This window comes from Gossypium hirsutum, chromosome D08 (assembly GCF_007990345.1).
Source record: "Gossypium hirsutum isolate 1008001.06 chromosome D08, Gossypium_hirsutum_v2.1, whole genome shotgun sequence".
In the NCBI taxonomy this organism is placed as follows: domain Eukaryota; kingdom Viridiplantae; phylum Streptophyta; class Magnoliopsida; order Malvales; family Malvaceae; genus Gossypium; species Gossypium hirsutum.
In genome coordinates, this window is record NC_053444.1 from 56,625,694 (window position 1) to 56,697,782 (window position 72,089).

The following is a 72,089-nucleotide window of genomic DNA, read 5'->3' on the forward strand; positions in this document are numbered from 1 at the left end:
TGGTCAATTGCTCTTGCATCTGTATTTGTATTTGCTCTAATCTCTCTAACCTTTGGTCCATTCCTTTAGTTTCTATTTGGGTACCGTGAGGGTGTTGGTTTTCTAGATTAACTCTGAAATAATTTTACTCAATTAGGCTCTTTTGGTGGATTTTAATGCATACGATGTCATGCAATGCAAAATGTGTGAAATGAATGCAGAAAGAAAGAGAGGCGTTGATTCTGAATTCAATTCCATTAGAACAACTTTTCTAGAGAACAATTTTCTTTACATAAAATGGATTACATATGCGGCTTTGCCTTCATATTCCAAGCAAAGACATCGATCTTTTCTTCATATTCGGATGTTAGGATCAAATCTTGCGAGTTTTCCAAAATCTATCTCTACTATCTCCTTTTTGTTTGACCCGAACCACGACCCATTGCTCCCCTACGATGCTCTTTAGTTTCGTGACAGCTCTCGAATAATCTTTGTTGGTTTGAATCCTCAGGCGACAAAACATAGTCGTATATTCCTCCATGAGCTTCTAGCCTTCTCTCGTTGTGTTTAATCAATCCATATTCTGCCAGTCGCATTATATTCCACTTTATTAAGGAATTCGTTTTCCATGACAAGCTTTTCTATTTAGCAATCAAATTTGAACCAACACCTCTTTTCTATGATGAAAATGCAAAGCAATCATAAACAAAACAAAACATGTTAGTACAAAACAAAAGTAAGCAAGAAAGAAACAAAAAGAGCACCTATTCGGGTGACCACTAGGGTTTGTTGTGGTTCTACTTAGGGCGGGCTCTTAGGGCTCATTATATGTGGTTTGGTTCTAAAGTAAGGGTACCTGAACCGGCAGATTCCTCAATCCTCACCCATTATAGGCTCATACAGATTGAGTTCAGTTCAGGGGAATACATTTCCCTATGGCTGCACGGAGACGAAAATCTCACGAAGACCTAGGTACAAATGCATCCCGAAAGCGGTCCGCTATCCTGCACGGAGGTGAAAACCTCATAAAGGAAATAGCTTCTCACTCCCACTTAAAAGGATATAATCGAATGGTTATGTAATGCAATATACAGAAACACATTAAAAGTTCAAACCAATAGAGTAATTACAAACCAAAAAACCAGACGAAATACAACAAAATGATCGCAAATTTAAACCAAGTTTTCGGGTGACCTCTAAGGATTCGGTGTGGTTCTACCTAAGGTAGGCTCTTAAGGCTCATTATATGCGATTCAGTTCTAAAGTAAGCTGGCAGATTCCTCGATCCTCACCCATTATAGGCTCATACAAACCGAGTTCAGTTCAGGGGAATACATTTCCCTATGGCAATGCGGAGATGAAAATCTCACAAAGACATAGGTACAGATGTATCCCGGAAGCGATTCACTACCCCTTGCGGAGGTGAAAACCTCACGAAGGCGTAGTTTCTCACTCCCACTTAGAAGGGTATGACCGAGTGGTCATGCAATGCAATGCGCATAAATATACCCAAACTTAAACTAACACAGCGGTTATAAATCACAAATGATGAAGATCGTAATAAAGACGAATGAAAATGCAACGAAAGGATCGTATATTTAAACCAAGTTTTCGATTTTTGACGAAAAGACAAAAAGTAATCAACTCGTGGCTTGACTCTCGTGTTGTCCCCAGCGAAGTCGCCAAGCTGTTGACACCATTTTTTTTTGTAAAAACGGGGTCAACTTGGTTTTTGAAAAATGAAAATGAAAGTGGGAGTCACTACCGATATTTTTAATGAGGTGTGATTGGGCCACCTCGAAAAGTGGTTGTTTTTAATAAAAAAATTTATTTTATTAAAACAACGATTTTGGTCCACGAAATTTAGAAAAATAGGTTCGGGAGCCGGTTACTTACGAGGAAGGATTAGCACCCTTGTAACGTCCAAAATTGGTACCTAGTTGATTAATTAGTGTCTTAGTGTCGAAGATTGGAAACTTTAAAGTGATTTAGAATACGATCCTTTATTGAAATAAAAAAATCTAGAAAAAGGATATTTTACGTTGATCGAGAAAGAGAATTACGTCCCGTAAGTTAGGACGCAATGTATAGAATTCCCGATACGAAAATGAATACCAAAAAAAATTTACTTATTTTGAAAGATATTTGATTATCTCAAGTTTAGGAAAGAGATCATGTCTCGTGAGTTAGAACACGATCTTTCGTTAATTCTCGAGAGCATTTAAAAACTTTGTTTCAAATGATTCGCGTGTTTAGATTTATTGAGAAAATTGAAACCCCGTAAGTTAGGGTACGATTTTTTGAATATCAAAATACGAAAAACCAATTTTGATATATCGAGTAAAGTAAAACACGATGTCGTAAAAAATGCGAAAACAAATTACATTGTGGATATGCATACGAAACAATAATAAATACGATAGCGTAACGTAATACGAGTGATAGTGACAAAAAAAAGACGAATCAATAGCATGTTGAATAATGAGTATATAAGCAGATAAGAGTGAAACATTTTTTTTAAAATAATAATGAAAGCTTGAATAAACAAATAAATAAGTGAATATAATTATAAAAATGCAAAAGGGTATATGTATATGTATATGTATATGTATATAAAGTATAAGATATAATAAGGAATATGCAAGCATGTATATATATATATGAAAATTAAAATATGTATATAAAGATATATAGATAAATAAGATATAAAGTATATAGATATGAAAATAAATAAATAAAACGTATATAAAGATATATATAATATAAGATATAAAGCATATATATATGAAAATTAAAAATGTATATAAATGTGTAGATATGTACGTAAGTTATAAAATAATAAAAAGATAAATGTGTATATACGTAAAATTATAAAAATAAGAGGAATATATGTGTATGCGTAATGTATAAGTACGTGGTTATAATAATAACAATAATACCATAGTAATGCTATTACATAATAGTATAATGATATTAAAATAATTAATTTTCTAATAAATAACCTAAATAACGAAAATAGGATTAAATTAAAAACTAAATTAAATTTCGGGATTGGGAATAGAAATAAAAACAACAAAAGGGATTAAATCATAATGCGCTTGAAACAAAAAGGACCAAAAGGGAAGTATTCCCACGATGATTAAACGGCGCCGTTCTAGCATGGTCTGTGCAGAGGGTCTATGGACCAATTTGCAAGAAAAATGGATATCTGGGGCAAAATTAAAAAAATAATAAAAGGGATAGGACCCAATTGTAAACAGCCTCAAAAGCGGAAGGACTGAGGGTGCAATTAACCCCTTTGTCCAAAAACACGCAGATCCTAAGCGGTTCGGGTCGGACTGGCCCAAGTCAAAACGACGTCGTTTTGGGGCTTATGGACGCTGGCCAAAACGGCGTCGTTTTACAAGGGTATAAAAGCCACTATTTTGAGAAAAAAAATCATTTGGGCATTGAAAAAGAAAAAAAAAAGAAAAGGGGGAGGGTATTCTCTCTGGACCAGGTCCAGTTTCTAGCCAGGGCCCTGACGCACCGCTGTAGCGCCGGCCACCGTACACGGTGGCCAGAAAATTTTAAAAAGGTAATTTTTTTTATATTTTTCTCTTTATAAATTTAGAATGAATATGAACTGTTCATTGGGAAAAAATAAAATAAAAATAAATAAATGTAAAAAGAAAAGAAATACAAAGGAAAAAATCACCTTAGACTGTTAGATTTTTAGATATGTTCCTTTTTTGTATTTTTTTTAATTTGTTTGTGTATAAAAAAAAGGGTAACAGAGAACAGAGTAATAGAAACCGAAATCCTTAGAAGTAGATCTGTTTTTGTGTTTTTTTTAATCTATTCTTATAAAAAATCAGGAACCCTTAATCGGCTCAAAAAATGGCTTTTTATATCCCTCTTTTACATATTTGGTTTATTTACTGTCATCTCTTTCTCTACTTTTTGTAGATACTCGATGGGCGTGGCAGTGATGTGACGATGGCGGTGGGCAAGTGGAGTGCGACGTTTAGGGCTGTGGCACTAGGGTTTCAGTCTTTGAAACCCTAGTTTGACTCCTTGCTGGGTCTAGGGTTATTTGGGCTTAGTCTTTTGGTTTGGGCCCCGGGTTGTAATTGGGTTTTGGGTAGATATTGGTAGTTTGGTTTTATTTGGGTACTGGGCCGAACAAAATGGACTGTACAGAATGCTCTCACTATATTATGGCACGCCTTCATGTGAGAGCTATCAACTGACAACCTATTCAGTATGGATAGAGGCAAGACATTCAGCGCAAATCTATTTTCAATTAACACTCCCGGCAATGTATCTCCTTTGCAGCAGGTAGTGATGTGTAGAGCCTTTGTGGATCCCATGTCCCCTAGAGGTATTTCATTATCATTAAAGAAGATGAAATTGTCGGCGCTCAGATTGTTAACCAAACGATCTAATTTGTTCACAGAGATATTATTAGCGACATAAGTCTCATTTAACACATTTATCAATGTGTTATGACGTGTCTCTGAGCTCAGAAGCAAGACTAATACTGATATGTGAGTTGGTTGTTTGTGTAGCTGCTCTACTACACTGTACTCACTATGTTTCAAGAACTTCAGGAATTCTTTACCCTCGTTCTCGATTACTAGCTCATTGACAAGTGCTTCAAGTCTAGCTATTTTTTCTTTCTTATACTCAACTGCCAGGGTTTTTTCCTTTAGGGGTTCAGTTCTTGCGTTTGCAGGGTCATAGCGTTTTCCACTACATGTGAAGAAACCAATATCCTAGGCCCCTTTTGAAGTGCCAACCGAGTTCTCCTCTCTCGGAATCATCACGTTGCAATCATAATTCCATGGAATCTTTTTGTTATCCTTGTAGGGAAAATCCACAGGTTTTTGAATTATGATTCTTGGTGTAGCGTGTGCTCCCACTTCATTGCGTCTCGATTGGGAAATAATCACCACTGGGTGGTTGACCTTATAAACTTTCTTCGTTGATCCCTTCTCTGATGTGCAAACATCTCCTCCCTTTGATCCCTTAATATCTTCAAAGAATTTCAATTCTTTTCTATCCATCAGACTTTGCACTAGAGCTCTAAATTCAGTGCACTCTTAGATCTCGTGACCTTCTTTAGCTTGAAACTCACAGTAGCTCATCACTCCTTTGGGTATCTCCTCTGAATCTTGAATGATCAATCCCACGTCTATAATTTTTTGCCAAACCTATTTAACTGGGGATTTCACCTCCGCAACATCGATTTTGGTCCTCTTGCCCCCACTCTCAATTATCGCATTTACCTCTTGGTCAGGATGATTGGGTAACGGATTTTCTACCACATTAGGTCTTAAGGGATCATCAAGCTTTACAATCCCCATCTTGATAAACCTCTAGATCAACTTATTGAATGCAATGCAATTCTCAATCGAGTGTCCCATTATTCTTGTGTGGTACTCGCATTGAACTTTCACATCATACCATTTTGGGAATGGAGGTTGAATAGGCTTTAAGTAAAATAGAGATACTATATGCGCGTTGAAAATATTCTGATATAACTCTCCATATGTCTCAGGATAGGCGTGAATTGGAGTTTTTCTGTGTTTGGCCTTGAATTAGATTCTTGCCTCGAAGGGCCTTAATGGCTGGTCATCATGGTCCTTGGTTACACCACTGTGACTGGTTTTAAATAGTTCTTTTTGTACACGCCTACGGTATTTACTTCATTTTCTTTCTTTCTAAGGGCAAACCTTTTAGCACTTTTCCCCGCATCTATTTTTCCACTCCTTTTTGCATTCTTAATCATTTCTCCGGACATAACTATATTTGAGAAGCTCTTGGTAGCACTACCCAGCATATGGTTAATGAACAAGGCTTTCAAAGTGTTTATAAAAAGCATTGTAGTCTTCTTTTCCAAAAGAGGTGGCTGAACTTGTGTTCCCACCTCCCTCCATCTTTGAGCATTTTGCTTCTTTTTCATGTTTTGCAGCGTAATTCTACTGGGTGTCATATCGGTCACATGGTTGTATTGTTTTACAAAATTCTGTGCCAAGTCTTTCCATGAATTGATCTTGGTACGGCTCAGCTAATTGTACCATTTGACAGCTGACTCGATCAAACTATCCTAGAAGCAATGGATTAACAATTGGTCATTATTGACGTATCCCGTCATTCTTCGGCAGAACATTGTGATATGGGCTTCAGGGCAACTAGTCTCACTATATTTTTCGAATTCTGGTGTTTTGAATTTTGGTGGGAGCACTAGATCCTTTACTAAACTCAATTTCTTGGCATCAACCCCATAAAGGTAGTCAGCACTCTACATAGCTCTGAATTTCTCCTCTAACCATTTACATCGATCTTCCAGGTGTTTCAGTAATTATACTCTTGCCCTCTCTATTTTTGTCATGTCGTCCAAATCTAGAACAACGGGTTTCGTTGGATTATCTCCAAGGTTGGAACTTGAACACATTGGGTAATTCACCGATCTTGAGACGCCAGCATAGTATTATTGTGGTCTTATGGTAACGAGTACTCTTTGTAGATATGTATCCGGTTGGGCTTGGACATTCACTAGGGTAAAGTCCGGAGGTATGTAGGGTCTTTATTATCTTCCCTAGAGTTAATCACAATGCTATTCCCTTTTTCAATCCCTCCGGCCAATAACTGGGTCAACTGGCTTATTACGCTTCTTTGGGACTCATGTATTTGGTCCTTCATGCCTTGTTGTTGTAATATCCCGAAAATTTCTACTGTAATATCTTGAAAATTACTATAGTAAGAAAGTAGGCATCCTTAATATAGTAAAATAAAGAAATAAAGTGACAAAAAGGGAAATTTTGAGTTATGGCAACATTGGGAAGTATATTATGATATATTAATTCAAGAAAGGATTAAAACGCAAAAGTGAGAAAAGTTTTGTTGATTAAGAGTAAATACTCAAAAGTTGAGCGGGTAAAGTGTAAATATGGAAAAGTTTAAGGACCAATGGTGCAAATATTTTAAGGGAGGAATAATCTAGAAATTAAGGAAAATGGATGAATTAGGACCAATTCAAAAGGTGAAGAATTTTGAAGGATTAAATCATAATTTTACCAAATTAAGTGATGACTCAAGGATGGAATTTTTAAATTTTATAAAGAGAAAAATGGTCAATTAGAAGAGAGAGAAATCGAGAAGGAAATGATGATGTTGGAGATGTTTTAGATTAATTAAATAAATATTAGTTTATTAATATTTTAATTTAATTTTTAAATGATATTTTTATTATTTTATTATTTAGTATATATATGTGGAAATAAAGATGAAAAGCCACCATCCCAAATTTTTTCCCATGAACCAACGTGAGAAGAAGAGAAAAAGAAAGAAAGTTTTGCTTTCTTTACAATTTGGTCCTTCCACAAAAAATTCACCATTTCACCTAGAAATCAAAAGAATTTCCATATCCATCAAGAGAGAAAGGTAACAAAGAGACTATGGGGGAGCTAGAATATCAAGTTAGATTCAAGAAAGAGAAGCTAGAGGAGAGAGAAAATCAAGTTAAAGGTTGAAACTAATAGGACAAGGTAAGAACATTAAGATTTCAATATATTTTTAAGTTTGATATTATTGAAAAAGCATGATAATGATGTTATAGTAGAGTTTTCTTATATAAGGTCTTATGTTTTTGATATATTAGTGAAGGAAAATAAGAGAAAGTGATGGAAAATATTATAGAGAAAGGGAATAAGAGAGTTATAAACTTACTAATCAATATCTTGCACTAAAATAGTTATGGACAACAGCAGTAGGCTAACTTTTAAAAATCACCATAAATTGTGAAAATCGAATTATAAGATGAAAAAAACATTAAATTAAAGCTTATTAATCCTAGTTTCTCATAAAAGAAACGGTGTAAGCAATGGAGTTGTAAATCATGAGATATAATAAATTTTGTGAGATAAGGTCAGAATGATTTCGGGTTCGCCTGTTTTGACTTTGGAAAATCATAAAAAATTGAATAAAAATATGTAAGGGTTTAAATTTATAGGTTTAAAATCCTAAATGAGTCTATTTTCAAGATAAACAAATGGGAACATCATCTGAATTCTGTACGAGGAAGTAATTAATTTTTAGTGAAGAAGAGTCGAAACTGCCAGATAGTCGAACATGGGTGAATTTAAAGAATAAACTGTACTTATTGGCTAAACCAAAAATTCTGAAAATTTCATGGTAAGAAGATATGTGAGTCTAGTTTCAGATAAAATTATAGGATCCTAATTTTGATTTCTTTAGCTCAAGATAAAAATAATATAATGACTATGACACAGATGGACAGTTTTGAATAAATTTATAAGTAAATAGTGAAATCATAGATAATGTTACTTATAAGCATGTTATATAAATTAAGGATGTGGAATGGAGAGGAGGAGGAGAAAAATAAAGATATATAAATATTCTATTAGCATGGATTTGCATTAAAAATGGTTAATTTGCATAATTTGGGCTTAAGGACTAAACTGAATAAAAAGTAAAACTTTAGGGGGAATTTTGTAAAAATGTCAAAAAGTGACCAAATTGCATGAAATGAATTTTTTTATTATTTAAATTAATTAATTGAATGAAATATTAATTTAGATCAAGATTGGATGGAAATTCGAGGATAATAGAAAATTACCAAAATGTCCCTAAATTTTGGTATTTCTGCAATTTAGCCTGGTAAGTTCGTATGAACTATATTCTGTATAATTTTAATTAAAGTGAATTTTATTTGGTGATGAATATTATATAAATATTTTTTTATTATTGGAATTGATTTATTATTGGTAATATATATAATTATTAGATGCATTGAAATGATTATCGGAAGCTCGATTGGGTTGGAAGCTTATTGGATATATCACACTATCCATTGGTTCTATCGGTAATTTTGGATGATTTGATTCTGGTTATAATGGCATGTATAAGTTAAATTGGCCAACGTTAGCTCATTAATGTTTTGATTTTGATTGATTATAAATATGAATGCTTGATGAAATGAAATGTCTGTAAATTAATTTGTAAACTCCGGTAATGCTCTATAACCCTATTTTAGCGATGGATACGGGTTAGGGGTGTTACACTTATTGGTATTAGAGCTACGGTTTAGTCGGTTCTCGACTCTGGTGAGATTTGTTATACTCATAGAGAGAAATGCTTTCCCAACCGAGCTAAATTCCGATAATGTTGAAAGCGATGCTCAAATATATATAAAAAAAAGTTGATTATGATGAATAGGAACTCATAAAGGTATGAATAAATGTTTTATAATACATGTTGATGATGAATATTATGTTATATGTACTATTAAAAGTAAATTATAGTGCTACACGAACTATTGTGCTGATAACTAAATTATAAAATATACATAAGTAATATAAGAAGTATATGATAAGGATTATTAGGGAATTATGGATGAATAGTGAATTTTTGAAATATATTACATGTGTTAAAGATAGAGAAGATATAAATATACGAATTATTGGTACAAGAATTAAATTGTAAAGCATGTAAAAGCATTATACGAAAAGTGTAAAAGTGATATGCATACATGAAATAATTTGCCCAAGTAGACGAGATTAGAACTATTAGGATATTAAGGGAGTTTAGCGTGCTCTCTGATTATTAGCACGTCAGTGCTCTCTGATTACTAGCACGCTCTCTGATTACTAGCATGTTAGTGCTCTCCGATTATTAGCACATTAGTGCTCTCTGTTTAGCACATTCGTGCTCTCTGTATAGCACTTTAGTGCTCTCTGTTTAATAGTGCATAATAATGCACCTCTGTATCAGTCCCGTATATCCTAAGTGTTCTGTTTCGTCTACTGGGCCTTTTCTAAAAAGGAAAACAATTTTCGTAACAAGATAAAAGATTATTTCTGATTCATGTTTGAAATATTGAATTTAAGAAAAGAAAAAGAGAACTCAATCTTTTTTCGTTGACAAATATTTGGTTTAACCAAATTTTTTTTGTGTAGTCTTTATCCACTTTTCATCTTCAACAATATGCTGTTTTTTTAATTTTTAAGATCTCATTTTTAAAGAAACAAAAGAAGGAAGGTCTGTCGCTCTTGGCACGGGTTTGGTCTGCCGATTGGCATGGGTAATTTTCTTATTTACGTCTCTTTTAGGGTTTTGTTTTCTTGTTAGTCTGCGCTGGATTGTGGGAGTACAATGGAAGATGCGATGGCAAATTTGAAACTGTTGGATGATGAGGAAGAAGTGATTCATGAAGTTACAGGAGAGGAGAGTTTTATCTTTCAGTTTTTCCTGGTGGGTCGGTGCCTTACAGACAGTGTGGTCCATTTTTCGTCTTTGCGCAATACTATGGCAGATCTTTGGCATCCAATTGGGGGGATCTGTATTACGGAGGCGGGGGAGAAGAGGTATTTGTTTCAATTTTTTAATGTGATTGATTTGGACAGGGTTAAAGCAGGAATCCCGTGGTTTTTCAATAACCACTTACTTATTCTTCAAGAAATACCAGAATGGGTAAATCCGGTAACAATAGATTTAAGATTTACGGAGTTTTGGATGCAAGTCCATGGTTTACCACCGGGATCGATGAATGAATCAATGGAAAAACAGTTTGGGAATTTTTGTGGGGATTACCTTGAGTATGATATGTCTTTTCCAACATTGGGATCTCAGACTTTTTTACGGATAATAGTTCGCCTAGATGTTACTGCTCCATTAAAACGGAAAAAGAAAGTTCTGTTCGGAAAGTCTCTGATTGTGTTTGCTAGATTCAAATATGAGAAGCTCAGCCAGTTTTGTTTCATTTGTGGAAGATTAGGTCATGGGGAGAGTTTTTGCCCTCTTCGATTGCAATTGAACCTTCCAAAATAATTTTTGGTTGGGACTTATCTTTGCCTACGGCGTCAAGACGTCGGCATACAATGGAAAGTAGATGGTTAAGGACAGCAGATGGGACATCGTATGTTGCAGATATGGGTGGACATTCCAATCAAAGTAGTCTGTTATATGGGGAGAAAAGGTTAGGATGGTCTTCTAGGAGTGCGACTGAAAATCAAAACATAGATCATAATCTAGTTCAGTTGGGTGCCAAATGTTATAATGGGAGTAACAGAGATCGATTGGGGTTTGAAGGTGGGGATGTTCGAATAGGGAATGTTGGAGATGTGGATGGGTCGATGGAGTTGTTTTCTAATGAGGAGGAAGACCCTATAGCACTCTTGAAAGGCAAGAAAAGGCAACGTATAATAGAGAGCTCGAGGTTGCCATTGGAGACTATTGGTGGATCAGGACATAGGGATGTTTCGGCTAGCTCTGGTGACCAGAGCAGCCGAGCTCAATGAAAATCTTAAGCTGGAACGTTCGTGGTTTGGGGAGACCGTGAACTGTTAAGAGGCTCAGGAATAAGTTAAGAGCCATAAATCCCTGGATTTTGTTTCTTATGAAAACAAAATTAGATCCGAAAATGATGGAGAGTGTACGGATGAAGTGTGGTTTTGAAAACGGTATCGATGTTGGGGCTACTGGTACGAAAGGGGGACTATCGCTGGGTTGGAAAGAAAATGATCTGGTGCAACTTAGAAGTTTTTCCTCGTTCCATATTGATGTGGAAATAAATGATGTTGATGGTGGTGATACTTGGAGGTTTACAGGGTTCTATGGGCATCCGGATAGAAGGTATAGAAGAGAATCGTGGAGTCTAATTCGACAGCTAAGTCTTGATCGATCTATTCCTTGGGTGGTTATGGGAGATTTTAATGAAATTATGAATTCTTTTGAAAAAAAGGGTGGACATTTACGATCGGATCGGCATATGAAGGAGTTTCGTGAGGCCTTGGAGGAGTGCAATCTTAAGGATCTAGGGTTCACAAGAAGATGGTTTACATGAGAACGAGGACGTTTTGCCTCGACAAATATCAGGGAATGACTGGACCGAGGAGTTGCAACGTTAAGTTGGTTAAATAGGTTCCCCGGATACAGGGTTGAACATTTGAGTCATTCTTTTTCTGATCACTGTCCCATTCTTCTTAATTCAGTGGGTATCGAAAGGTACAAGGAGGATAGCCATGGTAATGACTTTTGGTTTTAAGCTAAATGGTGTCTGGATAATTCTTTTGAAGAGCTGATTTCAAAATGGTGGGGTGAAAACTTTGGTAGTATTCTGGATAAATTAGGTAAGTTGGGCAGTCAAATTCTCCGATGGAGGAAGTTGAATGATAAGGCAGACAAGAAAAAAAGGCAGGATTTAGAAAATCGACTGTCTATGTTGTATAAACAGGATATTTCCGATGAGGTGCTGGCAGAAATTACGGAGACTCAAATAGGACTAAATTTAGAAGCGGACAAAGAAGAACTTTTTTGGGAACAACGTGCGCGGGTCAATTGGCTAAAGAATGGGGACAAAAATACTACATTTTTTCATAAGGTAGCTGTGCAACATCATCTTCGAGGTAGAATAATGAATTTACAAGATGATACTGGAAGATTAGTAAATTCGAATGAAGATTTTGTTAAGATTGCCTCAAAATTTTATAGCAAGTTGTTTACCGCCTCAGATGTGGAATCGGATGACAGATTATTTGGGTTAGTTGAGGAAAGGGTAACGAAGAGTATGAATGATGAGTTGCTACAGGAGTTTGTTGAGGATGAGATCGTCCAAGCAGTAAAACAGATGGCATCTTTGAAGGCACCTGGTGTTGACGGTTTTCACGCAGTATTTTTTCAACGATACTGGCATATTGTTGGTCCGGAAGTTTCCGAGTTCTGTTTAGCTGTTTTGAAGGGGGAGACTGTGATTGGAGAAATAAATAAAACACGCATTATTCTTATTCCAAAAGTTGATAAGCCACATGATATGACTCAGTTCAGACCGATAAGTCTCTGTAATGTGATCTACAAGATTATTGCGAAAGTGCTAGTGAATCGTATGAGCAGTAAGTTGGGAATATGTATAAATGAAGCCCAAGGGGCTTTTATTCCGGGTCGCCTAATTTCTGATAACGTTTTAATTGCCTATGAAGTTCTACACTCATTAAAGATGAAGAAACATGGTAAAAAAAGGCCATTTTGCGCTCAAACTGGATATGAGTAAGGCATATGATCGTGTTGAGTGGGATTTCCTAGCAGGTATGATGAAGCATTTGGGGTTTCATAATGATTGGATTGTTTTAATTATGCACTGTGTGTGTTCTGTGACATACTCGGTTAGTATTAATGGCTACCATGGCGATTGGTTTTCTCCTTCTAGAGGCTTACGGCAAGGAGATCCGCTTAGCCCTTATTTGTTTCTGATATGTGCAGACGGGTTTTCAGCCCTTATAAATGATGCAAGGAATAAAGGGCGGATGGTGGGAGTAACAATTGGTAGGGAGAGATTTGCAGTGAACCACTTGTTTTTTTGAGGAGAACTGTCTCTTGTTTGGAGATGCATCTCCCGAGGGAGCAAGAAGTGTCCGGGAGGTTATTTGTGAATATGAAAAGGCGTCAGGTCAACGGGTGAATTTTGATAAGTCGCTCATCTATTTTGAGGCTAATGTGAAAGATGAGACAAAGGCGGCTATTGTAAATCAGCTTGATGTTCGAGTGGCTTCAAACCCAGAGAAGTATTTAGGTTTGCCGATGATGGTAGGGAGGAAGAAAAAATGGGCTTTCGCAAATTATGTGGACAGATTCCGGAAAAGGGTTGACGGATGGACTGTGCGTTATCTATCTATGGGGGGAAAGGAGGTTTTTATAAAGTCAGTTTTGCAGGCTCTGACAACTTATGTGATGCAATGTTTTCTTTTACCAAAGGCTGTCTGTCAAACACTTGAGGGAGTTATGAATAAATTTTGGTGGACTAATAATAAAACGTCAAAGGGGATCCATTGGAGTACTTGGGAAACTCTCTGTAGGCCAAAATGGATAGGGGGAATGGGGTTCAGGGATTTGTTTCTGTTCAATAAAGCTTTGTTAGCCAAGCAGGTTTGGTGTATTTTGAATTATCCCAATTGCCTTTTAGCTAAAGTTTTTAAAGCTCGTTACTTTCCGTTTTCAGACATATTATCAGCTAAGGTCGGTTCTTACCCCTCATTTACCTGGAGAAGCATTTGCAGTGCTCGTGAAGTTATTCGGGATGGGCTGGTGTGGCGGGTGGGGAATGGAACCTGTATTAATCTTTGGAATGATCCCTGGTTACCTGGGAAGGATAACAACAGAATTCAAGGCCATGATATTATATCTAGATGGACAACGGTTGATTAGCTTATTGAGGACAATACCTGGAACGCTGAGCTCATCCACAAGCTAGTTGATAATGAAACAGTAAGCAGAATCCTCTCTATCCCTATTTCAGTCAGTAGTCCAGAAGACATAAGAGTCTGGAAATTTGATGGCACGGGCGAATATACGGTCAAGAGTGGTTACAGGGCCCTTGTTACAGATTTGTTACAAAATAAATCTAATTTATCCTCTGAAACTGAGGTGTACAAAAATTTTTATAAGGGGCTATGGGTATTAGATATTCCTGCAAAAGTTAAAATACATGTATGGCGGTTGTTCCATAATCTGGTGCCTCACTACGGGAATCTGGCTCGACGGATGCTGTGTGAAGAAGTAGTTTGCCCACTGTGTAAGACTGAAATGGAATCTTATTCTCATCTCTTGTGGACGTGTGCTATTCTGCAGGACATTTGGGACGATTTAAAAGTGCAGACTCATCCTCCTGTTGATTCACTGGAGCATAAAGAAAGTTTTGTTAGAACTTTTTTGGCGGGTGATAACAGTACAAGGAAGCTTTTTGCTATTTCATTGTGGAGTCTCTGGCATTGTAGAAATAAGGTAGTGCATGAAGGTGTTATTTTCTCAAAGCAGGAAACCCTAGGTTTTATTCGTGGATATGTACGAGAACTAAGTTTACATACAGTAAATTTCAGTTCTGTTGTTGGAACTGCTGTGAATGAGTTATGGAAGCCACCGAATGATGGCATCATCAAGATTAATTTTGATGCTTCGTTTTCACAGACTACAGGGTTAGCTACAACAGCAGTTTTAGCTAGGAATCATAAAGGGGAGGTAATTGGAGGGGAAACTTATCTGGTCAGTAATGTGGCGGATGCTTTTGTGGTGGAGGCGAGGGCTTGTGAGCGAGCTTTAATTTTTGCACATAAGCTGGGACTCCGGCGGGTGGAGGTGGAAGGGGATGCACTCTCTGTAATCAAAAATGTCAGAAGCAGGGAGTTAGGTAAGTCGATTATCAGACCGATCATCTTCCATATTCATCAGTTAAGTAAGGATCTTCGAGCAGTTACCTTCAAATTTGTGTTTCGAAAAGTGAACAAGGCGGCGCATGCTTTGGCTATGAAAGGCCGGCGGACAGGGATTGGCCAGATTTGGACGAACGACCTGCCGGAGCTGGTTCAGAAAGTGGTAAGGAAGGACTGGCTTGCGTGGGAACAGGTATCTTAGTCTTTGGAGGTAGTTTGGCTTTGATATTGGAGAAGGTTCTGTTGAATCTCCATGGATTTGTTCAAAGCTTCCGGGTTTTCTCTTTTGAAGGAACAAAGGTTATTTTTCCAGAGAGAACCATATTGGCTGGTTTTGGGAAGAATATGAGTCACTGCGGCTTTGCTTTATGTCTTTTTTCCTTTTCATTTCTTTATTGTTTTATTTGCTTTATGTATTCTTTTGTCTTTTCATTTCAATTTTCTTTGCTTTATGAGGGACAGCTGGTTTCGTCTTGTACTGGGAGTTTTCTCGGTTGTTGTGTTTTTGCAGTGATTTATAAATCAGTCTATATTCAAAAAAAAAAAGAAAAAGAAAAGAAAAGTATAGGTGGATAGTAACAAGAGAACGTACTATTCGAGAAATAAGAAGAGATAAAGTAATGTTAATGTTTGATGATAGAAACATGTTTATAAGGAAAAGAGATAGTGAAAAGATGGAGGATTCAGCAAATATTTTAAGATCTAATGATGAATGATTATAAAGGAAAATAAGTTACAAAGTTGTGAATAGATAAGCATGTATTTGTAATAAAATAATTTAAAGTTGTGAATAAGTAAATGTTATTTAGTTTTGTATGGAGGTTTAAAAGAGTAATCCTTATAGATAAGAATGAAAAGATACATTAAGAATAAAATGAGTGTTCTTTAGGAATCTAAAGTTATGGAATAATAATAAGATTTATGATACGAGTGAGAAGTAAAGAAATTTGTGGGCTACTAACTAGTTTAATATAAAGATTTGAAAGATAAATGGAAATTTCAAAATCAAAATTTGAGGGGTAATTAATTGAAAAGTTAAATCGAACGAAATGAATTAGTTGAGCCATGGAGAAGAAACGTGATTGTGGAATATAATTTGAAAATGTGAATTAAATATGAAAATGTGAATAGAAAGCATGAACTAAAGGTTCATGAGACAAATAATGGCTCGATGTGATACTATATGATATTAACTAATGAATGAATTATTATTGGAAATATATTATTGAATTTAATATTTAGTTTGAATTGAACGCGGGATTGAGTACCATCGTTTTGTGGCAAAGGATGAATTGACGGATAAGACCATAACTGGGTTATGGCACCTTGAACGTAAGACCATGGTTGGACCATGGCAGTATAGATACATGTGTAAGACTATAGTTGGACTATGGCACAAAAAAAGAACGATGTACTCATATCCATAAGCCGTTCTTCGATTCAGTAAGAAATGGTATGTAACACCCCAAACCCGGTCTAAACGTTATGACCGAATCTAGCGATGTCACATTGTAACACCCCTTACCTGTATTCGACACCGGAATAGGGTACGAGGCATTACTAGAAGACATACATTTGCATACGTATTAAACCGAGTTACAAAATTTCATCCGAATTAAAACTTTTAAATTATTAACATGCTTTTATAATTCTTTACAACATATGCTTGAAATATTATATTCATAATAAATACGGCCTACGAGACCTGATATTTACTCATGTAATTCATAGCTTCATTTCCATTTCATTCAATTCACAATTTCTCATGTTCACAATTCAAATCAATTTTTCAATCCAATATATATATTTCAATCATCTAAGAATATAATTCAAGTTACACGAACTTATCAGGCTAAATTGCAGAAATACAAAAATTCTGGGACATTTTGATAATTTTCTATTTTCCTCAAATTTTCACCCAATCTTGATATAAATTAATATTTAATTCAATTTATTAATTTAAATAATAAAACAATTCATTTCATGCAATTTGGTCACTTTTTGACATCTTTACCAATTTACCCTTAAAATATTACTTTTATTCAATTTAGTCCTTGAATCTAAAACATAGAAATTGGTCATTTTTAATGAGAACTCATGCTAGTTGAATAATCATTTATTTTCCTCCTCCTCCTCTCCATTCCACATCCTTAATGTATAATATGCTTATATGTAACATTATCTATAATTCCACCATTTATTTATATATTAATTCAAAGTTATCCACTTGAATCATAGTCACAAAATTATTTATATCTTGAGCTACGGAACTCCAAATTAAGATCCGCTAAATTCCTATGAAACTAGACTCAAATATATTCTTACCATAATATTTTCAGAATTTTTAGTTTAGCCAATAAGTACAGTTTATTCTTTAAATATTCCCTTGTTTCACTGTTTGACAGTTCCCACCCCTCTTCACTAAAAATTAATTATCTCTTTATACAGAATTTGGATGATGTTTATGTTTGTTTCTATTGAAAATATACTCATTCAATATTTTAAACATATAAATTTAAGCCTCTAATTATTTTTATTCAATTTTTTATGATTTTATAAAGTCAGAACAGGGGAACCCGAATTCATTCTTACCTTGTCTAAAAAAAATTATTATATCTCATGATTTACAATTCCATTACTTACACCGTTTCTTCTATGAGAAACTAGAATTAATAAGATTTAATTCCATATTTATTCATACTCTAATTCGATTTCCACAATTTATGGTGATTTTTTAAAGTTAACCTACTGCTGCTGTCCAAAACTGTTTTATTGCAAAATGTTGATTACTAGGTGTATAACTCCCTTATTCCCTTTCTCTATAATATTTCTCATCACTTTCACTTATTTCTCTTCACTAATATATCAAGAACTTAAGACCTTATATAAGAAAACTCTACTATAACATTATTTCCATGCTTTTTCAATAATATCTAACTTTAAAATATATTGAAATCTTGATGTTCTTAATTGTGCTATTGATTTCAATCTTTAACTTAATTTTCTCTCTCCTCCAGCTTCTATTTCTTAAATCTAACTTGATATTCTAGCTCCCCATTGTCTCCTTATCAATTTTCTCTCTTGGTGGCTATGGAAATTTCTTCGATTTCTAAGTGAAAACGGTGAATTTTTGGTGGGAGGACCAAATTATAAAGAAAGGAAAACTTCTTTCTTTTCCTCTCTTCTCACGTTGGTTACATGGAAAAGATGTTAATTTTTTTCATCATCTTTCCTCCCTTTTATATTAATCATTTAATAATAAAATAATACTAAAAATCTTAATAAAATATTAATTAAATAACATTTATCTAATTAATTAATTAAAAATATCACAAACATCATCATTACCTTCTAGAATTCTCTCTCTCTATTTGACCATTTTGCCCTTCATAATCTTTTGAAATTCCATCCTTGAGTCATCATTTAATTTGGTAAAATTGCAATTTAGTCCCACAAAATTCTTCACCTTTTCAATTTGGTCCTAATTCATCCATTTTCCTTAGTTTCTAGATTATTTCACTCTTAAAATATTTATACTATTGGTCCTTCAACTTTTTCATATTTACACTTTAACCCCTCAAATTTTGAGTATTTACTCTTGTGTAACAAAACTTTTCTCACTTTTACAATTTAATCCTTTCTTAAATTAATATGTCATAATATACTTCCCAATGTTGACATAACTCAATATTACCCTTTTTATCACTTTATTTCCTTATTTTACTATATTAAGGATATTATCTTACTTTCTTATTGTAGTAATTTTCGGGGTATTACATGGTAAGAGACTTATGTGATTGAAATGAAAGATTTGTAGATTAATATTGATATTGTATTTGAAAAGAAAATTATGTATGTTGAGACGAGTAATAAATTTAAGTGTGACATATCGAGAAAATAAGTTTATCGAAGTTGAATTTATATGTAATATGTGCAAGTAAGCTAACCAGTGATGTTGCTTGATGCTTAGGCAAGTGCCAAACTGTTGGTTGAATGATAATACGATTATTTATATGATACATTAAATTGATAAGTATTTAAGTGAAAATATGCTAATGATTATGAAAAAAATGGTAATGTTTAAATTACGCAATTTCTTATAAAATGATTTATCATGTGATCAATTCGAAAAAGGCTTTGGTTAAATGCACTAGCTTGTGACCATGGTTGAATGATATGTTTATGACTTGTGTGTCATGCATATGGAATAAGCCTGGAAAGTAAAGAAAAGCAAATGAAAATAAAGAAATTCGGAAGAGTATAAAATTGTTTAAAATCCTATATTGCTAAGGATAAAATGTACAAGTGATTATGTGGATTTATTTACCTTGTGAGTTGATAAATATAGCCACATGAGCACTATGATATCAACATTAAATTATTCTTGATATTTATAAATTACATATTTGAAATGAATGGACATGATTAAAGTGTGGTTATGTATAGATATTTAATAATATATTAATTGAAAGGTGGAAAATTGTATTGAATTGAATTGTGATTAAAATTGAGAATGATTTGAAATATATCTATATATAAAAAATTGAATACCCTATTAACTAGACGAGTTGAGTTGGATATAGATGACATGTCATAGGATCAAAAAAATTAGGGGATTTTTCGGCTTGGCCGAGAAGACACTGAAGTCTTCATATTTCTTCGGACTATCCGAAGAGGCACTAAGTGCCGTTCTGGTGTGTTTGGTTGGAATCTGTGTATCCGCCAAGGTTCGAGTCTTGTTAATAGGGGTAAACAAATGAAATTTTAAAACTAAATGAAGAAAGGGCTTCTAGTTAAGTGGAAAGAGAGGAAATAAGAGCTCGATTAAGTAAAAAGAAGAATATTATTAAAAAGGAAGTACAAAATAATATAAAAACTAGAAATGTTAGTGATAAGAATAGATAGAAAAGGATGATTGAAAGAATATAGAAATTATGAAGTTCATGATCAAAACAAAACAAGGAAATTTCGAGGACGAAATTTATTTTAAGAGGGAGAGAAATGTAATATCCCAAAAATTTCTACTATAATATCCTGAAAATTACTACAGTAAGAAAGTAGGTGTCCTTAATATAGTAAAATAAAGAAATAAAGTGACAAAAGGGAAATTTTGAGTTATGGCAACATTGGGAAGTATATTATGATATATTAATTCAAGAAAGGATTAAATCGCAAAAGTGAGAAAAGTTTTGTTGATTAAGAGTAAATACTCAAAATTTGAGGGGGTAAAATCTAAATATGGAAAATTTGAAGGACCAATGGTGCAAATATTTTAAGGGTGGGATGAATTAGGACCAAATTAAAAAGGTGAAGAATTTTGAGGGATTAAATCGTAATTTTACCAAATTAAGTGATGACTCGAGGACGAAATTTTTAAAGATTATAAAGGGCAAAATGGTCAATTAGAAGAGAGAGAAATTGAGAAGGAAATGATGATGTTGGTGATATTTTAGATTAATTAAATAAATAAATATTAGTTTATTAATATTTTAATTTAATTTTTAAATGATATTTTTATTATTTTATTATTTAGTATATATATGTGGAAAGAAAGATGAAAAGCCACCATCCCACATTCTTTTCCCATGCACCAACGTGAGAAGAAGAGAAAAAGAAAGAAAGTTTTGCTTTCTTTACAATTTGGTCCTTCCACAAAAAATTCACCATTTCACCTAGAAATCAAAAGAATTTCCATATCCATCAAGAGAGAAAGGTAATAAAGAGACTATGGGGGAGCTAGAATATCAAGTTAGATTCAAGAAAGAGAAGCTAGAGGAGAGAGAAAATCAAGTTAAAGGTTGAAACTAATAGGACAAGGTAAGAACATTAAGATTTCAATATATTTTTAAGTTTGATATTATTGAAAAAGCATGGAAATGATGTTATAGTAGAGTTTTATTATATAAGGTCTTATGTTTTTGATATATTAGTGAAGGAAAATAAGAGAAAGTGATGGAAAATATTATAGAGAAAGGGAATAAGAGAGTTATAAACTTACTAATCAACATCTTGCACTGAAATAGTTATGGACAGCAGCAGTAGGCTAACAGCAGCAGTAGGCTAACTTTTAAAAATCACCATAAATTGTGAAAATCGAATTATAAGATGAAAAAAACATTAAATTAAAGCTTATTGATCCTAGTTTCTCATAGAATAAATGGTGTAAGCAATGGAGTTGTAAATCATGAGATATAATAAATTTTGTGAGACAAGGTCAGAATGATTTCGGGTTCCCCTGTTCTGACTTTGGAAAATCATAAAAAATTGAATAAAAATATGTAAGGGTTTAAATTTATAGGTTTAAAATCATAAATGAGTCTATTTTTCAAGATAAACCAATGGGAACATCATCTGAATTCCGTACTAGGAGATAATTAATTTTTAGTGAAGAAGAGTCAAAACTGCCAGATAGCAGAACAGGGGTGAATTTAAAGAATAAACTGTACTTATTGGCTAAACCAAAAATTCTAAAAATTTCATGGTAAGAAGATATGTGAGTCTAGTTTCAGATAAAATTATAGGATCCTAATTTTGATTTCTTTAGCTCAAGATAAAAATAATATAATGACTATGACACAGATGGATAGTTTAGAATAAATTTATAAGTAAATAGTGAAATCATAGATAATGTTACTTATAAGCATGTTATATAAATTAAGGATGTGGAATGGAGAGGGGGAGGAGGAAAATAAATATATAAATATTCTGTTAGCATGGATTTGCATTAAAAATGGTTAATTTGCATAATTTGGGCTTAAGGACTAAATTGAATAAAAAGTAAAACTTTAGGGGGAATTTTGTAAAAATGTCAAAAAGTGACCAAATTACATGAAATGGATTGTTTTATTATTTAAATTAATAAATTGAATGAAATATTAATTTAGATCAAGATTGGATAGAAATTCGAGGATAATAGAAAATTACCAAAATGTCCCTGAATTTTGGTATTTCTGCAATTTAGCCTGGTAAGTTCGTATGAACTATATTCTGTATAATTTTAATTAAAGTGAATGTTATTTGGTGATGAATATTATATAAATATTTTTTTATTATTGGAATTGATTTGTTATTGGTAATATGTATAATTATTAGATGCATTGAAATGATTATCGGAAGCTCGATTGGGTTGGAAGCTTATTGGATATATCACACTATCCATTGGTTCTATCGATAATTTTGGATGATTTGATTCTGGTTATAATGGCATGTATAAGTTAAATTGGCCAACGTTAGCTCATTAATGTTTTTGATTTTGATTGACTAGAAATATGAATGCTTGATGAAATGAAATGTCTGTAAATTAATTTGTAAACTCTGGTAATGCTCTATAACCCTATTCTAGCGATGGATATGGGTTAGGGGTGTTACAGTTGCACCTTAGCTAATTGATCTTATAGCTGTGCTTACAATTGGTCTTGCATGTCTTTCTGAATTTGTTCTAGCCTCTCTAACCTTTGATCTCTAGCTTTGGTTTTACCGCGGGTACCGTAACGATACTCGGTTGGCAGATTTTTGGTGGTTTTCAGGATAACTGTCATAATTTTGATTAATTAGGGTCTTTTTATGAAATTTAATGCATGTAATGAAATGTAATGCTAATGAATGAATGCAAAAAAAAGGCATTGATTCTGGTTTAACTTTATTAGAACAACTTTACTATAAAACAAATTTCTTTACATAAAATGGATGCATTTCACATATACGACCTTACCCTAGTACTCAAAGCCTTAACTTTCCTAAGAAACCAAGCAAATTCTCGACCCCGATCTGATTTTGATTCGTATTTCAGGCTCAGTATGTCAGCATGAACTGCTAGGGTTTGCAAATGGTCGGCTACTTCCTGTATTTGAGTCAAAGCTTCGCTTGTGATGTGGTCTCTATCCCTGATCTGGCGCTAAGAGCGTTGGAGTTGATCTTTCCAATGTTCATTATTTGTTTCAAAAAGCTCAACTCGAAGTTCACAATTTTACAAGGCAACCTCGAGCTCTTCTTTCTCTTTAACTCTTCAATCTTAGTCAAACTTGCTTTCAACTCAATCACAGAGTTGCGACTACGATGTTGATGTAAAGACCTTTCCAACTCCGCTACTCGGGCTCTCAATCTAACTTTTTCATCTCAACTTTCTAATAATGCCCTTTTTAGAGCATCTTCTCGGACTCGAGCATCTTAAAATTTTTTTCCCACTAATCCACTCTATTATTTTATTCTCAGATTTCCTGCTGCCATTGTCCCGACGTTTTACCTAACCCAACAGTCCTTATCGACAAGCGGAGCTTCTTATAATCTGTTTTTAAGCTGTCTAAGTCTTCCTCAGCCTTGTTCTTTCCCTTTCTCATTTTCTCGGCTTCTAACTTTTGGACGTCGACGTCTAATCCTAATTGAATATTTTCCTCTTCTAACTTCTCTATCCTTTTCCATAGCTCTGAACTCTTCTTTTCAGAGTCTTACTCTCTAATTCAGACAGGATCACGTGCAAGTGTTCTTCTATTGGCTGGGTACTTTTTTGACTTAACAAAGGGACATTATCGTTGATTCTCTTACCCCACCACCAAACGTATTTTGGGGTTGTTATGGAATTTGCAGCAAATCTTTTCATTTTGAGAGTTTGATTCTATTCGTTCGAAATTTCACGAACCTTCTTTTTATGATTGTCACCTTTGTATACAAACTCACATTGAGCCAACCTTTGTGTTGCCAGTATAAACTACCTCGACCTATACCATTTCAATATAAGTGGAGGGACATATCCAACAGCTCCCCATATCTTGAGTAGAGGGACCTAGTCAACGTCTCCACATCGGTACAAAATTTCATCAATGATCATCCAAGGGGCCCACCATTCAACGTCTTCGTCTTTGAGATTCTAGAGAATTGCCATCCATTTTTCTTCAAAAATGTTATCTTGTCTTTGGATAGTCACGAATTCTTTCAACGGAGAATAGTTTTTGAACACTTGATAGAAGACTTCTTTTACCTTCTAAAAGTGGCTATGGAACCAGACTAGCAAAACCTGTGCACATCCAATAAATTTTTCTTCACCCACTCTTCGACATGCACTTAAAGATCTGAAAGTCTAAGCCAAACTTGTTGGGACAGGAGTGACCTTTTTTTCAAGTCGATCAAATAGATCTGAAATTACTTCATCTACATGCCCTAGTGCTTTAGGAAATATGACCAACCTATAAATACTCAATGCAAAGACGTCGACCATTTTCCTCGCATTCGGATGTACTAAGATCAAATCCCGTAGAATTTTCCAAGGGATGCATTTACTATCTCCTTTTTGTTTAATCCAGGTCGCGACCCATTACTCACTCATCCCAGTTATGTTTATTAGTCTCTTTAAGAAAGTCGGGACGTTGGAGGCTTTAGAGTAGGCTTTATTGACTTGGATCCTTGGGCAACGGGGCAAAGTGGTATACTCTTCTACGGTGGGCACCAGGTCTATTTTCCCAAAAAAGAAGCAACGGTAGGCGAGATTCCAATACTGGGTAAGAGCTTGGAATAGGTACTTATCTACTTTGACATATAGTATATAAGGCAAATCACCACATTCACGGTAAAATAACTACTTACTTTCCTCGTCCCATTGATCCCATATTTCTTTCAGCTCTTAAAGATTATCCTGAATCACACTAATGCGGGTGAAATCCCATAATTCAGACATGTACCCCTCTGACCGGCTGCCACCTTTCTCTTGTTGTCTTTTCCCGGGCCATATTCTTACGGCCGCATTGTCTTCCACTTTATCAAGAAATCTCTTTTTCCATAACAAGCTCTCTATTTAGCAACTGAACAGGAATCAACACCCTTTTCTAAGATGAAAATGCAATGCAATTACAACCAAGACAAAATGAAACAAGTCAGTACATTTTATACAAAGCAATCATACAAAGCAAGAAATAATAAATAGAACACCTATTCGGGTAAGCACTAAAGGTTTGATATGGTTCTACCTAGGGTAGGTTCTTAGGGCTCATTATATGCAGTTTGGTTCTAAAGTAAGGGTACCTGAACCAAAAGATTCCTCAATCCTCACCCATTATAGGCTCATATGGACTGAGTTCAGTTCAGGGGAATACATTTCTCTATGTCCGTGTAGAGGTGAAAACCTCACGAAAACATAGGTACGGATGTATCCCAAAAACGATCCACTATCCTATACGGAGGTGAAGACCTCACGAAGGAATAACTTCCCACTCCCACTTAAGAAGGGTAAAATAGAACAATTATGTCATACAATATATGTGAAAATATACTAAGAGAAACTCGAACGAATAAAGCAGACATATTAAATCACTATGTAATCCAAGATAATAAAGACATTATTTACCACTAAACATGAATGATGAAATACAATGAAGGGACCTTCAATTTAAACTGAATTATCAATTTTCGGCAAAAAGACCAAAAAGTAATCAACTCGCGGTTTGACTCTCTTATTTGTCCCTAGTGGAGTTGCCAAGTTGTTGAAACCATTTTGGAATCGAATTTTTATTTTAAAAATAAGATGCAGTTGCCACCAATCCCTTTTTTATTTAGGTGTGATTGGATCACCTCAAAACTCAGTCATTTTAATAAAACGTTAAATTTACTAAAACAGTAATTTTCAGTCTACAAAATCTAGAAAATGGGTTCGGGAGTTGGTTATGTATGAGGAAGGGTTAGCACCCTCATAACGCCCAAAATTGGTACATAGTTGATAACTTGATGTTATGATGTCGAAAATTGAAAATTTGAAGAGAATTTAAAATACGGTCCCTTTTTGTACGATGTTATTTGATGGTGTAAAAAATTCCAATCTAAATTGAATTTTTAATGAGGAAGCGTTCTTATTTTGGGTCGATCAAGATGAAAAATTGTGTCCCGTAAGTTGGGGCACAAAATCTCAAATTCTCAAAAATAAAAATGCTCACCATTTAATTATCTTATATATTTTTTAATTGTTTTTACAAAAAAGAGAGAAGGGACATTCGATTATTTCGATTCAAGGAGAAAATCGTACCCCGTAAGTTGGGGCACAATTTTTAAAATCCTCAAAATAAAGAATATCGCCTTGGTCTTAATTATTATTTTTTATGCGCTTATGCCGAAAAACAGACGAGTGTATGTAGCAATTATTTACAATGTACCATGATGGAAAAATTATGGTATTAACAAAATAACATAAACAGTAATATAAAATGACAATAATATAATGAGTACAAATAAAAAATAATAATAAATAAATAAATATTCAATTAATAATATTATATAATAATACTAATAGTGAAATAATATAAAAATGAATGATAATAATATAATTACATTCATAAAATATTGATTCTTTGAGTGAATTTTAACAAAATTAATATTGATTAACAACAATGATTACTTAATAATATTAATAATATCAATAATTAAAAAAATAAAGGACCAAAATAAAATAATTGAGAAATCAGACAGTAACAAAAAAATAGTAAGTACATGGACTTAATTAGATGAATAGAGGACTAAATTGAAATTGTGACAGAACCTTAAGTAAAAATAAATAAAAACAATAAAATAAAGGGTTAAAATAAAGAAACAATAAAAGGTAGGGATTAAAAGGGCAAATAACCCAAACCCAGTACATGTCATTCCCCAAAAAGGTCGATAATCTGGGGACTAGATTGAATAAGTAATAAAATTTAACGTGTAAAATAAAAAAATAAAGCATAAAGGGTCAAATTAAAATAAAATAAAATAAATAGGGACCCAGAGGGTTATTTTCCCGACCCAAGTACCATGTCATTCCCTCAGTGGGTCCACAGTGAGTCAAGGGACTGATTTAAAAGAAAATCAAATTAAGGGGTAAAATAAATAAATAAATAAAAGGCACATGACTAAATTGAAAAAGGGAAAAAAGACGGAATGACCAAAGCTGCAAATAGACCCTCCCCTTTAGAAATGCGCGAATCCTGGGGCTATTTGGGTTGGACCTTCGGGTCATGCTCAAAACGACGTTTTGGGTGTCTGAAGTCAAGCTCAAAACGGCATCATTTTGAAGGGGCTATATAAGTTAAAAAAATGTTTAAAAAAATCATTTTTGCATCAGTTTTTTAATAAACAAAAAATACTTCCTTTTTTTTTCTTTTTTTCTTTTTGGTATCAAACCCTCTCTCCCCTTCCGGCCAAAAGGGCTTGGCGAGTTTCCGCCGTGGCCACTTGTTATCGGAAATGGAGACTGCCGCCTCTGGTGGCAGAAAATCGGAAAAGAATCATCTTTTTCATATTTTGATCCCTCGAAATCAAATTTAGGGTCAAAAACTCTTAAAAAACACCCTAAGTTCATAAAAAAAATCAAAAGTCTCTCTATTTCTTTCTTTTTTTTCTTTAAAAAAAGAAAAAAGAGTCCATGCCTCTTCTTCTTCTAATGAGGCTCCGGCAATCCCAAAGGGATTCAAAGGGCTACTTCATTTTCGAAGGCGAAAATGACCCGAAGGTAAAGAAAATTTAAAAAAAATCCCTCTTTTAGTTTCTTTTTCTTGAGATTTAAATAAAACTATAAAAATAAAACGAATACCTTTTCTGTTTCTTTTACTTTTTCTATTCTTCTATTTCATTGCTTGTAAAAAGTTACAATGTGTTTGTTAGGCTTTTATAGCCAAATCGATTACATTTTTTTATTTTTTCTTTTCTCTGTTGCTGTTGCTGTTGATGTTGTTGTTTCTGTTTCTTTCTCTTTTGTTTTCGCATGCACTTTCACATTATGGTGGCAATGAGCTCTTCAGTCAACCATGGTGGGGAATCGCATTTTTTCCATTTCGGTGAAAGGAGAACAGACCTCGAGCGGCGTGCTTATTGATGTGGTAGAGACGACGACTAGAGGGAGTTTAGGGTTCTAGGGTTTTTTTCTTTTTTCTTTTTAGTTTTTGAGCTATTGGGTATTTGGGCTTTAGGGTTTTGTTTTGTTTTTTTGTATTTTGGCTCGTATTTTGTAAATGGACTTTTTTCGACTTTTATTAATTTTCTGGTTTATTTATTTTATGTTTTTGTTTTGGTTTAGTTTGGGCCGGATAAAAATAGGTCTCTAAAAAACTTAAGTAGTATAGAAACTTAAGTTCTTCCTAAGTTAATGAAAACCAAGATTTTTGAGAGTTTGATAGAGAAAAATTTTGATCAAGTTAGGAACATGTACGTGTGTATTATTTCTGTAAGCAATCAAAAGAGTCTCTTGAGTTGCAAAGTTAAGCTTTCGATGGGGAAACTTAAAGGGAGAGTGATCTAGTCTTTGTACAACAGTGAGGTCGCTAAATTGGTGAGTATTAGACCAATATTAGGACTTAAATCATTGGTTGTACTATGAGAAATATAGTGGATCATTGATTTAGGCAAGTACCCACAAATATAAATAGAGGTCAAACTACGCAAAAGGACCCACAAACATAGATAGAGGTCAAACTACGCAAACTATCTTGGTGTTCTTTTTATTGTTTTTGCACTTTTTGTTTCATGGTTGAAACTGTGGTGTAACATCTCGTTTTTCAATAGTGTCGGAAACAGTGGTTATGGGACCACGATTCCGACCAATGAGTCAGTATTTTATTATTTATTTTTTATTTACAGATTTATTTTAGTGTCACATTAAAACTTTGGTTAGGTAACTTTAACACTTAGCTGGTTAATTAAGTAAAAGAAATAAATTGTAAAAGCTGCAAAAGTAAACCATTATTAGTTTATTTGTCTAATAGTTATAAAAACTATAACACCTATAACCCGCACCCATCACCGGATTAGGGTTACAGTGTATTATTATACAATTCAAAATATTTCATTATAGATAACATTATGATTTACAATAAAAAAATTAACATAGATTCCTGAATAATTAAGTTTACGATAAATTATGCATCTATAAACCTTAAATCGAGCCTACGAGGCTCTAAAAATAATTTTAGAAACAATCAAGGACCAATTCGAAACAACTCAAAGAATTCAGGGAGAAAATTATAAATCTTCCCTGAGCCTACGAGTTTGGATGTTAACATGCTATTGTTTGATTTTATATAGAGATTAAAGATGTTTGGTGGATCAAATAATGATATAGGTGACAAGATTGAGGTTAAAGGTTATCGAGTTGATAGATGAGATGATTATGATTGTGATGCACCCGGAGATAATCAAACATGTGCACATAGAGCAAATAGAGCTACGAAGCCTCGTTAGGAGGACCAGGGGGATGAAGCACTTTTGCGCACCATTGTGGATGTCCTTCGAAGGGTTGTCGATGTTGCACCCTAAGTCGCATTGTTGATTAGAGCTCGAAGAACTCCAATTAAAGAGCTAAAAAAGTATGGTGCCACTAAATTCAAAGGTGTTAAAGGCATTGATCTGAAAACTGCTGAATACTGGTTGGAAATTGTTGAGTGAGTGTTGGATCAATTGAAATGTATCCCATCGAAACGTGTTACATGTGTTGTTTCTTTATTAAAGGAATAGGTGTATTAATGGTAGTTGGCAGTAAGTCATCATGTTTTGTCTGCAAAGTTAACAAACATTAGCTTCTCCATCCATTTTGGAGTGATTTGACAAATTGTGCAAATTTAAGGGCTAAAAGAGATAAAAAAATTAAAGGGCTAAAATGACTTTTTTTTTTTGTAAAGTTAGAGGGCCAAATAAATCATTATGCCTTTTTTTTATTTGTAATATTATACCAACAAATTTAACAAAAAAAATTATCAATGTTTAATATTGGACTTGAATTTTGAAATATAAAAAGTAAATAGACTAAATTCTTGAAAATAAAAATACATAGACTAAATTCTAAATTTGTAAAAAAATACATAGACCTATAGCATATTTTAATGTAAAGCATATTTTAACTTACATTAAAATTTGCATACTACGTCACAATGAAACTAGTATATTTTAAATTCAACTATAGGGTTGGATATGTATGTGACAAAGCAAATGGGAAGATTATGGGGCAGATAAAGCCCGATGGTTTATAATCAGCTTATAATAGAAAGGGTAAACTACAAAAATAGTCACTTTTGTTTGCCTCGGGTTACATTTTAGTCACTTATGTTTGAAATGTTACGTTTTAGTCACTTATGTTATTATTTTGTTACGAAGTGATCACTCTTCCGTTAAGTTCCGTTATCTCCCTAACGGTAATCCTACGTGGCAGTCCAACTAGATTTTAAGTGCCAACTTGGATTTCTTAATGGGATGAGAATAGATTTTTAATTAAATAAATTTAATTAATTAAAAATTTTAAACTCTAAATCTTAATTAAAAAACCTTCATCTCCTCCCGTTTTTTTAGTTTTCTTTTTCAGGTGACTAAGAAAGCTATTATCATCAGAATTTTTTATTCACCTACAAAAACAAAAGAGGATTCAATAGAGGGTCCAGGTATGTCTTCTTCACCAAAAAATTTATGTTCTAAAACTTAAAATCAAGTGGTTGTCGACAAATTTATGTAATAAGATGGATTGCAATGACTGCAGCATGTGAAAACCAAGCCAAAACTTGAAGAAGCAAAGGGTTGCCATTACACCATCTGGAGACTTTCCGAAGGAAAGTCCAGAGGCAATGGAATAGATCACCATGAGCATTAAGGTGAGTCCATAAACTCGTTTTCGGCCTAATTTATCACCAAGCCAACCAAAGAAAAGCTGTCCAGCTAAAGTTCTGCAAAAGGCCACACCATTAACAACAGCTGCAATACGAGGAGGCAAAGTTCTAGGCTTTTCAGAAAGTGCATCGAAGTAGTAAATACGACCGAGCAATTTTGTGATAAGAGAGATGCTAAAAAGGTCATAAGCGTCAGTGAAGAAACCCATTCCAGCAATCACAATTGCAGTGAAATGGTACCATTGTGTCTTTACTGCATGCAACGCATTAAGAACTCCAAGCTAGTTTGCGATTTCTGTCTTTTTTTACTTGAAACCAGATCAAGTAGGAAATTAACAAAACATAGGAATTCTGGGTTTTCTCTGAATAAACAATCCCATGTCAAATAAAAATGGAAAAAGCCCCAATTTGAACAAAAGTTGGTTCAACCATTGAAACAAACTATTTTGGCTTTTCATTCTAGGATGTTAACTGGAACATCATTTTTTCACATGCTGCAGTCATTGCAGTTCATCTTATTACATAAATTTGTCGACAACCACTTGATTTTAAGTCTTAAAACATAAATTTGTCGGTGAAGAAGACATACATGGACCCTCTATTGAATCCTTTTTTGTTTTTGTAGGTGAATAAAAAATTCTGATGATAATAGCTTTCTTAGTCAACTGAAAAAGAAAACTAAAAAAAGGGGGGAAGATGAACGATTTTTTAACTAAGATTTAGGGTTTAAAATTTTTAATTAATTAAATTTATTTAATTAAAAATCTATTCTCATCCCATTAGGAAATCCAAGTTGGCACTTAAAATCTAGTTGGACTGCCACGTAGGATTACCATAAGGAGATAACAGAACTTAACGGAAGAGTGATCACTTCGTAACAAAATAATAACACAAGTGACTAAAACGTAAAATTTCAAACATAAGTGACTAAAATGTAACCTAAGGGAAACAAAAGTGACTATTTTTGTAGTTTACCCTAATAGAAAATCTGACGATTGGCCAATAGCTTCGGGCTATTAAACCGATACTTCTGTCAAAGCAAAATAATAATAATAATAATAATAATAATAATAATAATAATAAAATAAAACCTTAACTGATACGTGGGCAGCAAAATAACTAAAATTTCTTGGTATGATCAATGATACGTTCATGTTTCATGGACATGATCGTGGGGAGCTTTTGTCTCATGCAACATCAAAGTACAACACGGAGGAAACTATCCTAATCTAAATTGGAGGAAAATAAGATAAACATGAAGATTGTTTGCATCGTGGTTGATCGAATTCATTCGATCTTCATGACTTTTGCAAGGCAGTTGTCCACGGGCCTTGGGAGAGGTAAATACACAATGGGTCCTCCTGGATTAATTTGTTCAAGCCTGCAAATTTAATCGAAGTAACGTCATGGACAGAAAAAAATCAGTCGTTTTGGGCAATAGAAACTAAAGCTTGAGTAGAAGATAGAAACCAAGTAGTTGGATTGAATTAATGCTGAACTCACTTGTAGTTAAGGAGAAAATAATGAAGGAAAATGGAGATCTCAAGCTTGGCCAGATCAGCTCCAGGGCAAATCCTGCTTCCTGCTCCAAAGGGAAGGAATGATCCTGCTCTGGGTTGATGGTTCTGTATGCAATGCCATTAAAGCATAAGCCATTTGTCAATGTAGGTCATAGCCATTTTAACAGGCAAATGAAGTCTATATGTTTTACCCATTCAATACGTTTAAACGTACCTCCCATCTTTGAGGGAGGAACTCTTTGGGGTTTGAATAAACTTGAGGGTCCATATGAACACCCCTATTCCAAACCAGAACCTTCCAACCTTTCGGTATCAAATAACCTGGAAACATTGGTTTTTCACTTAGTGACGCCGATAATACAGATTAAGATGGATGAAGAATGTCGTGCTGGGAATTTGGAAGGGTTTAATCTCTAACCATTGATGTTAACATCAACTTTTGCCTCACGAAAGTTGCAAAAGGAGACACTCGCCCTTCTCAGTGTCTCATCAATAACCTGAAATTCAAACATCCCAGTATGTCACTCGTTGTATTCTTTTGACATTTGAAGTAAAGGACATGTTTCTTGCGAAATGAGTAAGTCAAATGATATAGTAGCACACACGTGACGTCGTTACCTTTTGAAGATAATACATTTCTCTGATATCCTTTAAAGTCAAACCCTTCTCTGTACTTTGTCTGTTCTTTAGGATTTCTTCCTGCTCTTCCTGAAAAACCGGTAATTAAGTGAAAATAAAAAGAAAACTGGCAATCAATGCTACAATGTCAATCATCCAACCTTAGCTTTTTTTAGTATTTCTGGATTGTTATGAAGATAAAGGATTGCCCACATAGCTACATGAGCTGAGCTTTCATGCCCAGCTAACAAGAACATGAGCAGTAAATCGATTATATCCTCATCCGGTAATTTCTGCCCATTCTCGTCTTCAATTTCCATAAGCAGATCAATCATTCCTTTCTTTCCATTTGGGTCATTGACTCTCCTCTCATCCAGCACTCCTTGTAGGATCTTAACCAACATCTTCCTTGCCTGTTCAGTTGTCAATTCGGATAAGCAAATTATATTGGACCGACGTTCCAAGTTCCAGGTGACTATATGATACTGTTAATTATGTTACCCGTTGCCAGCTAGTTAGCTACTTAGGTTTGACAAAATTGTCGTCTTTGGCATCTCTTTTTTGTCTTCATCTATATAAGAATCTCTACCTTGACTTTTACATTTAATTAATATAATAGGTTGAAAGGGATATTATTTGTGCAGAAGAAGGGTGTAGAAAATTGAAGTACCTTGAGAGCTTTGTAGAAAGCGAAGCCAGGAATATTAATAGCGGCAGATTTCATCCCATAGGTCAAGTCAGCATACCGCTTCTCAACGGACCCCATAACTGATTCAGCAGTGGAGCCAAGAAAGATATGGGTGATGACCTTGAAAGTGAACTGCCTTATCTCGTTCAACAGCTCAATCGGCTCTTTCATGCTAGACCATTCATCCAAAGAATTAACCACGATCTCCTCAATGTATCCAATATACATGGACAGTGCCTCGTGGCCGTTGATTGGGGCTGTTGTTAGCCTGCGAAGACGCTTGTGTTCGGAATTTGGAATGCTGTGAAACGATTTTTTCCCCGTTAATTGCTTTGTGGATAATGGGTAACCCAATCCAAATTGTTCATCGTCTGCCAACACTTTCCTACAGGTTTCCGGGATAGAAACTATGATGCTTGGACTTCCGAACAAGTAGGTCTTGTACATACCCGTTCGGCCATACCTGTAATCCCCCAAGAAAAAGGAAAAACGAGGGGTGTCAAGTTGTGCTCAAAATAACAACATGGTATCAACTAATCACTAGTCTAGTGGCTTAAACTTCTTATTATGCCAAATCACGGATTCCCCTACCTTGATCTAAAAGAAAAAGAAAACAAACATGGCAGTTCTGAACAACGAAAGGGAAAGAGAAAGACCTTTTAACCAAGTTGTAGATGAAGGTGTCAGGGTCGTTGGACCTGAAAACTTTGAGGAAAGACCACATGTTGCCGATGATAGGCCATCCCATATCGCCTGGAGGAAGGGAATGTTTCTTCTCTCCCAAACTGCTAACATAGCGCCATTCGTTTATTTTCTTAAGAAAACCAAACACGAAAACATAGGTTCCAAGCAGCACAGCAAGAATCAAAGCCAGTATATTTAAATATAATCCCATTATGGTTATGGAATTAATTTCTCTCTTTTGCTAGCTTTTTGGGTGCCTTTGGTACTTATGTTTTTTCAGACGACGCTCTATGTCGTTGCTGGCGATCTTCTAAATCCTAATTATATCTACAAACTGCCAAGCTGCCCTGCAGCCATAGCTCGTATCGATCAAATCCAGGGCAAGTATAATTATTGCTATATTATTATTTCTGCGTGCTCAAGTATCTGTCATTAGTCACCAAAGCCAGCACGTGATAACTCAGTCCATTGATTGCCATACTTTTTTTTATATTTGCATTTATTTTAAAAAAAATTATGTAGTTTTTAGCCTTTGTTTTCTAGTCACAAATGCATCAGTTACGGTATAGTCGTTTTAAAATGCCTGAAAGTAGAAACTCACTGCGTAGACTTTTGTTACATTAGAATCTTTGAATTTACAGGGGAAGGAGTGTGAAAATAAAACTGTTAATTATAATTAAATGAGCCTATATGTATTTATCTATAAGTTGTCAAATGTTTTATTATTTTTTCATTGATGAGGTGATTTAATGTAGTTCATTAATGACTTATAATAGAAAATAAAAATTAATTTATACTCAACTATTTCAAATAAATGGTTAAAAAATTTAATCAGCTCTGAATTTTCTTTTTAAAAAAATTAATTAAATTCTTTTTACGAAAAACCACATCCAATTAAATCCTCATTATGATAAATTTTCATAAATTAGACATTTTAATCAACAACTTTAGTCCTTGACTATTACTGTGCTCACGTGGCCATTAAAGGTTATTGATTTACTTTAATATCATGTTTAAGTCTAGAACGAATATGAACAAATGGACGTGTAAGTTCATTTGTCTAGACATTATTTTTAAAATTATAAAAAAAAAATTGGTGGTGTTTTCTCTATCTCATGATGTATGAGTTTTTGAAGTTGTTGCAGGTTTTTAAAATCTAATGTGTTTATTGTGGCATTAGCGTTTGGTCATTTTTGCTGTCAATACAAGATTTAAAACTAAAATGTTAAGAAACATATTATTATGGTCAAACACGTGAATAAAGAAAATGAGATAATAATGTGAAATTTGTTTAACATAGATGGTAAAATGTAAAATTTTAAATCACTTTGACAATGGGTACATCACATAAGCAACGCGAGATCTAGCCCACTCCAATGTTCGAATAACAAGATTTACATGTTGTGAGATATCAAGAACCATAATTTCTCTTTTTTTTCTGTATAATTTTCTAATGTTTAACAAAATTTTAATTTTTTTTATATATTCTATAAAATTTTTAACTTTTGTATAATTTAAAAAACTACATCTAAAATGAACTCGAACAAAAAGATTATGGACATCTATTTTAAACTAGAAGTTTTTAATAATTTTTATTTTTTTCTATGTTGCTGACGTGAGATGCCGCGTCAATGATCATGTCAGTATAGTAATGATCAATAATGAAAATTGTTGGTCAAATGACTTAATTGATAAACTTTTAATGTATAAAGATTTGATTGGATGTATTTTTCACAAAGAGACTTAGTTAAAAAAAATTTAAAAGTTTAAGAGTTAATTGAACCCTTTAACCTAAATAAATTAAGTAGATAAAAATTAGAGCGAAAAATAAATTTAAATTTTATAAAAAAAATTGTCAAAATAATAATATTTATGTGTTGTCCCTTAATATAGAATCATTTGTACATGACCATTTTAAGGTTAAAGATAGATTTGTCCAAGTCCACTTACTTCTTCAAGTTTGAATTTTTATTTTTTATATATTGAAAAGTTTAAGACCAACAAAAAAATAAGTTTTAAAAATTAGATTTGATAAAAATAAATTTGGATAATTTAAATTATGAGTGGGACTTGGTCTCCGATATTTAAACTTAACGGCTAGTTTTACTTATTTTCCAAGCTTAAAGTATGTAATTATATAATTTATATGATATAATGTGAAATATATTAGGACAAAACTGTTGTTGCACTTGATGTTACAAAGGATGTTGCAATAATATGAACAACAGTTTGTGTAACATTAAAAAGTGATGTGATTGGATTGAAAATTTTGACTTTTAGTAATATTTTTTTAATTATTTTTGAGTTTTTATTGTTAATGGTAAACTAGGATATAAAGGTTTCTAAATTAATGTTTGGTTTATGTTCATCTGTGGATAAAGATTAGGTAGAAATATTGAAATTTGGATTATCCTCCTATCATAATTATCTTGATGATCTAAAGGATGATTTTGAAGATATTAACCAATTGCTTAGAGTCTATAAATATCCATGAGGAGTATGAATTTGAGAGCATAAAATCTACTCTATATGAGTTGTCTTGCTTAATACAACTATGTGTTTATTTCCTTGTTGTACAAGTGTTTGCTGCCTCTAGTAGGGAGGTATTTAAGAGCAAGATGTTCTTGCGCCTGCAATAATTTTAGGATTGATTGGGCGTGATTTTATAGTTCATCATTTAATTGTGGATCATTCTCTAGGTAAGACCCTATAAACATAGGTTTGTGCACTAAACTACATCATTAATCCTTAGTGCATTATAAGTTTTTACTATCTTTCTAAGAATTGTAATAATCCAGTTTCTAATGGTGTCGAAAACAATAGTTTTAAAATCCCATTTTTTGATGATCGAGTCCATAAATATTATTAATTAATATTTACGAGTTAATTATTTTATTATTGAATTTTAGTTTAGAAAAAGTAATTTTGTTGAATTAGTGATTAATTAAGGTATAGGGATTAAATTGTAAAAGTAGTAAAAATTAATCACTATAGAATTTTAACTTCTAAAGGACTTAATTAGTAATTAATCCTAGGTATAAAAGGGAAATTTAACCACTTTCAAATGTGATGGACGGTTTGGTAAGGTTATATGTATATAAAAATGTTATAATTTATAATAAATATATATAATGTATTAGTTAAAAATAAAAGAAAGGAAAATGGAAAGAAAGACAACATTTTTCTTTCTTCTTCATCCCTTCACCGATTCTTCAAGGTGAAGAAGCCATTTTTTAAGCTTCCTTTTCTTGTCAACTTTCATCTTTGCATGGTAATTAATTTTAAGCCAGTTTTTTATATAAATTTTATGTTTTTTAGATCGTTATAACTCGATTTAACTAATTTAGGAGTTACTTTTCAAAATTGTTAAATTTTATAAATGTTTTCATTAATTATTTTGAAGCTTTTAGTGTTTCAATGATAGTTTGTACGCTTAAATGTTAAATAAAATTAATTTGTAAATTGAAATTTATTAATTTTAAAGTATAAGGACTAAAATGAAAATATTTCAAAATTGACATGAAAATTATGTAGTTATTGATTCTAGAGGGTTAAAGAATGATGAATTTGAAATTGGATTGAAAAAAAAGCCTGATTTGAAAGATATAGCTATTTTGGTTTTAAGGGCTCAATTAAATAAAATGTAAAACTTTAGGAAACTTTTGAAAAGTGAAATTGAACTGAATTATACTTATAATAGGATTTTATAAGGCTACTATAATTGATGAATTGTAATGAATTATCATAGATTAGGAATTGAATCAATCAGTAGATAATTTAGAAAATGATAAATTGTGTATTAGTCTCTGGTAACTTGTTTGTTGTCGTTTGTCCAGGTAAGTTCATAAGGAATTTACTATGTTATTTTATGTTATGTTTGAATAATATTAAATGTTTAGTAATTTAGGTTTATTATAAATTTAATGACTTTTGGCATCAAATAAACTAAATCGTAAAAGATGAAATACTTGATAAATATGAATAGATACATAATATCGAATGGATGTAGGAATGTTAAGTGGTTTGATAGTATGTATATGATGATGTTATGATTTAAAATGAAAATGGATTGTTACTTGAAATATAAAAAGTGTGTGTATAACTACATGGCTTGAAATAGTATAAAAATGGTATTGGGCTATGAATAGATACGAGATATCAAATGATAAAGAAAAATATATATGAATGATATGATATGTATTAGTTGTTTTGGAGAAATTGAATGATACGTATGTGTTGATGTTATAAAGTTTGAAGTGGTACGGAAATGATAGTGGTAATCGTGAAAGCTTAGTAAATGTTTCAAGGGTTAAAAAAGAATCGCGTGTTGATCATAGGTTTAGTTATCGATGGATGAGATCTAGTAGATGTTGAGGATTCTCGATATCTTGAGTGAGTAGCGTCGAATAAAGCTTATATAAGAAAATTTGATCTACAGCTTGTGTGAGTAGCTCAAATATCACAGCTCGTGTGAGCAATTTAAATTTTATAGCTTGTGAGAGCAAACCCAAATGATACGAATCAGGTACTAGTCAAGAATTTAGTTATCGATGACTGAGATTCAACATATGTTACGGATTCTCTACAGCTTGATCGAGTAACATCAAATAAAACTTATATGAACAATTTTGACTTACAACTTGTGTGAGCAAACCCGAGTCATACAGTTCCTGATAGCACATTCGTGCTCCTATTAGCAGTACGGTGCTCCTAATAGAATATTCATGCTCCTATTTTCATTGCGATGCCTTGATTACACATTTGTGCCTTGCTATGCACTCTGGTGCCTTGAATATTGGTATTGATTTGATTGAGATGGTATATGATATATGTGAACATGAATTTCTTGGTTGTGCATGCAAATTAGTTATGGATTGAATGCAATATAGAATAATACTCATGGTTATATGTACAATTGATCTAAGCATTGTGGTTTCAAAAGAAGTATGAAGATGCCAAAGATCATCATGAATTATTCCACCATGTTTCAATATCTTAAATTGTTGTATTGCTAAAGTAAGTTAAGTAAATTTTATATAGACTTATTAAGCATTTAAAATGCTTACTCGTTGTCTCTTATTTCCTTGTAGATTGTCAATTGCGGAACATGTCGGGTGGATCATCATGAGGTTTACACTATCCTATCGGCAACTTAGTAGACTTTTAATTGTTTAGGACTTGATTATGTGGCATGTATAGAGGGTATATATATTGTGTATGTGTCTTCTTGAATGTTTATGAGTTTATCTAAAATTTAAGGCTGATTTTGGATGTTTGAGTATTATGTTTATAAGTATGTATGGTATTAATATGTAAGTAATATTTGAGGCATGTGGATGGTTAATTTTTAATATGGAGTGATTTGGCTAAGGTGATAAGAATGATGTCTTTGAATTGGAATGAAAATGTGATGGTTCAACATGATGAATAAGGTGTTGAATTGTATGACCTATTTGGTAAGAAGAGTACATGAATAGATGCCCTGTTTGAATGTTAATTGTGAAATGTTGTCAATTGTGGATGAGAAAATGAATGAATGTGCAAATTGATGTCTGAGATAAGTTTTATGCAGGTTAGTTGGGTGTTTTCATGCACCATTATATTAAACCTTGGTTAAAGCATGAAATGGGTTTTTAAACTTGTGATTTTTGGCCATCAATGTAAAAGTATCGGTAGCAGGAACCAAGGTATTTATAATTGACCAAATGAATAGTGTTTTAAAAATGGCAGAATGTCAAACCGATATCAGTACCTACCATAAAAATATTGATACTTGTTCCCTTGGTATCAATACCTAGTTTTGAAGTTTTGAATTGTTTTTAGCTTTGTAACACCCTTAACCCGTCTCTGTTGTCGGATTAAGGTTACAAAGAATTACTATACTATATAGACATACTACCATTTACAAAAGTAACCAAAACACAACAAAAGCATAAATTACCTTAAACCCGATACATGTCATTTATAACCATAGTTCAAAATAACCAAAAACTGCTAAAGTGATTGTTGGATAGTGTGATAAGACTCCGACAAGGTTCCAATCAATTGAGCTTCCGATGATCTACAAAACAAAGGAAAAACAACCGCATAAGCATTTACTACTTAGTAAGTTCGTATAAGGTAAACTTCAACTTACCGAACATCAATTAACAATCCATACAACCATGCTCATTTTATCATTTAACATAAAACTTTCCTATGCACCATCATTCACATGGTTAGTAGAAATCATGAAAACATACCTTTCTTTTTCATCACATAGCAACATCTCATTCATTACATTTCATAAATTCATACCTATTTTACCTTTTCAAATGAACATTACCAATAATGGATTCTTATACATGCTTTTCCATCATCCTTTTCTCACTCGTTGAACCATTTAGAATTTCATCGGATACTCGAAAATGCTCATACATAGTGTGCCTTTTCATTTAATCATAACCTTTCCTTTTCAATACTGCTCACACGAGCTGTAAAATAGGCCTACTCACACGAGTTGTCGGTCAAAATGCAAGACCTTAGCCATCGGTAAAACATTCAAGACCAGCACCCGAAAACGGATAACCCTAATGACATGTCATTTATATCCTAAGAATTCTTAAGGTTAAAACGGGATTACTTAACCATTAATTGTTCAAAACATTGTGATATTTCTGAGTCCAATTTATATTCAACATATTATAACAAATAATCAAATAAAACTATAATTAATAAGATTATAATTCATACGAACTTACCTCGCTACCACGATCGTTTAACAGAGTCGAAAACTAATCCAACACCTTAGATTTGCCTCGATTTAAGTCTGGTTGTTGTTTATCTTGATCTAAATAATAATTTCATTCAAGTAAGTGCTTCAAATAACTTCAATTATTCAATTAAATCTATAATTCATATTATCATGAAATTACAAACTTACCCCACCTATTTTAACTTTTTCAGAACTTAGTCCTTAAGCCAATAACTTGAAATTTAACCATTTTTTAACCTAACCCATGATAACTAATTCTTCCTTAATATTAAATAATCTAAAATTTTCCATTATTTCATACAATATACATGAAATTTATCAATTAAGCAATTTAATCCCTAAACCTTACACTCATAAAAATCCACTTAACAAATCACGATCATTTAACAACCAAATTCAATTATCTTACACTTATCATCTCAAACACATCAATTTCATTCATGGAAAAATCTCCAACCTTTAACAATTTTACAAATTAATCCTCGGGCTAAATAGATTAAGCTAAAACGATAACAAAAACATAAAAATTATTAAAAACTCGACTAAAAACGTACCATGCATGAACAAAACACCATAGTCGAAAGCTCCCTATTCTCTACAATGGTTTTTGGTTTGAGCAAAGTAAAATTGGAGAAGAGGATAGCCATTCATCTTTTCTTTAAGTCATTTATTTAATTATTTACTATTTTACCCTTATGTTATAACTTAATAATGAACATAAACATGCCCATAATTGCCCACTATCAAAATGTATGGTATAATTATCATCTAAGAACATTAGCTTGAGATTTCATAGCCATTTGAACCCATTAACTAAATCAAATTTTGAACTTTTTTTTTAATTTAGTCCTTTTTACCTAATTAACTATTTAAACTTCAAAATTTCTTAACGAAAATTTAATATTACCTTAAATTAACCCTGTATACATTAAATAAATATTAAAATAATAACTCACTCGTCGGAGTCATGGTCTCGAAACCACTGTTTTCGACACCACTGAAAATAGGTTGTTATAAGCTTGGTCATTATTCTTACTCAAATCTGTTCAATTATATTTATATGCCTAATTTAGTTCCAATTTTGTTTGTAAATAATGTTATGCATGTCATTGGTAAATGATTGATGTTTTTAAAATGAAATAAGTGATATAAACGGTATCGATACTAATTTTAGTATCGGTACCTACCATAAAAGTATTGGTACTTGTTCTCTTGGTATCAATACCTAGTTTCAAAGTTTTCAAAATTTTCATTTTGGTCTTTATTCTTATTCAAATCTATTCAATTATATTTATATGCTCGATTTAGTTCCAATTTTATTTGTAAACCATGTTGTGCATGTAATTGGTAAATGATTGATTTTTTAAAATGAAATAAGTGATATAAATTGTATTTAACTGTTCTGATGATTGTTTTAGCATCACGTAGCTCAGGTCTGGTGACCAGATTGGGTGAGGGGTATTATAAGAATTGTTGTGGCAGTTGGAACAACATTATGTGTAACATCATTGAGCCAAATGTTTTCATTTGATATCAAAGCCTAACATCAAATGTACTTGGTACAATTTTGTGTTTGGTTGATAGTTATGGATTATATGAAAGCATGAAACTCAAATTTTGAACCACCATTGTTAAATGGCTCTGCCTTCTAAAAAACTTGAATTAGAGCTTTTATTAAAGCCATTGATAAAAAAAGCATGGCTTGCAATATTAACAAGATGTGAACCTCACACTAACACCAATACAAATGACACCCAATTTGTTAGACTTGAGAAATAATTGACTATAGAGGAGGAGCTACTACTATAAGACACTTAATGCAATCTTCAATGGAGTGGGTTGTAACAGGCTGTTTTTGAATCAGATCGAAATAATGGTTTCAGGACCACAAACCGAGTTAAAATATTTATTTTATTATTTTAATAAGGTTTATAGTATGATAGAATTACTATGTGAAAGCTTCGTAAAGAAATTTTACTGTTTGATTTCTTAATTTGTCAAAAAGGACTAAATCGCGTAAAGTGAAAAACTTGTGTTCTATTAGTTAAATGTATTAAATAGCTATAGAACCTTAAAATAAAGGTCCTTAAGTGGTCAATAGACCATTGGAGAGTTAGTGGAAGATGATAGCATTGCAATTGGTCTAGTTTTAAATATTTTAAAGGTTAATTTAGTCATTTGGTTATTAATGTTAATAATAAATAAAACAAACAAAATTCATTAATTCATTCATCTTCCTAGCCGATTTTAAAAAGAAGAAAAAGCCATTTTTAGGGCTCGATATTTGGCCAAGCTTTTCAAGCTCAATTAGGTACGGTCTTGACTCGATTTTTAATAATTTCTACGTTTTTGAGCTCGTTACAGCTTAATCTAGCTAGCTCGTACCTTCATTTTTGAAACTGTTATAGATTTCAAATGATGTCATTGTTGAATGCTTGGTTGTTTAAGTTTTTATTGATAGATTATGAAGTTTAATGTTAGATATATAAGTTTTGTTAAGTGATTTTTGACAAAAATATCAATTAGGGATTAAATTGAGAAATTATGAAATGTTATGGTTAAAAGTGTGAATAAAGAGAAATTATGGGCTGCTAGTAGTGTGTGATAAGTTCGGCTAGGCATGGTTTAAGGTCTAATTGCATAAATTTTCCATTTTATGTGATAATGACTAAATTGCAAAGTAGTCAAAAGTTTAGGGGCAAATGTGTAATTTGCCAAAATTATGAAATTGAGCTTAATTGAATTGAATAAAAGATTGAATGTGTTAAATTGATATTATTGGATCGGAGAAAACGTAAAGTTGACGAATAGGCGATAATTTCTATCCGAGCGACTCAAGGTAAGTTCGTATGTGGTAATTTCATTATAAATGCATGTTAAATGCTTTGATATTGCATAAACTGTGATTAAAAGATTACGAATATTGTTTGAATTGTGAATACGACTCTATAAATGTGTTCGACGTTGAAATCGGCAAGTTTAACTTCCCGGTTGAACCTTAGGAATAGTTTAGGATAATAGCGACATGTCATTAAGTTATGTGTTGGCTTCGGCCCATGATATCGGCACTACGGGTACGAATAATACCTTGATTTGGCTACGGGACATGGTATAGGTACTTATCAATTGAGATTTTCGAATATCTGAATTCTATTCTGAATGGGTCAACGGGTAAATGAATGAGATGATTTAGAAAGAGGTTAGTGTGAGACGATATAGGTATGAACAGAACCTATTCAAGTATTTAATAAAGAAAGATGATGAAATGGTACTTGATCTTGTTTTAAGACATGAGAAAGGTTTGTTGTAATTGTATATATGGTGATGTTATGTATAATTTGTTGAATTGTATTTATGTGATGTATTGAATTATTCACTTACGAGCTTACTAAGCTATGAAGCTTACTTCGTGTTATTTTCTTGTTTTATAGAAAATTAAGGGTAGCTCGAATCCAGTAGTCGTTGGGAATATCATCATGCTATCGAACATCTAAGTTGGTACTTTTGAATTATGTCTATATGGTATATGGCATGTATAGACTAGTTGTAGTACTTTGGTTGTGAATATAGTCATGAGAATTGGCTTGTAAACGAATATGTTTGCTTAGTATATATATAACCATGAATGATGGCTTATTTTGGTATGTTTTGGTATAAATGTGACTAAGGTATTATAGTTGTTCAAATGGTTATATTTTGAATTTTATTAAATGATCATGCTAAACTAGGTTTTGTTCAGTAATGCCTTGTAACCCTAATCTGATGACGGATACGGGTTAAGGGTGTTACATGGGTCTTCAAGAATTTATGCATATTTTAAAGTGTGTTTCTCTAAGAGAAGCTTGGAGAATACTTGAAATAACTTATGATGGAACTCAAAAGTAAAATGTAAAAGTTGCAGATGCTTACATCCAAGTCCAAAAATATTAGAATGTTAGATAATAAAACTATGTCTAAATTTTATGCTAATCCTTGTGACACCATTAAGAAAATCTTTACTCTTTATGAACAATATTTTAAGGTGAATTTGGTGTGAAAGGTACTAAAATCATTTTCGAAAAAAAATTAGCTATCAAGGTTGCTATAAAGGAAGATAAAGATATCAACACCTTGAGATTGAACAAACCAATTGGTTCATCACCTTTAAAAATGAGTCTGGCAGAAACTAAAAGGGAGAAAAAGGTAAAAATTGAAATGAGTATTTCTTTTAATGTTAAAAGGAATGTTGCAACAAATACTTATTCAACATCTTCTTCTCTAGAAGAATTGGAAGAAAAACTTGATCTTCTCACCAAAAACAACATTAACTTCAAAAAATTTTCAAAGAAAGGCAAAAATTCAAATGGTTGATGACTTGTCAACAAGAAAAAAGATAAGTCTATGGTGACTGATGAGGACCCTCAAAAGAAAAAGAATACAATCTGGTACCATGAGTGTGACAGTTTTGTCCATGTTCAAACAAAGTTTGCTAACATTTTTTTTCTTTCTTTCTTTAAAAAAAAAAGATGTCATTTAACATGACCTATAGTGATGAGGATACAAAAAGTGAAAAAGGAGAAGAGGAGGAACATATAAACAACTATGTTGCTTCTACAACCAAAACGAAAAACGGAAGACCCAAGAAAGATTGTCGAGGAACCTTATGTTTCTAAGAGTAGAGTCATTCTAGTTGACACTAAGAACATCACTAGTAAATTTACCAAGCCTTTTTTGCTAAAGGGTCTTTGGTATTTAAAAGTTAGGCCCCAAGTTTGGATCCAGATTGGTAATTGATGGAAAAGCTCAAGACTTGAGGAGGAGTTGGGAGCCCAACGGATAGTAATTGAAAATCCACCATCGAATGTCAAAGGATCTTCTTTGTGGATAAGTTGAAGATATTGAAGATTTGATGTTCTATCAAAATGAATAACATAGAAGTTATTGTGGCAAACAATAATAAAAGCACAACCTCAAAGATTCTATGCTCTATAAATGAATCTTTGTAGATGCCTTGTTAAAAAGCTTTGCAAGTCATAAAGAGAAGTATCATGGCAGTGGTTCCATTATGTGCAGTTGAAAATGAGATCATCTACATGGAAAGGAATGCGGAGGTCATTTCTAATTGAAACTTGATGGGTGAGGTGCAACTCAACTTCATTAGTACGTTGCATGATGATCTTCTCATCTTAAAATCCCTAACAACTATTATTCCAATCCAAGTACAATCTCTTGGGAAATTGTTGTTCATGATTGAAAGAGAAAAGGGAGAGGGTTCCAAAGGGGAAAGGAATAAGAGTTTGGAAAATGATGCATATTTCATCATTGCATGCAAATTTAGTAGTGAAAAGCAAAATTCAAGGAAAAAAAAGGATGTGAAAGGTTACACCTATGGGTCTGTATTATGGGTCAACCCTACTACATGAGTACCAATAGACGGCATAGAGGAAGAAGCACTATGCGTAGGAATCAACAACACGAAAACTTTGTTATTAATGATTCCCTTTTCTTTATCGGGATCGAAACTAAGATAAATGGTTGGGACAACAAACATCCATCTTGTTCGTACTTTGGATACCCATATAACCATCGAAGATTGTTAAAGTGACTAATTCTTGGAAATTAAAGAGTGTTGAAAACAAAACAAAAATTTGGAGTTTACTTTGTTGGAGTTTACTTTTTATCTAGTACGAACACGTTTGATGGTAAGAAAAGGGTTTGAATGGGGGCATTGTTAGGGGATTGAGGGAAGGGTATTTAAAGGGAAGAATTAATAAGTTAGGGAAAATAAAATGGTGTGAATGGTTGAGATGGTGCGGGAAATGATGGAGTTGAAGCACAAACACCAATGGAAAGGAGAGAAACTAATAAATGATGGGGGAAAAGGAATGAATTCAAAGAAATGCAAGATGTCAGGAAATAGAAAGATTAAAGGATAGACTAGGAAAGAGATGCAATCATTGACAAAGGGTTAAGGTTAAAACAACACAAAAGAGTAAAAGAGAAAAAAAATGATTGAGGGAGGGGGAGAAAGCATGCACACATTCAAGGAAGAAGGAGATAAAAAGGATAAGATGAAAAGGCAGGAAGAAAAGAAATGATGATAACATCATTGGCAACTCTTATCAAAGAAGGGAATAAGGTAGAAACTTTTGAAAAGAAAAGTTCTTTTAATATGAAGAATATAATTTTTCTCTTTTCAAAAATTATAAAATAAAATATCAATATTAAAAATCTTAATCCCCCTAATGCTTTAGGAGTTAGTTTTGATATTTTCAAAGACAAACTAAATTCATTTGAACACTTTATCACATATCTAATTCTTAATTATTTGTATATGTTAATAAATCCATTAAATCATTTATTTATGATAAGACATTAAAAAAATAAGGCACAACATGTTGCTTGTTTGTTTGGATTTGTCTTACCTTATTTAATAAATCTTCTCTTATTCTTATGAAGTTTTTTTTTTGTCTTTGTCTTGTACAAGTTTTAGTCTTGCTTATGCAAGTGTCATAGGCTGTGGATCAAAACATGTGATGAATACATACGGAATGTCCCATGGAGGTCAACTAATCAAAAGGAGCTCATTTAATCCACTTGAACTAGTTTGATTAGTAGAACACATGGAGAAGCCCATCTACTTGAAGTCTTGGTGGCCCAATGAAACACTCTAGTTAAACTAAAGTTATCTGGGTAATTATTGTAAATCCTAAGGGATAAAAATGGATAGAGTTTAAATCACATAAGACTCTTATCTTGTAGATAGACACTAATCTTGACTGTTGATATAACTCGATCTATACCATTGGATCTGGGGGAACTCAACTATAAATAGGGTCTTCTCTCTCATTTGTAATCACTCAGTTGTAATCCTTCAAAGTAATAGAATGCTTTTGGAGAATTTACTCAAACACTTGGTGTGCTACTATTCTCTATTGGCTTTTTTGTTCGATACAAGTTCCTTTGTCTTTGGGAGTTTGTTTCCACTTTGTTTTTAGTGCCTTAAAAATTTTCTACGAGAATTTTCATTTTTCGATAGTAAGGCTGACTTAATCAGATTTGTATCCAAGAAACCGCCTAAGGTTAAGCGGTTTGCCAAACTAAAATTCTAGCTCCGTGACACAATGTTTACAGGGATAGGCTTCTTGTTGTCCTTTCCAATTTCTTTTATTCTCCTTTGGACCCTCAGAGGTTGGTTCCTTTATTGTTATAAGTGCTTGCAATTACCCTAAATATATCATGTTTAATAGGAAAGAAATCTTCAACTTTTCCAAAATTTTATTTTGCATAAAATAATAGTGAAGAGACTTCAATAGTTGAAAACTTTAGCTAAATTAATCAAAGATTCATTAATGATTGACTTAATAATTCTAGGGTGTTTTTCTTTTCAAAAGGAAAAAAAAACTGTTTTTTCTTTTTAACGTTTAATGGATCAAAAATTCTTTTCGGCTGGCTTTGCTTGTACAGGTTAAAGTCTTGTTTTTAATTTCTTAAACGATTAGGATCAACGTAGGATGTAATCGAATTGAATGAAAATTTTTAAGTTAATTAAGTTGACCAATTTTATTTTATCACCCTAATTCGATTTGAAATCTTCTCAAACCGAGTCGAGTGAGATAGAATTCGAATTGAATATATTTGTTTGAGCTAAATTTAAAAAAAATGACTGAGTCCTTGTAGTCACTACCACCCACCATAATCAAATTTGTCCACCGTAATCAAATTTGTTATTAACTTTCATTCCCTCATAATTTATTGATTAATATTTTATATACAGGTTAGCTTCTATACTTGTTTAGTTGCTTTAATTATCTTTTAATTTTTATCATCATGCATTTTGAAATTAAAAAATATGTATTAAATTTTAAAAATATGTTTTTTTAATAAAAGTTATTTTAAAGATAAAATGTGGATTTAATATCAATAGAAAATTTTAATACGAATATTTTATGGCATCTTCAATAATTCAATTTTAACAGAAATTGATAAAGATTCAGCATGATTAAACAATTCAATAACATAAATAGTAGACATAAATTTGGAAAAAAAAAGTTTTGGGGGTTTGAGAGGAAATAAAAGTTTTAGGGGAAAGCAAAAGGGAAAAAAATTGAAGGGTTTGGAGGAAGTAGAAGTTTTGGGAGGGAAACAAAAGGAAAAAAAAATTGGAGGTTTGGGGAAAGTAAAAGTTTTGAAGAAAAAGTAAAATGAATAATTTTTGGGGGTTTGGGAGGAAAGTAAGAGGATTTGAGGGGGTTGGAGAGAAAGGAAGCAAAAGGGTTTAATATTCGGTTTATTCGAATTGTTTGAGTTGTTCGAATTAAAAAATTTAATTCGATTCGAACTCGAAATTCGAGAAAAAATCGAGTTGATTCAATTAATTCATTTCAAATAATTCGAAATTCAAACTTTTTTTCAATTTTTTCGAGTTGAATCGAATTTTACCCACCTCTATAGACGACTATTAATCAAATCAATTATTTGTAAAATTATACAGCCTATAAATTAGCTGGAAGGGAGAAATTTATAATAAAATAAATATTAAGCAATCCTCTTATCTAGCAATACATAAATAGGTCAAGTTATCCATCTAAACTCAAATGTCCGTTTGAAATTTACGAATGTTTGAATAAAAATATTAAGCTTGAAAAATAGATTTTTTAAAAAATAGTCTTATTTAAATATGAGATGTGCTCGGGTTCAAACATTTAAGGTCTATTATATTAGTTTTTATCAATAAATATTGGGTGCAGTGGTAAAGTATATTACACTCTTAAAAAGAGATGCAGGTTCGAACCTTGAAGACGATATTGTTAATAGACGTAGCCTTGAATATTAAACATGAATATGAATGATATCAACTCATCAATATCTCTATCAAGCAATGTCTCGACTTTTTTCCCTTTAATTAATCACCTTTTAAAGTACACATAAATCCTAAAGGTTAAATTAAAAATTTATCATTTTTGGGATTAAATTATAATTTTACTATTTATTTACTTGAAATTTTATAAAACTTAAAGAACTAAAAGCATAAATATTCCGGTCAGCCGGCTACCTGTCCTTTCCTTTCGCCGCTGGTTGTCGACGTATATAAATGATAAAACTTTATTGTGATAAATACTTTCATAGATTAATAAAGATATCTTCATTATATAATTTTATAAACTCTACCACAACTGTGAACCGAATTTGAGCTTGACGATGCAGAAATAAAGGATTTGCATTCAAATCAATTTTTGTTTCACACTAAATTTTAAATATTAAATCAAATTTTGAGTTAAATTATAGCTATAATTTTCAGATAATTATCTCAAATTCGGTTGATTTTACCTACAAACAGCCATTTGTATTTTATATTCCTACGAGAAATTTTATAGAACTTTCCCACCACATCATCCATGATCTGTTTTTTATTATTTAATAATATTTTGGTAATTTTTTCTATATCACTGACACATAATTTTGGTAATTTTTTACCCTAAATTATTAACTTTAAACCCTAAATCCTAAATCAAGAACCCCAAAACATCATACCTTAAACCCTAAACATATAATGCTAAACCCTAACCATGACCTTGAACCCTAAATACTAAATTCGAACTCAAACCCTGAACACTAAATTTTGAATCCTAAACCCTAAATAAGTCTGAGTTCGAGAGGTTAAGTTTGGAGTTTAGGATTTAATGTTTGGGGTTTGGGGCCCAGTGTCAGGTTTAAGGTTCAAATTTGGAGTTTATGGTTCGAGATCGAGATTTAGGGTTCGAGGTTCGAGGTTAAGAATAAAGGTCATGATTCAAAGTTCAAGATAAAAAAATTACTAAAATTATGTGTTAATAACATAAAAAAATTTACTAAAATATCATTAAATAATTGAGGAGAGAACATAAATAATATGTCATTATCCTACATTGATTCTGCCAAAACTATGCAGCTGGCAAAGATACGGTGGAGATCACAACGTTCACAATATAGCACAAGAATCGGCCTCATCGATATAGCACAAGAAATTTCAATAAGATACTGTGATATGAGACCTTATTTTTGCACATTAAGTCAATGCAAATATAATAATTTATTCTCATTTTCCATTGATTACATAATCATCTGATCATATCATTGTAAAAGGAACAGGAAAACATGGAATAAATTCACACAGCAATTATAATCTGAATTGCAGAAAGCACACAAAAATCAAGCGTAAATACTGGGGTTAAGAGTAGCATATTTCAGGAGTTCTTCATTTTGTTCAAACAAGGCCATTTCTTCTTCATCCAAAGTCAAGTGAGCTTCAATTCCATCTCTGGATCGTGTGTCAGCTAATGCAACCGTGTTACTCACCAATTTGTTTACACTGACATGCCATATCGGCTTCCCCCACCCAAAATCAGTGTCATATAAAGGGAATTTGCACCAACTTGAACACTTGTAAACGGTCATTTCTTTGTTGTTTCTGAAGAATTCTCCTCTCTCTTTTATGGCTCCCATGATTGCCAATGGAGCACCTTCGCCTGTGAACATGTTTGCCTTGGTGTTATTGAATTCGTTCAAGGATTTTCTCATTTGAATCACTAACTCATGTAGCTCTAAATCTTTCTCTTCATATGCAACCACCATAAATGGCCATATGAAGTTCCCAACTGCAGTTTCCGGTAGCGGAGACAACCTTTTACGCAAGTTGATTGCTTGAAACAATACTGTCGGCCCGAATGATCCAGTTTTTTTCTTCTTAGTAGCCACCGCACATTTCCATAACAGTGCCAAAACCACCTCCACCCGAGACGGATGGCTTTGCAACGCCTTTTGAAATTCCTTATCGACTTTAGCCTTCAATTCTGCAATCTTTGATGCGCTAAATACAAATCTCCTCTGCTCAAACTTTTCAACCGCAACGTTAACAGATACAGACATGGCAGAGAGTTCATCTCTGGGTGCCAAAAATTTTTCTCCGATAAGATCAGGGGTGATGGGGTCACTCAATCCGCGACAAACCGATGACCAGCACTGAAGAAGAGTGAGTAGTGCAGATACATCGGCGACTTTGTGAGTGAGGGAGAGACTGATAGCCACACCACCACAAGTGAAGCTAGTGAACCGAACGAGAAACATGGCACCATTGGACAATTCCATGGTTGTAGGATCAGTGGTGGGTAAGAAATGGTCCATGAGAATAAAGTCAGGTTGATTAAGGAAATGGGATAATGGAATGTTGACTTTGGCTTCCACAAAGATAGCACCTTCGTCGTTACAATCAACGGTGGCAGCGTCCAGGAGACGACCACCGAGTGGGTAAAAGAGGGAGAGCGTTTTGGAAATGGAGTCTTGGAGGAGCTTGGATTTTTCAAAGAAGTAGTGGTCGTTAGAGATAGGATGAGTGGTGCTATCTGAAGGGTAGAAGAAGGTCATGTTGCCATGGATATCAGGGGAGATTTGATCAAGAAGAGAAAGCTTGAAGGTTTTCAGGTGGGGAGGAGTTGGGGTGGAGGGTTTGATGGTTTGCCTGGAAACAATTTCAGACTTGATTTCAATCATCTTTCTGTTTTGGTTTCTTTACGCTGGTTTAACTGCACTTGTTGCGCCCTTCATATAGACATGGGAAAATTGTATGGTATGTCTTAATCATCATTAAATTTATTATATTCATTAAAAACATAATAAATAACTACTACAACAAGAAACCCTTGCTTAAATATTTGTTTTTAATTTATTTTTTAACAAATATCACTTGGGTTTTGAGTATTTAAGTTTATTGATTTTAGTTTTTAGTTGATTTCTGCAATAATATATAATTATTTTAAATTTTCATAATTTTTAAAAAATTGTTATTAAAAATTTACTTTCTGTTTACAAAGTAAGGGCAACTTTAGTCAAATATCACCGTTTGAAAAAAGAGTTAACAAATTATTTATAGAAATAGTGTGTGGGGGCAAAAAGCTTTTGAAAAGGCCTTATTGCAAAATGTGTTTTAGTAAATTATAGAAATAGCAACTTAATTTTTTAAAAAATTATATTACATTACTCACATTAAAATCTCAAATAAAAATATGACATGATATTTTTAATATTGAAATTTCCATTAATGAAATTGAAACGAAGTAGTGTTGGTTTCTTTGTTTCATTATCATCACCATCCTTCAACGTTAGTTGAATCCACCACCATTGCCCCCATTGTCATCTTCTTCTTTGACACTAGCTCCTATATACATATGCTTCTCCAATTACTTTTTCACCATCAACCGCGATTTCTCCAGCTTCATCCTTTGAATCTTCTCTAACTTTTCTCTTTTTATGCTTCTCAACAGGAATGATTTAAATAGTTTGGTGACACCTTAATAATTGGGTGATTAATAATATAATTTACCCTAAATTTTAATATAATAAAATTAAATCATTATTTCCCAAAGGATTTTGGGTTTTTATTAGTTAGGTGGGAGCAAATTTGTAGAAGCGAAAATGTTTGATTTGCGAAGTCCTTGGTTTGGTTGCATCCAGTAAAATGTTTGACAGGATTGTCCTACGAGGGATTTAACTCTGAAAATATATTTTTTATGAGTTTTGCCGTTTTCATGTTCTCTGGCTTTGCATTTTTCCCTTTGTTTTATTCCTAAAGCCGGTTTGTTCCTTTTTCTGAGTAGAAAATTCTTTTAAAATATCTTAAAGTTTTAGAAACCTTTTTCTCAAATTATCAAAAAAATAATTTGAAATTATATTAACTCAGGGTAAATTTGAAGTATATACCTGTTCAGATTTTAGACCGATTTTCATAATATTTAAGAAAATAGACTGATTTTAAAAATAGAACCAGAAAATGCGCATTAAAGTTCAATAGCATTAACATTAACTTCATAAAAAATATATCTTTTACTATTTAACAAAATTAATATTTTTAAAAATTCTTATAATTCCGCAAATGAAATAATTTATTTGCTGCAAATGAAAAAATAAAATAATTTTCATGTATTTTTAAAACTTAAAATGCTAATTCCGTTAAAATTTTATCTTATTTGATTATTTTAAAAAATACAGAGTTAATTTGATTCATTAAGTAATAGATAGAAAGACTTGACAACTCCTTTCACCTAAAATTGAACTTCAGTACATCAAATATAAAACTATGGAAGTAAAAAAGAGAACTATAAAGAAAAACCAAGAAAAAAAATCAACAACAAATATAATGCAACAAAATGCAGATTAGAAAGAGCAAAGGATCCATCAAAGTTTTGAAACTAGAGAGAATAATCAAGCACAATGAACTACACATGGGGCATGACATATATATAAAACAGCAGAAAATCTCAACCATTAGTACCATACAAACAAATTAACCAACATTCTGAATCTTGCAAGACCTATTGATGCTAAGCATGATGAATGAATCAAGTGGCTTGAACAGTACATAAATCTTGTCTAATAAACAAAACATGTCTTCCACTTTAATCACAACATAGTCTGTACAGATATATGTTCCCTTGTTTATAGTAACATGGAGACAATTAAGTGCAAAGCAAACCAACATTAGGCGTACAATCATACAACACAACAAAGAGTTTCACAAAACATTCACTACACACTATATTTTATTAAATTTCCCATGTCAATTTAGTCCTCACTAACCCACATGGTTCCTAAGCACAACCGGGGGCACCTGATCATCAGGAGACTGGGCATAGGATATAGAGATCAGTTCAGACCTATATTTTTCAGCTCCATCAGTCTTTGTTACTGCAGCACCATTTGTAGCGTCTATATTTTTAGATGCATGTTCTGCATTCAGATCAGTATCAGGTACAGAACTAGATATTGCGATAAGTAACTCGCGAGCTAGCTCCTTGCCAGTAGGTGTTTTACCCATATAATGTCAGTTTTTTCCTGCAATACAAAACCCAAAGTTAAATCTGACTTTCTTTTCAAAGGATATAGAAACTCCAGAAGTATACAAACAGAATAGCATATAACAGAGATGAAGAATCATCCACCATTCAATTGGTTCTGTAATTTGAAGCATAATGCTGGCCATTTAGTTATATTTAGAAAAGATACATTTCATATTTTGACCCAAAAGAACAAGAGATGCTTGAATGGTTCTGACTGACCGGTTAACCAAAAGGTCCTTTTATCATTGTGTATAAACAAAATTTCTTTCTCCCATCATCCTCCTCTAACCCATTGCTAGCTGTTACCTATTCACAATATAATTCATGTGTATTACAAGAAACAAAGTATATTGTAGAGGAGTCTGATTTTCTTCAGATAAAATAAAAATCATTTCCAGAGTTCCTCCCCACCTAGAATTTGTTTATAAACCAAATAATTAGAACAACTTTTACCCGGTCATTCTACAGTTACTACACGAAGACCCTAACCAGCTTTAAGAGTTCATACCCTATTAATATGCTACTTCTCAGTCAATCTCAACACTAGTAAGTAGCAACACTGTATGAATACAACATCTCTTGCCTTGGTAAAAATTAGAAGAATCAAAACTGCAGAAGCACATGTTTCATACTAACAAGAAACACCAAAACATTGGTCATACATATTTTAGGTAAAGAGAGGTATAATCAGATAAAAAGTTCAACCACAAGCAATTCATCAACAAGGTCTTAAGAAAGAGTGAGAAGAACTAGGATAACCCAAATTACCAAACTTCAAGAATTTTGCAAATTATGATTTTTTTTTTCTGGAAGACAAATCATGGATTCGGGACAAAACATTCGCACGCTTAAGATATTTCTTTACAGAAAAATAAGAGAATCTAAACCTAAAACTAAAGTCAGCAGAGTTTCCAAGGAAATAAATTCCGATAGATATTGCTCAACAGACTAAAACAAGGAAAACAACAGATCAAGAGCAATTAATTCAGAAAATAAAACATGGCTCAAAACACACTTTCCTCTAATTAAAATTCTTTTTTTTTTCTAAAAAACAGATTTAGATATATCCTTTCATAATACAAACACATATCCGAAAAATTAGTATTAGATTTAGACTGATTAAAATTTGCGGGAATCGAGAAAGAAGTAAGAATATAGAGGTTCACAAAATTTAGGAAGAAAAAATAAAGGAAAAAAAGAAAAGGAAATTTTGCCAATTCCTTAGGGGTTCCGATGAAGCAACCGTAAAAAGCAGTTAAGATAAACAAGGAACAGGGATCTTGGATCAACCAATAGCACCCAAACAAAAAAAGTAAAAATCGTAAAGCAGAAACTGAAAAAGAAAAGGATACCTTGCTTTCCAGAGTTGGTAAAATTCGATACGTTTGGTGGTGTCCGAAATAAGACATCCATTTAACACCCTTTTTCTATATGAAATTACCCTTATACCTCCAATTGATTAGTCAATAAGTTTGAGCCCACCCCCTGTGCTTTTTGCACATTTGAAATTAAATCCCTACGCTTTCAATTCCAGAAATTAAATCCCTCTATATCTTTTATGTTAGGATTTCAGGAATTCTGTTAAATTAAATTATGTGGTATTTTTAGAATAACATGAGTTGCTCAATGGTCAATTTAAGTGGCATGGAAGTCATATAAACAGAATCTTACAATCTTATATCTAGAATCACATGGGATACACGTGATATAAAATAGTAAGAATTTTGAAGTAAAAAAAAAAAAACCTATGCTTTTTAAGTTTTACACCCTTATTATGGCCTAAAAAAGTTTTTAGCCCTTATAAAAGGCCCACTCAACCTGACCCAAGATCTCCCTAACTCAAATGGCTTTGAAGCAGACCTAAGCAAATAGCACCTTTCATGTTATTGCAACCATTTTTTTATACCTTAAAAAAACCATTTTTGATTTTTTTTTTTGATAAATCAACAATTTTGTGGGTAAGAGTACTATCTTTGAGTCCAATATATTTAGAGTTAAATTTTATTTTTCCCAAATGGTAAATAATTCTTGTATATTAGGTCAAAAAAATAAATTGGTCATTCTATTAAAAGTTTTATTTATTTTTACTATTAAGTGCTGACATGGTTGACAAAGCAATCGGTAGTGACATATGGTGTGTTACGTGTACCTAATACTGACATGATAATATTTTAAATTTTTTTTAAAAACTCCTAAAAATAAATAATTTTTTAAAAGAATCACATTCGGAATGAGTCTGGCCAAATGGTTTTTTTACGGGGACAACCATTTGCCGAGGTTTATCCTAGACATTATTTTTCAAAACAAAATATATAAAAAGTTATTTAACAATTATTAAGAATCATAAGAATTTTAAAAAATATATATTAAAAATTAATAAAATTATTAAAAACGAAAAAAAATTGAACAAAATTTAAATAAATTTAAAACTGTCGTCCAAAATAATTTATTAAAATGATTGAATGAAATTAGACAACCATAACGGTTGCTTAAAAAATTATATATTTTTTTATAGTAGCGTTGACGTTATCGCAACAATCTAAAAAGAAATGTGTTGCTAAATCAAAGAAATATGATTTTTGATAAATCCAACATATTTTGTGTTGTAGGAGGAAATATTATGGACTATAGAGTGATTAGTTTTCCAGATTCCAACGGCGATGGGATGAAAATTATTGTCAAAAAGTCCCACCATCTCTGATTACTGATCCCAGACAACGTCTGCATATTCTTAGCCAACACCTCGAAATGCTAATTTGATGGCAGTCGATCAGAGGATTTAGTGGACATCCAGTCGTCAGCATCCTGTTTGCTGATTGTTCTGTATCCTAATTCTAAGAGGCACCACAAATTCATTTGGTCTGAATAACATGCCTGGTCGATCGATTCAATCTCTGGAAGAAGTGTTCTCTTTGTCAGCATTGGGATCTATTGCAGTCATATGTTCATTAGCAGACCCAATAGAAAGAAGCAAAACAAGTTAATTTCCAACAAAATCAGCTTCTTTTGTTGTTCTACTACAAACTAGCAAAAATGTAGGTAGTGGTTACTTAGTCAGTTGCTTTTGTCCACATTTTAGGTCTACTTTTGCCAGCATCTAAGGATTGGTCCAAAGCCTAGTTTAATACAACTTCATTGTGGTCTTCTTCATCACCACAATTACATAAAAGTGGAAGGTAAGCCAAAGTGAAAAGTGAATATATGCAAAAAGAAAAGGATGGCAGGAGGAGCCATTAAAGAGATGAATGTGCAGAGATTAATCCCTTTTTTTTAGGGAAAAGCTGAGAGAAAGCAATGGAATATGATCTTGATGTTAACTAATCTCGTCTTCTTCGGAAATTCTCCACCACATCATCGAGTGCATTCTAGATGGGATGAGAAACTTTTGTGGTGAAATTATATGATAAAGTAAGAAGACTATAGAAAAGTGAATGATAAATAATTCTCTCTCACATATTTAATTTATATGATGGAACGAAAATGGGCCAAAAATTAGTAATACTTTAATTTACTTTTTCATTTTTTAAAATTTAAAATTTAAAATTTAATTTTTATATTTTAATTTTGAAACATTGAGTCTTTATATTTTTTTTATTTAAAAATTTTTATCCCTCCATTTAATTTTTTTATTAAAGTTAAAAATATCAAAAGTAAAATAAATTTTTTAGTCCTCAATAATTATAGTTTTTTTGTCAATTTGGTCCTTACCCTATAAAAGTACATTAAAGATTTTAATTTTTTCGTACTTTAAATAAAAAATATAATTAAAAAATTATGATTTTAAAAAATAAAATAAAATTATAAATTTTTAAAATAAAAAACTTATAATTTTTTTTAAAAAAATTATGAAAATATAAAAACTCTTTCAAATTCAAAAAATAAAAATAATTTTAAAAATATAAAAAAAAAATCTAAAATCCAATATTATCTAAACTGGATCGGACCGACCAATCAAACTAGGAACCAATTGGGATACTGATCTGATAAGAGGTAAAAAATTGGTTAACCTGCGAACTAATACATATTAGTTGAATCGAGCTAATAAATAGGTTGAACTGCTAGTTGAATCATTTTTGAATTGGTTTGTCCAATTGGTACTTAAAATAGTCAATCTAACCAGTTCAAAGCAAATAAATTATTAAAAATTAATATTAAAAATATTTTAAAAAATCATAAAAATCGATTCAATTCGCCGTTCAATTGATTTTAACGTATTGTCACATTTAACTTGTATGTAACCATATCTTTAACATTCACGACGTTGAATGACTTTCTTCTTATCTTTTGAGTTTTCTTCATTCATACCAACCTTCCCTTTGTTTCTATTGATGCCTCGACCTCCATCATCACCTTTGTTTTTCCTAGAAAGCTTCTTGAATTTCTCATTGAAGTTTTTAATGAGAAGGGCCTGCTTTAGTAAGTCTTCAGTACTAGTTTCTTCAGCCGTTGCAATTGAAGATGCAACTTGCAGAGTAGTATTCTTCTTTGATTTCAATCTGTCCCTTCTAACTTCCTCCAGGTTCATTTTAAAAGTTTGAAGAGACCTATTCAATGCATCTATCATATCACTGTGTTGATGTCCTTTGCCTCCTTAATAATTGTCATTTTCATGAAGAATCGAAGTGATCTAAAGACTTTACAAATTGACTTTGCATTAAAATCTTAAAGAGTTTCATATTCTAACATTCTCAAATCCCAAACATGGTAGCTAACATCTGGAGTTTCAATTTTTTTTTACACTGGTAGTTCTTTCATGTGCAGTTTCGAGAATAGTCCATGCCTCATGAGTAGTAGTATATTTGAATATTGTCCTAAATTCTTGAAGAACTATGCCATTAAAGATCACATTCAAGGCCTTTTAATTAGTAGCTTTTTCCTCTTGATCAGTAGTCCACATTGTCTCTGGTTAGGGAGCACTAACACCGTCAACCACAATAATTGAAAGACCCCAACCAATCAACATAGTTCTCCATGCTTTCTCATCTATGGACTTTATAAATATCATCATACGGTCCTTCTAGTAAGCATGGTTTGACCTATCGAGCATGGGTGGTATGCAAATCGAGCTTCCTTCCATGATACAATAATCCAACAACAGGATTATCTTCACCAAATTTGTCTAGTGTCTAACTCTAATACTAATTGTAAGTGACGAATTATTACGTAAGTTGTTATGATCAGTTGTGACTTATAGGACCAAATTAAAATTACAAAATTAAATAAGGACAAAGCAGATTGGTTACATGGTTCAAATCTAATATTCTACATGTGTGGGGCATTACCCAAAGAATAATCCGTTATAATTTTTTCATTATAAAAGATGATTTAAGTTGAAATTCACTCATACTCATGCAGCCTCACTCCCATATAATATAATAAAGGAACTATCCTAGTAAGACTTTCCCTAATAAAAGTTTAGCTCGAACTATTACAGCAGGTTGATTACAAACAAATTGCACCCATGTAAGTTCCTCGTAATGAACATATTGTGCTCTCTTAATTCCATGTATGGAACTGTAATGCAAATCTTCGTTATATAGACCTTTGTAATCCTTGTAAGCGAAGCTAGTGTGATTGGAATTAACCTTTAGAATTCCACACCAATTAAACTACATAACATGAAATAAAATAATGTAAATATATTCATCTAGCCAAACAACTCAACCACATATCTTGTAAAAATGAAAGATAATCACACTTTACTTCTTTTGAGGCCAAGTTTAGGAATGTTTCTCAAACCTGCTTTTGGAAAAGGAAAAAAAACTCTTTTGGGAGAAGTTAAAATTTTTAATTTCTGAAAAAAATATTTTTGGGTTAATTTTTTTATTTGGGAGAAGCATTTTTCTCTCAAAAAATAACTTATTTAGGAATGCTTTTGCCCCAAAAGTACTTTTTGTCCCAACAACACTTGAGAAGCATTCCTAAACTGTCCTGAGTCTCCTTGCTTGATAAAAAAATCAATATACCACACATTTTGTTGCACATGATCTTAAAAGAATAGTATAACTGACTTGCAACTAAGAGTTACAACTTGTGATACCAAGATTTACCTAATGTTTTAATAAATGATGATTAGTATTGGTTTATAAAATGAGATGAAGGCAGGAAGGACATGATAATTGCTTCTCCAATGGATCAAAGGCCAAGTCCCCTTTGGATTACCAGTTACCATTTCCAATTGGACCGTGAGATTGAGGTTATTTGTTAATTTAAACCAAATCTCTTTAATCTTTTCTTCCCCTTTATGGTTAAAGCTGTATCCGAATATAGATTTTGGTGACGAAAAGATGGTGGCATGCGCGTAGCTTTAGTTCTTAAACACATCAACAATAATTATTTGACCACTGCTTAAACAATATTACTGATTTTTATATACATATATTCTTATCCGGGGTTTATTTATACGTATCAATTAAAATATATTAAATTATTTTATAATTTTATATAAATTTAATTTTATGATTGATATTATAAATAAGTTTAAATCATTTTATATTTTTATATATTTTTAATTCAAAAATAATGTCTTAAATTATTATATTTATATGATATATACAACTTCCTAGATTAAACATAGATGAAAAGGTGTTTATGGAACCCATTAATTTGTTACGCATGAAATCTACTTGCGATGAATGTCTTCAATCTCTCTTTTTTTTTTTAATATTTTTGGAAACTCAATCTTATAAATAATCTTATTATAATAAAATACAATTAACATAAAATTTCTTATAATAAAAATATAATTAATATAATTATAACATAATAAACATGAAGTTTTAATTTTTTTTACAAATAACATAATTAGAAACTTTAAACATAATAACCGTGAAATTAAATTTTTCAAAAAATATAATTGATATTAGAATGAATATAATATTATTTAATTTAAATTTTATATATTTATTTATAATCATATGAATAGTAGTTTCGTTCCTGTGATATATAGGATGTTGCATGTGTGAATTAAAATATTAAATATTGTGCATATTCTTATTAATGTTGTGAATAATGTGAAATATTATTTCATAAAAAGAAATCTAAAAACTCATAAGTAATATTATTGGAAAAAACATAAAATAGATATTTGATGATAACATAAAAAGATATGAATATTTTTATTTTATTTAGTAATTAGATAGAAGGGAAGCAAATTACATAAAAATATAATATTGTGAATTTAGATTTTTTTCCGATATAGTTCATGTTCGGTATTCATAGTTGCTCCTTTATCTTTAAAATTCGAATTTACATTTTACTTTAAGAATGAAAGGTATCTTAACATTACGCCCAACCATTTTTAAGCTATTGATTTATAAATACTATATATTTACGTTCTAATGATTTATAATTTTTGAGTTAGATTAGATGATAAACTGCTATTGCAAGTGCTTCAGTTTCGGTACAGCGTATGGGGACAGATATGTAGCTACTCCTTCACAATCAACTAAAATTGTAGCAAAGATCAAATATAAAATAATAATAAACAATTCAAGTGGGAGAGTGGGGAGGGGAGACAATGTGAAGAAACTTGTGGTGGTAAATAGGTTGAAATGGCTCATTTAGGTTATTGTTTGTAGCAAGTGGGCTAGCTATATTGCCTGGAAGAAGCCTCTGAATCTTCAGAACAGTAGGGTCTTAATCTAAATGATTAGTTTCTTTATATGTATAGTTAATTCATCATACAATCAATATTACCAAAAAAGAAAAAACTTTTGGCTGTATTCGCAATGACATAATCCCACCATACAAGAAAGAAGATGATTTCTAGAGGAACAGATATATGATCGACGAATTTCTAGATTTGTATAAAAGATTGGCTCTTTGCTTATGGTGAAAAGTGAATACAGGTGAATCCATGGATATCACACAGACGCGCTTTAAAGAGGAAGAAAAATAAAAAAGAAGCTAATTGGAAGAAATATGGCATCATAAATGGGGCACCACACAGCTGCAAACCAACCATTTTATAGAAAAATGCTGAAAACAAGGATTATATCTGGTCACTGTCTGGCACAATAACAGCTGATGATGGAACATCAATCAATCTCTAAAATAAATGGATATTCCCATAAATTTGGTAACGACGTTGATGTTCTTCGAAAAGATTAAAATAAGTGGAATCTGACTCTTGGGAGCAGTTCTAATTATTACTTATTAAAAGATGGCGAAATGACCGTGCTGTAGATGACAAGCCACCCAATATACACATTAAAATTAAAACACCTTTTTGGCTGAAAATGTCGTATACCTATGAAAGTAAATCTTATAGACTAGTAATTAGGGTTTCGTCATTGATAAGTTAGTGCATGGGACAGAATACGAGGAATTGCATTTCACCATCAGATTTCGCCTTGGCTGCCTGCCTCTATTCTCCTTTTTTCATTTTATTAATAAAAAATACCTTGAACCAAGATTACAAAATGAAGCATACCTAACACACCAGATAAATACCCCTCATAACAACACATGGATCAGGGTTAAAGCACTTGTCTGAAATGAGCACTAAACATAATAGAACTCTTGGTCAAACTTAACCCCACTAAGACAAAACCATGAAATATATTACTGTAGTAAAATGAAGTCTGTTTGGGGGGAGGGGATTTCAATGATTTTTATATATATCGGAAATAGTAGCACCTACATTTACAAACTTGACTTTCTTACGTTCGTGGATTTGTGCTGGAACTTTGTGAGCCAAAAAAACATTTTGTTTAAAGAGAAATAGTATTTGGCACTACCATGCTCGGAAAACGACAGACTTGTCATTTACCTGTATATATATTGGAGTGGTGCCAATGGAGCCCCCACAAATTAATTTGAAAAAGAAAATTGGTCACTAAAACCCTTTGTCCGTTTCTGCATATTGCTCTGTGGAATTCAGGGATATATGATATTGTTAGGTCATGGACTATTTTTTTCCCCAAAATAAAGATTATATGTAAACCTTCTTTTTTAACAAAAATTATATGATTAGGAAAAGGATTGAGACTGATTTATATCATATTGGAGTTTTGAGGAATCAAGAAAACGAGGTGGAAATGAACATCATAATAATTATGATTTGCTGTGAACTGTATTAATGTCCTTCCTCGATCCATTGGTTCAAGACACTAGAAATGGCGTGTGGCTCAAAAACGAAACTTTGTATCCCAAAAAGCAATTAATGTTTTAATATTGGGTAAATTCCAACATTAGTCACTTATGTTTAAGTACATTTACATTTTAGTCATCAAACTTTAAAAAAAAACTTATTACATAATAATTAAGGCTATCATTTTATTATGTTATAATCGATCTTCCCTTAACTCTCATTAAAGATGTATCGATAAGCTAACATTACATTTTACTATCATCATTTTAGACATAAATTATAAATCACATTCTATAACTAATCCCTATACTTTTTCTTTTAGCAATTTTTCATTTTTAACTTTTCTTTTTCTTTTCTTTACAAAAGATTTGAGAAGCAAAGTCCAACCACATCACCCTTTCCATTGACATTGCTGCTATCATTAAAAGGTTGATCATGGCTAATGGTTCACCTTGAAAACAGAGTCGCCATCAGCAGCTTACTCAACACAGTCCAGGGTTGAATCTTTAGCCCATGGACCATCATTTCAACTATTCCACACGCCATTTTCTTCACTGATTTCATATAGTTATTCATATAATTACTCTAACATTGGAATCTACGGTGATTAGGATATTGAATGCTGGTCAAGAGAAGATACTCAACCCAACCAACATCATGATACGTGCTGTTTTGTGAGTGAGAGATTTAGCAAAGATGAGAGAAGAGAGACGTAGAAAGTTGAGAGAAAGAAGACAATTTTTTTTATAACCGACCCAGTACACTCTTCCCACTAAAAATAGGAGTGCATACCGGTTAAGGGGTTGGTTGTCACGAGTTGTTATTAACAGCTGTAACTTTCCCTTAATCCGCACTGTTTCACTTAGCTAACAATATTGCCCAAAACACAATATTTCAGATAAATTAAAACATGAATAATTCACACTGTTTCACTTAAAGCTCTATAAGCTAAAACGGTGCGCAACACCTACGGTCATTAAAAGCAAAAATAAAACAGGAAATAACAGAAATTAAGAGAAACATTTTTATGCCAAAACAATATTGCCTTCGTCGAAAGATCTTTGTCCTAAGGATCAAAATGGGGCCATTTTTGTTGCAAGTCGTGGAGCACCTCCTAAGTCGAGTCCTCAGGAAAAGTATTAGCCCATTGGACTAGGACCTCAGTGACTGCATGGTTTCCTCTACGAACCATTCTGTAACACCTCTTACCCGGTCTGATTGTCAGACCTAAGCTACAGGATGCCACAACAGTAAATAGAAACAATCACATACATTTTCATCAATAATATTCAATAAATCAATAAATACAAGTCAAATATAATGTTTAACATGAATTTCAAACAAACATGAGTCTCAATCAAGCTTACGAAAGCTTTAAAACCAACTCAGAATCAATTCAAGACTATTTTGAAACTTTTACAAAAAAGAATGGTAAAAAATGCAAAATAGGGGTCAACGGTCATGTGACAGATTGAGGCCGTGTTGTGCTGAATCACCCTGTTGTGTTCTCAAATCTTGCTACAGACTGAGGCCATGTAAATCTGAGTCGCACGGTCGTGCTGCCAGGCCGTGTAACAAATTGTGGCCGTGTGAACCTAAAACCACTCTGATAATACAGAGCACACGACCGTGTCACTTCCCCGTGTGTAACACGTGATCGTGTGTTAGACCGTGTATAGCATTATAAACCACCTAAAACATAGCATAAACCAACTTTTCCAAATTTACCTATAATGCATTCCATAACCAACTAAACCTATCTAAAACATGTATAAATCTATGCCAAAACTTCAATTTCCATAATCAACTAAACATATAACCAATATGTCACATTTGGCACCAACATAAACATCCATATAAATCCACAATTCATACCAAAACATTTAATCATTCTATACCACAAGCTAAGTCACATATGTTTAACATCATTCAAACTTTACAATTCATATCAACATTCTAACACCAAACTTTGCAACAATTCATCCATCATTAAGCAAGTTACCATGAATGGTCATATATAAAACAACTAAACCAAAACACATTCATTAACTTGTAAAGGTTTAACCATCCTCTGTACATGCCACAAAAAACCAAGTTTGAAACATCAAAAGTCTACTGAATCAAGATATAGTAGGCGCGTGCTTCTTGCTGATCCGATCAACATGTTCCATACATCCAAAATTTACAAAAAAAGTAGTAACACGAGTAAGTATTATAAAATAATTAGTAAGCTCATAAAATATAACAATTAGCTTACCTTAATCACTTAACAAGTATATGAATCAATATGAAACAATCCCACCTATCATGGCATCCAAAACAACATCAACCAAATGAGATTAATTAATTCTATTCCACATATATATATACAACTTCAAATGGTGAAAAACCAACTTCAACTCATAATACATCATAATTCATTTTCTATTCTATCACATCGTTCACATTCACCATTCAATTTGCACCATACACATTTATCTTAAACATTCATTTGCCAACATCAAATTGCATATTTTTACATTTCCATTCTTTTATTTCTACTCGATGAAACATCGTAAAGAACTCAATACACAAGTGAAAATAATAGCGTTTGGTTACTCGTATGGGTTAAACCTATACAGTAATTATCAATTGTTCATCGGAGCTAATCGTGAACAACAGTGTTTGATCACTCGTCCAGACTGAACCTACACAAAAAGTATAAATTGCTCGTTTGAGCTAATCGTAAGTAATAGTGTATGGTTACTCGTCCGAGTTAACCTACACAACAAAGAGCCTAACCATGGCTTAATATATATGTAACCTCAACTCCGCAATAAATACTGGAGCTCAATACTATCAAGTATCAAACCATAACCTAGTATACGAGACTTTTACTAAGTTTATTGGGATTTTATCTTAACATTTCTATTTGTACCAATCCATTTCAATTAGTTTACAACCTCATTTGTATACAATTCATTCTATTAGCAAAACTCCATTATACAACTAAACATAATATAATAGCAATAGAAATTTGATTATACTATATGAACTTACCTAAAAAAACAGTGACGCTTTAGATAATAGGGACTATTCGGTACTTTTTTCTTTTTCTCAATTTTCCTCCATACGATTCAATCATGCAAGGCTGAATAGGAGAGAGCTTTTAACAATGGCTTCTTTTCTTTCTCTTAAGTGCAATTGGTGAGAAGACCCAAAAATAAAAATAAAAAATACGATATCTTTTCTTTTATGTTTTAATGTCTTTAATATTAAATTAAACTTATTTTAACATTTTTCTCACTTAAAAAATTTATGCCAAACCGTCAAACAATTATAAAAAGTGGCTAATTTCCATTTAGAAGCCTCATGAAATACTATTTTAGTTTTTATATAACTATAATTCATACTAATTAACTTTTTTACGGTTTTTACGATTTAGTCATTATACCTTAATTAACTATCAAATCATCAAGATTTTCAGACCAAACTTCAATCAACTTATATAATAGCTATGTAAATATTAAATAATAATACTTATGAGCTCGATTTATGAAAACAAGGTCTCAATACCTCATTTTCCAAAACCGCTAACTTTCAGTACGTACCACTTGTACTTTAAGTAACTGACCAATTAATAAAATCTATTAAATCACAATTCACTTTTATACTATATGTCGAAACCATTTTTTATTTTTGGAAAACAACAAAAATTAGTTGTCGATGAAAATTGGAGTCGCCACCAATCTTTTATTAAGGTGTGATTGGATCACCTAAAAAAACAACTTTGGTCTACGAGTTTTAGAAAAAAACGGATCCGGGAGTCAGTTACGTACGAGGAAGGATTAGCACCTTCGTAACGCCCAAAAATTGGTATCAAACTGATTAATTAATGTCTTAAAGTCGAGAGTTAAAAAAATACGATTCTTAGTTAAATTAAATTATTTATTAAGACTCTCTCATTTTGAAAAAGAAAATCACACCCAATGCGTTAGGGCACGATATTTTATTTCTTCAAGATGAGTTTGTCCAGAAAACTTGTGTGATAAAATTTAAAAGAATATTCAATTTTTTAAGATTTATGACGAAACCGTAGCCCAATACGTTAGGGCACAATTTCTCAACATCCCAAATATTGAATATTTCCTTTATTAATATATATATATATTAAAATCTTTGTATCGATAAATCAATGCGTCACATCCAATGCGTTAGGACACAACATATTAAATTCCCCACAACAAGTTTATTTTAGTTTTGATCAAAGAGCAATTCTCGATTGTTAGATTTAACGAAGAAAATCAGAACCCAATACGTTAGGGCTCAATTTTCTTGAAAATCCTAAATACGAGTATTATCTCTATTTTGAAAATTTGCCATTTTTAAATTAGAATAAAAAGATGATGAAATGTGATATTGAATGTGTGTGATAATGTCACAATAACAAGTACAACAATTGTATAGAAATAATATAAACAATAAATAAACAAAATTAACATAAATAAAAAACGAGGACATGCAAAGTATCAAATAAATGGGCAAGAAAAACATTCCTTTTAAAATATGAACGAAAACATAAATCGATAATCAAATAAAGAATAAACAAAAATATAAAGGATAAAAAGTACATAATATATACATTGAAATTAAAAGACATACACATAATTTACATATAAAATTTTGGGTTATAAGGCTTATATATATACAATACATAATATACTTATGAAAATAAAAAAATAAATAAACATATATACATATTATAAAATAGGTGTTTTTTTTTAAAAAATATATGTATTTGAGCATTTTTCAAAAGAAAATATACACACGTATATATAAATAAAAAACATTCGTTAAAAATATACAAATATATACACATGTACATATATATAAATATATATAAAAAAATTAAATAACAATTACATTATATTAAAAAATATGCGTATATGTATGCATTTACAAAAGTAAAAGTGGATGTTTTCGAAATTAAAATATAAAAAATGTATATATTTATAAAAAGAGAATTTTATATCGAAATTAGAAGTATAAAAATAATATATATTATAAAATAATAAAGTATATAAGAAAACAAGTGAAAATTAAATGAATATATTAACAACGTAGATATAATAAGAGTAATAATAATAAAATAATAATACTAAGGATGATAAATTGAATGGATTAACATTAAAACTGGAAAAAGGATCATATTATAATTGAAATAGAATTAACAGGTAACGAATGGGATTAAAAGTAAAATGAGGGACCAGATCTCAACACACGAAGGACATGGGGGACGAATTTAATAATAATCCGCCCTTCAAAACGCTGTGCATTGATACGGGCTGAAATAAATAAAGGTAAAAACATTTGGGCCAAATTAAAAAGGAACAACAGATTTAATCGAAACATGTCGCAAAAAAGGAGGCCTAACTGTGCAAATTTCCCATTTAGGGTGGAAATGAGTGGACCCAACTGGACAGGGCCGTTTGGCTTCTTCTTTAAGTTTAAAAAAAAACACAAATTTTAAGGAAACAATTTTGTTTCCCCTTTCTCTGAAGCAGCAAATGAAATGGCTTTTTTAGGGTTTCACCAACCTTTGAGTGTCGCCGCTCAGCCTTGTGCCAAAGCTTCAGTTACAACGGAGATGGCAACAACTTTATGGTTCCGGCAAAAAAAAAGGTAAGTTTCCCTTTCTCTTCCTCTTATTATTTTAAGCAAAATATGAAAATAAAAGAAAAAAATAAAAAATATAGATAGAGAGTAAAGAATGATGAACGTCAATAATGTAAAACGAAAATAAAAAGAAACCTTTGTATTCAAAAAGATTTTCGTATTGATTCTTGTATATGTATTCCACTTTTTCTATGTATTTTCTGTCGTCCCTATTACAATATTGAGATGGCCTTTTTATAGCCATCGTGAAACAAGAAAAAATAAAAAGAAATCTTTTTCCAGCATATTCGTGATTCTTGATTTTCTTGCCATATTTGCTACCTATATTGCCTTGTTTCCTTTCTTTGGTGCAGGTGAAGATGTGCGCGGCGGCTGGCTGCGGCGCTGCTGATCTTTAGAAACCCTAGGGTTTTTGACTGAAATTTGGGGTTTGGTTCTGGGCCTCCATTTGGTTTGGGGTTTGGGCCATATAGGCTTGTTTGTAAAAACGGGACATTTATTTTTTGGTTTTATTAGTAATAGGGCTGGGCAAAATTTTTGTATTACACTATATGTAACTCATAAATATTAATTAAATATATCTACGGACTCTCTTATTAAAATTGTGGTCCCAAAACCACTATTTTTGACACTACTGAAAAACGGGTTGTTACATATTTTACGTTGACGTACCCTTAATGGCTCTTTGGACAAAGTTCTATCATTGTCAACCGGTGGTAGACAAATTTGGCTTGGAGCCTTTTCCACTTGTTTCTTCAGTTGGGATACATGGAAAGTCAGATGGATTTTGGAGTCAAATGGTAGCTTTAATTAATAAGCCACTTTCCCAATCCGTGCTTCCATTATGTAGGGACCAAAATACTTTGGTGAGAGCTTATGGTTCATGAATCACCTCATAGAGTGTTTTCGATAAGGTTGTGATTTCAGATACACCAATTCCCTTTTTTAAAATTCTCGATCACTCTTTTTTCGATCTACGATCTGTTTCATTTTGCCCTATGCTCTTTTGAAGTAAAACTAAGGTAATTGTCTGGCTACCTCTCGATGTTTTAAACTTTTGTCCACATGTGAAGATCCAGCTAAGTAAGGCAAATGGTAAGGAGGTTCCTGACCATAGACTGCCTCATAAGGTGTGCACTAGATGTAGTATGATAGGTAGTGTTATACCACCACTCTGCCATGGGTAGCCATAACACCCAGCCACTTGGCCACTCGTCTATCATGCATCATAGGTATCCCTTGAGGTACCTGTTTAACACCTTTATTTGCCCATTAGTCTCTGGATGTGTAACAACACAATTTTCAATGGTGTTAGAAATAGTGGTTCGAGATCACTAAATCTGACGAGTGAGTTTGAAAATTTTATTATTTATTTTTTATGAGTTAAGTCTGATTTTAGAAATATTTTTAAATTATTGATTTGTGTTTTAAAAGAATTTATTAGGTTAAGTGGTTTCGAAAACGAGGTATCAAGACCTCGACTTCATAAATCGAGCCATAAATATTTTTATAAATATTTACGGAGTGTCATTAAGTTAGTATTAAAGTTTCGTTAGAAAATTTTAACGTTTTGATAGTTAATTAATTAAAAAGGACTATATTGAAAAAGGTGCAAAACTTTTCAAAGTGATAAAATAGCCTAAATGTTAAATGAGGAAGGACTTGAAGGGTAAATAACCTAAAATAAGAGGTTGGACGGCATGAGTGTAGAAAAATCATGAAATTAATGTGAACAAGGGATAAAAGTGGAAAAGAAATAAAACTTAATAGTTAAAAATAGGATTTAATTGAATATCTAGACATTTCTTCATAATTCTTAGCCAAAAATACCAATGAAGAACCCTTAAGAAGTTGGTTTTCATATTTTGCTACATGTGAGTTCATTCTTGCTCTTTTCTTGAAATTTTTGTATTTTTAAGACTTTTGTAATTAGGCCCAACTATCTAATTCATTAGTTTTTGATTTTATGGGTAATTTTGAAAGTTACCAATGATGATTTTTGGATGTTTATGATGAACTAACATGGAATTGAAGCTTTAATTTTGTTATATGATGATTTTATCAAGCAATTTTAATAGAAATTGATTTTATGACTAAATTGTGAAAAAGATTAAATCTTAGGGTTTGATATTAGATTCAGTTTATCAAAGGCTGTGAGATAGCCTAGAATAGTTAGATAAATTGTCGATTGAGAAAAATTTACTCAATTGATAGGATAATTGGTGAGGGACTAAATTGTAAAAAGTGTAAAAGTTAGGGTCATTGTGTAATTTCAAAAATTGAAGGGTATTAATTGTGAAGTGAATTAGAATTGAAAAATATGCTAATGAATGAATGATTTTATATTTTAGATCAAGATCCCGTAGATCGACAAGAAAAAGAGAAATTAGCAGAATAGTCCCTAACTATTACAAACTTACAATTGAACCCAGGTAAGTTCATATG

At 32.3% G+C, this 72,089-nt stretch overlaps 4 protein-coding genes and 2 long non-coding RNA genes across 8 annotated transcripts; 1 reads left to right on the plus strand and 5 right to left on the minus strand.

The window, feature by feature from the left end:
- The first annotated feature begins 10,137 nt into the window (after positions 1-10,137).
- On the plus strand, positions 10,138-10,812 carry LOC107933553 (uncharacterized protein At4g02000-like). The gene has a single exon (XM_016865789.1). It carries the CDS (start codon positions 10,138-10,140, stop codon positions 10,810-10,812), a length of 675 nt encoding a protein of 224 aa, XP_016721278.1.
- A 3,422-nt stretch (positions 10,813-14,234) lies between these two features.
- LOC121219879 (uncharacterized) lies at positions 14,235-15,689 on the minus strand. Its single transcript, XR_005916889.1, has 2 exons — positions 15,228-15,689; positions 14,235-15,127 (listed from the first exon to the last, which is right to left on the minus strand). It is a non-coding gene; the product is annotated as an uncharacterized lncRNA (long non-coding RNA).
- A 14,830-nt stretch (positions 15,690-30,519) lies between these two features.
- Positions 30,520-30,990, minus strand: LOC107933552 (probable inorganic phosphate transporter 1-5). The gene is made up of 2 exons (XM_016865788.1): positions 30,677-30,990; positions 30,520-30,523 (listed from the first exon to the last, which is right to left on the minus strand). Exons 1-2 carry the CDS (start codon positions 30,988-30,990, stop codon positions 30,520-30,522), a joined length of 318 nt encoding a protein of 105 aa, XP_016721277.1.
- A 907-nt stretch (positions 30,991-31,897) lies between these two features.
- Positions 31,898-34,689, minus strand: LOC107933542 (beta-amyrin 11-oxidase). 3 transcript variants are annotated; one of them, XM_016865778.2, is made up of 8 exons: positions 34,264-34,689; positions 33,590-34,070; positions 33,081-33,332; positions 32,920-33,000; positions 32,720-32,798; positions 32,493-32,622; positions 32,285-32,406; positions 31,898-32,162 (listed from the first exon to the last, which is right to left on the minus strand). In XM_016865778.2, the coding sequence occupies exons 1-8, from the start codon at positions 34,500-34,502 to the stop codon at positions 32,080-32,082; spliced, it is 1,467 nt and encodes a 488-aa protein (XP_016721267.1). In that variant the 5' UTR covers positions 34,503-34,689; the 3' UTR covers positions 31,898-32,079. The 3 variants fall into 3 exon arrangements, with proteins under 3 accessions (XP_016721267.1, XP_016721266.1, XP_016721269.1); XM_016865777.2 differs by having other exon boundaries at positions 32,920-33,009; positions 34,264-34,686; XM_016865780.2 differs by having other exon boundaries at positions 32,516-32,622; positions 32,920-33,009; positions 34,264-34,683.
- A 16,388-nt stretch (positions 34,690-51,077) lies between these two features.
- On the minus strand, positions 51,078-52,598 carry LOC107933551 (vinorine synthase). Its single transcript, XM_016865787.2, has one exon. It carries the CDS (start codon positions 52,551-52,553, stop codon positions 51,216-51,218), a length of 1,338 nt encoding a protein of 445 aa, XP_016721276.1. The 5' UTR covers positions 52,554-52,598; the 3' UTR covers positions 51,078-51,215.
- A 1,834-nt stretch (positions 52,599-54,432) lies between these two features.
- On the minus strand, positions 54,433-56,495 carry LOC107933594 (uncharacterized). The gene is made up of 2 exons (XR_001693668.2): positions 56,248-56,495; positions 54,433-54,890 (listed from the first exon to the last, which is right to left on the minus strand). It is a non-coding gene; the product is annotated as an uncharacterized lncRNA (long non-coding RNA).
- Positions 56,496-72,089: the final 15,594 nt, after the last annotated feature.

Bases quoted from the DNA above. Each gene is read 5' to 3' on its own strand.
- LOC107933553 (XM_016865789.1), top strand. From the start codon at position 10,138: ATGGAAGATGCGATGGCAAATTTGAAACTGTTGGATGATGAGGAAGAA.
- LOC107933552 (XM_016865788.1), bottom strand. From the start codon at position 30,990: ATGGGTTTCTTCACTGACGCTTATGACCTTTTTAGCATCTCTCTTATC.
- LOC107933542 (XM_016865777.2), bottom strand. From the start codon at position 34,502: ATGGGATTATATTTAAATATACTGGCTTTGATTCTTGCTGTGCTGCTT. The intron at 33,333-33,589 runs GTACTTCAATTT...ACAACTGAACAG, and splicing joins CTTTCTACAAAGCTCTCAAG to GCAAGGAAGATGTTGGTTAA. The intron at 32,799-32,919 runs GTAACGACGTCA...TTTGAATTTCAG, and splicing joins AAATGTATTATCTTCAAAAG to GTTATTGATGAGACACTGAG.
- LOC107933551 (XM_016865787.2), bottom strand. From the start codon at position 52,553: ATGATTGAAATCAAGTCTGAAATTGTTTCCAGGCAAACCATCAAACCC.